The following is a 59,641-nucleotide window of genomic DNA, read 5'->3' as shown; positions in this document are numbered from 1 at the left end:
GGGAAGATAGTGGGGGTGGGAGGACGCAGACTGCAGCCACATACCCAGACACACACACACACACACACACACACACACACACACACACACCAGATCTGGCAGTAAGCTGGAGCTGTCCAGCAGCCCACTTTCCAATGGCACAGAAGGTGGGCATTCTAAGGAATGTTGTTGTGTATGATTTGTCATAAAATCACCATATCAGGTCTAGCTCAATAGGTGTGGACCCTGGACCCCTTTCCTCCATGTTCACCCCCTAGCTCCTTGCCCTTTAAGCCTTCAAGCTTGACAGCCAGGCTGGAACAGCACAGCAAGTGCCTCTCTGTCCCTGTCACATCAGGATCACCAGGTGCAGGCCCCCTACCTGAGGATTGGGGGTGAGTCTGGCATCCCTCCCATCTGCATTCTCTCTGTCCTCCTCCGAGGGGGGACTGCCCCATCACATTAGTCCTCACCCCAAGTATCAATGCTGCTCTCCTGTTGCTGAGTGCAGAGAGCCCTGTCTGCCTCCCTCCCCTCTCCTTCCTGACCCTGAAATAGTCAGACTTAGCTACATCTTTTACAGTTCTACCTTCTATTCCCCCAGGGAGGAGGTATGAACACTCCACTGAACGGTCCCCCATCCCTCTCCCGCTCCACTGTACTCCAGCATTGATCTCATTGCTTCCCTTTTCCTTCAAAGTTACATTTTTCCCTGCCCTAATCTGCCTCCCTGCCGCTTGAGCATCTTCTCCTCTGACCTTTCAACCCTCTGTTCACACCCCACACCCATGAAGGGATTTATCTGCCTATTGCCACCCAAGGGAGAGAGTCCCAGAGGAGAGGCAGAGTCAGGTCAGGAATAGAGTCCAGACTCAGAGCAAGAAGTTGTTTCCCAAGAGATGGGGGAGATCTGTAGTGAAAGCCAACTTCCAAGCAAGGCATCAACCTTAGTATTCTCCCTGGCACAGGGTTTCAGCATTCACAAAGTACTCTGGCATGGAGCAATCATTTGGTTTTCAGCAACTCCATCATGGAAGTAGGTAAGAAAGATGTCTATTTTTTCAGATGAAGAAACTGAGGCTCAAGAGGTTCGGTCATTCACTCCCATACACACAGCTACCAGTTGGTACAGAACAACCACGAATTCAGGTTCTTCTCACTTCATCTCTTCCACTCTTTTTACTGTATTGTCATGAACATTGACCTGTGAGAGAACAGTTGGCACTCCCAAAGGGGCAGATGGCCCACCTCTCTGAGACTTTGAAATATGGGACCATTTACTTTTCTACATCTTGGGATGAGAACAGTATCTCTCTCACATTTACCTCAAAGACTCCTTTTAACAAGGTCTTCCCTAATCATCCTATTTAAATAATTACCACCCCAATACTCCCTACATCTCCCTCCTGTTTTTATTTCTTCATGCACATTCATTACATCCACTATGCTAATTACTTATTATTGTCTCTTTACCACACACTACTTTCACTAGAATATAAGCATCACAAGGTCAAGAAGTTTTGTCTGTTTTTTTTAATATTCTTTTTTTAGTTGTAGTTGGACACAATACATTTATTTATTTATTTATTATTTATTTATTTATTTTTATGTAGTACTGAGGATTGAACCCAACACCTTGCACATGCTAGGCAAGTGTTCTACCACTGAGCCACAACCCCAGCCCACTTTTGTCTGTTTTTTTTGCTATTATATCCTATAGTATTTGGCATACAATAGGTGCTCAATACAATGAAAAGGAAAGCCAGAGTCAACTCAGCCCAAATCATGGATCCTTCATGGAGTCTCTCAAGTGTTGATGGGATCCTGAAATCCTTACTCACCACTCTACCCACTCTAGGATTTGGGCTATATTGACAAAAGTTACCCTGGCTGCATATGGCCTCATGTTCACCCTGACTGAGGGCAGCAGCTGGGTACCAAGTCCTCTTTATTATCTGAGAGGCTAATGGGGCCTGATTGAAAGCTTCTCATTACCCAGCTAATTGCAGGGGTGTGTGGGCAAAGAACATGGGCCAGAACCCAGGGCTGGAAGCATTTAGTGGGATGAAGAACAGAAGTGGGTGGCAGTTTACATACAAATGGCATGACTGGTTTATTCTTTTGAGAAGCCCAGGTGCTCTTCCTAATTGACCTGTCATCTCTCCGCCTTCTCTCCCATCAGTCTGGAGATAGAAGCCCAACCTAGGCAGGTGGAGGGAGCTGGGTGTGCAGAAGGAGGTGTTGGACCAATAGCCTCCTGGGCCCCATCTCTATATCGACCCCTCCCCAACTAACCCATGTGTCCCTGCCCCCAAGCCCTGGCACCAGGGAAGCAGGGCTTCAGCAAAGGTCCACCATGAATAATGTCCTTTGATGATGCGGCATCTCACAGAGGATAGCGAGAGCCAAGGCTGTGGGGAGCAAAGGGATGGCAGGGAAAGCTGATCACCCTTGATCTCTGGGATTAGCTAAGACTTGAAAGAGCTGATGTTAACCTAAGTTAGAAAGGTGATGGAGGGAGGCATTGGAGAGCTGTAGCAGGCAGCTTCGTTTTGCCCATGAATCATATGCAAATAACATGTAAATTGCCTATTGCAGCTATAGAGCATTTAGGTATTTTTTCATTGAATATCTACTCGTTATGTGAGCCACATCTCAGATGCTGTCACCAGCCTAGAGTAGATGGTACTTGGAGTCCAGGCTCCCTAGCAGCAGATCCCACCTCACCCCCCAACAGATCCCCCTCATTATTGAGGGCAAGGCAAGGAAAAGGTGTGTACAGATGTGCTGAGACAGGTTTGTCAGTCTTTCTCTAGGGATTAGAGGTGGTGGTAGACCTTGTGCACACATGAAGACCTGCACCTGTCCACCACCTCATGCTCCACTTGTGGACTTCCTCTACATCCTGGAGAGGTGCTGGGTGTGAGGGTAGGGCTAGGGCCATATGAGACACTGGTTGGAGATACCAGGGAAGAACAGAAAATCAGCAGCATCTGTGACCTTCCATGCCTGCAGCCAGGAGACAGCTGGAGACAACCCACAGAGCAGGTTGATCAGGAAGATCCCCTTAGGGCCTCTTAGAGCCTGTGAAGAAAATCAGCAGAGCCAGAGAAAGAAAATCAGGACTGTGCCAGAGCTGGTTTAAGCTGTGATATGTTAGAATGGCTCCTCATGGTGGTCAGGGGAACCCAGGATGGCTGTGCCTCTCAGAAGATGGAACAGTCTAGATTTTGAGGATGCTGAGCAGATAGTGGGGAGGGTTGGGAGAGAAGGCTGATGCAGAACCCTTGCTTCTTCATGATGAGAAAGCCAATTCCAAACCCTGTAACACAGGTGGGGAAAACTGAGACCTGTAGTTTTCAGATTCCCGGGCTTCAGAAGCAAAGAAAAGCAACACCAGGAAAGAGAAAAGTGGAGATAAGGAAGAATAAAGGAGAAGAGGAGCCCCATCCATCCTTGAACCATCATCTACCCACATGACTGACACAGGTAGGCCAGAGATCTATTCCTCCCCCTACACCCACCCCCTCCTTCCCTGGTCAGAGAGCTGACAGTTCCCTCAGCCCTGGGAAAAGAAAAGCAGGATAGGAAGCAGCAGCTGCATTTTCTCCTGAAATTGCTTCTGAAAATGACCAGACACTTCACTGGGAAAGTGACGACAATTTGGGCCCTGGGAGCAGGAGATGAGGCAGAGAGTGGGGGCGATCAGGATCAGGTCATCACCCCTCCCACACCTCCCACCCCCTGCTCAGCCAGACAGGATCTTTTCAGCCTGATTCTGAGAAGTCAAGGATGGGGGAGTCATCAGGTAGAGGAAGGCTGGCCAGAGCTGGAGCTGCCCCTCATCTAGACATAGCACCCACAATCTGGGCCCAGCCCCTCACCCACCTGGGAAGAACTGACACCCTGGGTCCTATCTCAGCTCAGAGCAGGATGTGCAGAAGCATGGGGCTCCAGCTCAGAAAGCAAGATTAATCTGCAGGCAGGAAGAGAAGTTAATCAGGTCTCCCCGACAGCATGATTACCTGGAGCCGTGAGCTGCCTGCTGATGGGAGCCAGGTGAGGCAGACCCCAGCCTCAAGGCACACCAAGCTCAGAGCTTAGTGGAGGAGACAAGGAAGAGATAGGGAAGGTGGAGGTTATGGAAGGAGGAAGAGACTTCCAGAGACAGTAATAAAGGCAGCGCTTTTTAAGCTCTTATAGAAGGTAAACCTAAATTTCACTGTGAGTATATGGGCAGCATGTTTCCCAAAGGTAAAGAACAGAAAGTAAGAGGTCGGACAAGACAGAATCTATGAGGAAACAGATGTTAAGGGGAGTGGGAAAATATATAAAGCATTCTATAAAATATAATTATATATTGATATTAGAGCCCACATGAACAGGGACAATGAGATGGTATGAGACAGTTGGGGACTAAGAAAAAGATAATGACAATGACACAGTAGAAATAAAGAGGAAAGGAGTTAAATCATAGGGGTAGGGGAACCTCCTCTTGTCAAGTGCCACCAGCCGCAGGCCCCAGCTGTGGAACAGTGATTAGCAAGATAACTGTTGGCGGCAGCTTGGCATTCTAGATGTGCGGAAAGGCAGTGGGTACAAGGCAGGCAGGTGTGATGAGTCCAGTGCTGAGCCTGGGGGTGGAGGGGTGATGGGAGCTCCTGGGTGCAGGGGACCCTGAATTACCCAGCTCACCTCAACTTACATGAGCCTTCCAGCCCTGGGCCTCTTGTCAGGCTAAGTCTTCAAAGCAATCCCGTCTCTGCCAAGAAGGGATCCTCACTTCTTCCCTTCCAGGGACACATTTAATGAATCAGCCCATCGGCCACCTGAGACCTAAGCACTGTCCCCGAAGGCCCCACCCCCACCCCTCTCTCCAAACCCCTCCCCAAAGAGCTCAGCCGGTCAAGGAGCTCAGAGACAATTTCCCTTCTTTTCCCTTATTATCCGTACTAGCTGGCTCTGAGGAGCCAGAGGGAGGGGAAAGGGCATGGGGGACAGGGATCTAAATGCAACTGTGTAGGGAGATTGAGAACAGGGACTCACCCACAATGACTAAACCTTTCTGAACCACATTTTATTAGTGGGCAAAGAGGCTCAGGGCAGGAGGGAGCAGCATTTAGAGGAGAGCTCTGGAAGGGTTGGGAAAGTCCTCTTCAAGAGTTCTTCTGTCTCCAAGGCCCACCTCATGATCAGAGGGGCTAGACACAAGATGCCCCAAAGAGGCAGGCCGAGGGAGTTAGTGCTGTTCGCAGAGAAAGAAGCTGTGTCTCTGCGGGAACCTGTCCTCACTACACAGTCACCTCCAGGCTATCACTCCCCTTCTTCTTGCAAATAAGCTTGCTCTTTTCACCGTGCCCAGGGCCCTGGATGACCTTGACAGCCACACTGCTCTCCTTGAACCTCAATGAGAACCTGGAGGGGGAACAGACAGAAAAACTAAAGCTAGTGCCCCCATCTCCTTAGCCCTACTCCTACATATCCATGATGGTTTCCACTCCTGGCCCTGAAGCAAGCACATGGTACATCCCCCACCCTCTGTCAGATGACTCAAGGTCCCAGAGAACTTGGGTGAGGGACTAAGAAACACTGCCAAGACCTGCCCTGACATAGCATCCTTCACTTTTACTGCACAAATTTCCCCGGTCACAATGACCATCAGCCCAATCATCTGTCTTAAGCTGTCCCTCACCACCAGCTCCATGGCCTTACCTCTCAGTCACAGTGACAGAAAGCTGCCTCTGCGTGGCATCCAGCACAGCCTGGTACATTTTTGTCAGCAGTTCTATCACATGGTCACTGACCAACAGGAAGTCACCCTTGGATCCCACTGTTGACATCTTATAAGAGGAAAAAACAGCAGGAAAGGGATTCATTTTTTTTCTCCTCAGAAGTAGATTAAGGGATATGAAAGACCCAGAGTGAGAGGTCTGGCCCCCATCAGCCCCAGATGCCCACCCTCTTTGGCCCCATCAGCTCAGATACCTCATTCAGATGCAAACCAAAGAGTCCATCCTGGAGGCTCGTGACTGACACCCCAGCCACACTGTCCAGCCCAATGACAGTTTTGGCCTGGGACTTCTTGGTGTCTGTGAGAATCACATGCCCCCTGGTTAGGAGGAGAATCCGGGCAGAAGTCTAGGGATGGAACAGGAGAGAGTGAGGATGGGCAGGATCAGCCTCCAGTCCGTTCTACTCAGCAGAGCACACACAGCCCTGTTCTCTGCCACCCACTGGCCCCAGATCTGGACGGGGCTGTGGGGAAGAGTTCAGCACGCAGGCCTTCACCTTGCCATTGCCACGGTTGACCTTCTTCACAGTCTCTGCCATCAGAATCGGGTCTTCCTCCCTGCCCTTCAGCTTCTGTAGCTTGGGGTTACTTTGCAGCCCAATGTAGTCACCACGGAATGGAATGGGGACACTAAGGACACATGGAAGGTACACAGTGGGGATAAGACCTTGCACCTCCCCACCCTCAGAGTATCTATCCTAGTTCTATGGGCCGTTCCCCCACCCTTCATCATATCCTTTGTCTCAGTGGTTCATAGATGTTATCCAGGACCAACAATATCAGCACCACTGGCAGACCTGGTAAGTCAGAAACTCTGAGGAAGGGCACAGCATCTGGGTGTCTACAATCCTGCCAGGTGACGCTGATGCAGGCTCAAGTTTGAGAACCACCTCTGGATGGAACTAGCTGTGCAGGTTCTGAGCCCTCACCTCTGGGGGTAGGAGGCCTTCTTGCCCTTGAACAGTTGGCTGGCACAGAGCTTCTCCCTCAGCATCTGCACCTGCTTGGGGGACAGCTGATCGCGGAACTTCTTGCACTGTAAGGAAGGGGGAACAGCAGCTAAGATCATGGAGGTGAGGGCAGGCAGAGCTGGGGAGAAAGGTAAGACATGGACTAGCACATATTAGAGGAGAAGAGGAACAAAGGGAAAAGGACAGGCACTGGATGCTTCAGAAGTGTGTGCATTTCAGGAGAGGTCCAGGGCTGAGGATTGCTGAAGAGAAGGGAAGAAGCTGGAGAGGGAAATGGAAACTGTCATGTATGAGCATCATGAGGCATAGGCTCAGCACACAGGGCAAGGCTTAGCTCAGACGGGGGCTCAACAAGTATTTCCTGAATAAAAGAACAAATGTCATCACACTGAGTAAAATCAGCCAGACGCAAAAAGACAAATACTATATGATTCCAAGTAATAGGAGGTATCTGTGATAGTCAAATTCATAGAAACAGGAAGTAGATTATAAGTTATGTGGGGGGAGGTAATGAAGAGTTAATGCTTAATGGGTACAGAATTTTAGTTTGGGGTGAAGAAAAATACATGATGGTGATGATTGCACAACAACGTGAAGGTACTGGACACCACTGAACTGTACACATGAAAATAGCTAAAATGGTAAATGTTATGTAATCCATATTTTACTACAATAAACAAAAATGGGGGTGGGGCGAGTAGAAGAGGGAGGCAGAAGATGGAGAAAAGAAAAGCACAAAGGTAGCTTATCCTTACCTTCCATTGGTGGAAGAGCTGATGCAGCTCCTCATTAGCCCTGTTGAAGCACTTGTAGGGGGCCGCTGGCCACGTGTTGTCCAAGACCTTGGTAGATGGCAAATTGTTCTTCAGGCCCAGCAAGAATTTCTGTGCCTGGGTTGGGAGCAGAGGATTGGGAGTGGAATGATGATAAGTAACATTTCGTGGCAGGCAGACTCACACCCAGATCCTGCCACTCACCAGGAAGAAGGCTGCCCCTATGAGAAGCAAGAACAGAGTCAAAGAGACAAGGAGATCTATTAACATGAAGTGTAGATAGAGACTAGGAGGTGAGAGCATGAATGGAGAGTGGAGGAAGACAAAGACTAGCTTCAACCAGGGACCAGTTACCCAGGGCAGTGAAGTGGGAGGAACCAATACAAAGGCTGGTCTTAACATATTACTCCCATGTTTCCTATCCTCTCAGCTCAGTGGCCTACAGTTGGTGGCCACTGTCTGTGTTGGCTACTCAATGGGTAGCAAATCTGCTCTCTCCTCTGATCAGTCAGGTCTAACACCTCAGTCTGCCATTCAAACTCCCCCATTTAGAACCCCATTTAGGATCCTCTGCACTTCCCTTCCACACCAACCAGATAGGACTCCTTACCACACCTCTACTCAGCCCACACACTTTCCTTCCATGCCTAGCCTCCCTTAGCTTAGGTCTGCCCACCCAGATTCTGCTGCATCCTTTGAGATACAGCTCAAGCCCTCCCTGATTCTCCAGGCAATAGAGTGCCTCTCCTTACTCTGAAGCCTCCTCATACTTTGTCTAGACCTCTGTGTTTACATTACAGTTATTTGTATAGAAAACATCTTCCCCTTCTAGATAGGGAGTCTTTGGGAGTAAAGATCTCATAGTACGAATTTTTTTTTTCACCATTCAACATTTATTGTCTCTCTGCCTGTCACTCTTCTAGGTATGAGGACACAGCAGTGAACAGAGTGCATAAAGTCTTGATTGTCATTGGGTTTACATTCTACAGGGGGGTGGGGAAGGAGACAGACCACAAGCAAAAGAATACAAAATGCAATATCAGATAATGCTATCTGATAGGATGAAAAGAAGCAGGCCCTGCAGCAGATATGACACATTCCAGAAACACAAAGAAAGACAGTGTGGCTGGAGTAGATTGAGCAAGAGGTAAGAAGAACCTTGGTTAGGGGCAGATCCTGAAGGACCTCATAGGTTTTGGTGAGGGTGTGGCAGCCTTTTACCATTAGAGGGCTTAAAGCAGAAGAGTAACATGATCTGACTTAGGTGTTTTTTTTTTTTTTTTTAATACCTAATATGGCTTATTTTTTATTTTGAGTTTTTATGTTTGCAGAAAAGCTAGGAAAAAAAATCTATTATGAACACATCTATACTGTGTACCCCCTTACCTAATTCCCCAACTAATAATGTTAACATTCTGCCTTCACTATATGCTCTTTCTTATGTATACTAGCACACACATACATACACATAGACACAAATCCTTGCTACCCCACTATCCTTCGTAGGTTACAGATATCATGACATTTCCCCCCTAGAACTTCATCATGCATCTCCAAAGAGCAGGGATACTCTTGCATAACCATAATTCCATCACACCTAAGAAAATCCACATTCATTAGAAACACTCATCTAACAGCCATCTAGGCTCAAATGTCTCCATATGTCCTTTATAAGCTTCTAAACATGTCCTTTTTAGCTCCATTTTTATTTTTCCTGTTCTAAGATGCAATCAAATTTGATGCATGATATCTTACTGTTTAGCCTCTATAATTTAGAACAAGGACTCTTCAGTTTTTACTGCCCAGAGAACACCTAGCACCCTGTTTGTTTATGGCATAGACTTATTGAAGATAGGGAAAATAACTTGATCTTGGGTACTGCAAAATGATTGGAATTTTATGAAAATGTTTTACTAAGACATGAGGTTTAAAAATTATACAAATTACAATAGACAAAGGCAGAGCACGTGGTGTATTGCTGTCACTCTGCAAGAACTGCCCAAGTCTCCTCTCAGAAGCTGGCTTGGGCCACAGGACCTGAACCTGGTGAGGCCTCTAGTTACTCTGGAGTACCCAGTCCTTGGTCTGGTTTGATTTAATTCAAGAAACATTTCTAAGCATCTCTCATAATCTCCTTTGTTTCAATCAGTGTGGAACATCTGAGAACTTTATTCTTATTGCTTGTTTTGTCTATATTTAGAGAGTTCTGCCCTTCCCTATGCAGTCCTCCTGCCTCTTCTGCCAAGGGCCATGAGTTTCCCAGGCCTATGTTATTGTCAGACAGTCTTAGGCAGTGGTTAAAAGCCCTGGAGTCAAATAGTTTATATCCCAGCTCTATCATTTACCAGCTATGAGACCCCTGAGTCTTAGGGGTTTTTTGTTTTGTTTTTGTTTTTAACCTATAAAATGGAGGAAAGAAAAGAGACTACTTCATAGGACTACTGAAAAACCTTAAAAGTTAAGCATATGGGCTGGGGATATAGCTCAGTGGTAGAGAACTAGCTTGCCCATCATGAGGCCATGGATTCAATCCCCAACTCCAAAAAGGGGGAAAAAAAAAAAAAAAAAAGAAGTTAAGCATGTAAAGAGCTTAGCACATAGTAAGTGTTTAAAATATAATGGGCACATAGACTAGCCTTAGTTATCATCAAGGCCTTGGCAAACTATGGAATAGTGGGAAACACTGGAGGAATAATGCCTAGAGTCCCTACATGCTTCTATGGTGGGGTGTGATTTATTGAAATCTGAACCCAGCAGCTCCTGGGTTGACACTCAGCAGCTGCCTGATAAAATACAGGTGAAAGAAAGTGCAAGGGCCAGTCAGGAGATAGGAGCAAAATCAGATTACAGGTCTCAGGTATGGAGCAAGAAAGCACGTACTCTGGAGGTGCAGACACACTGGAGCCAGCAGGAGAGGAGGCCAGGTGAGGAAAAGGCCAGGGAGGAAAGAATTTCCCCAGGAGGTGGGAGGAATCACGACTGGGGGGACAACCAGGAGGCCCTGAGCCTCAGAACGCCAACTCCCCTACTCAGCAGAGGGTCCCAGCCTCTCTGACAACAAAGAGAGGCTCCAATGAGTAGTAAGGGTCCTAACAACTGTCCAAAATCTCATTGATGGAAGTCAGTTATAATTACTGCAGTCCTCTGGCCAATCTCCTCTCCTCCTTCCCCTCTCTGGCCTTTCCCAGGGCTTCACTAAAGTGCTGCTTTCTCCCTGGCTTCTTTTCAGACACCTTTCAGAAGCACCACTGCTATCTGACAGGTGACTCCAGAAATCACACTTCTCTGTCCCATTTTCCTCCCTGGAAACTGCCCACAGTTTGAATGTGACCCCGGGCCTGGCTTTTTCCTGCCATCCTGACCCAAGTCCTCCAGAATTGAGAGAGATCCTTCCTGAGATTCATTTTCTGACTTGCCTGATATGGATTCAGAGGGCATAGAAGGAAGATGAGAATTGCTTTACCCTCACCCCAAAGTAGATCTTGGAAGGTTGGGCCAGTTAACCCTCTGTGTGTCCTCACTCTGTCCTGATATCCCAGTCATTCTTCCAACCCATTATCTCATGGACCAGATGGTAGACATGCTGGGACCCTTTCTGCTACAGGCTTCCAGCAGTATCCACTCAAGTCAAAATGCTGTCTGATTCTGCTCTGGGCCTGAGGCAGGCTGGGGCCACTCCCCAGGTTGCTGCTCCATCCAGTCTTCTTCTAGGACTCAGGTACACACAAGCTGAGGAAGCTCTTGGGGAAAGCTTTGAGTCACCTCTTCCTCTTCCAAATCTGCCCCAACCTCTTCCACCCTCCACTTCCACCCTAACACGCAGCACTTACTATGCTCTTATAGACGAAATTTGACAAGGTGAGGGCAGCTCCTGACCGGAAGTATTTTCGGTAATTCTTGCGAGCCTGGTGGGGATATACAAGGAAGAAGCCAAAGTGAAGACAGATTCTGGAAGAGGTTATTTTTTCAACCATGAAGGAAGAGAGCAAGATAAAGAGCTGAAACCGTAGGGGTGGATGGGTGTGAAGTCAGATGGGTGGTGGTGAGGGGGACGCCTACCGCAGAAGGCAGAGCTCTGCTGCTCTGACACACGTACAGATCTCCTGGACACCCCCTCACACAGGCCAGCGTGGGAGGAATGCCTGGGTGCCACAGACCCGCCCTTGGGTTTCCTTCTCCCCAGAAGCTGGCTTAATCCAGGGGAGGGGGAGCCACGTGCAGAGAGGATCCCTTCTACCTCCCCCTTACCTTCCACCCTCTCACAAAAGCCTGGATCAACAAAGCCGATGCCTTCATCCTCCCATAGTGTTTCCTTTGCTGTAGAAAACATTAGCACTGTGAGCAAAAGCCACATCCTGAATCACCTCTCCCACGCTAATGAAAGGGTTGGGATTTGGGGAGAAACTGTACCTTGTTGCCCCGAAACCAAGCTGATATGAGGATCTGACTCTTCCGCATCAGCTGGTAGTGGGTTCGGCAGCGCCAACCCCGGTAAGTCTTCTGTATGAGGGTGGCCAGCTGCTGGAGCCTCAGGCGCCTCTGCTCTTCCAGATAGAAAAGCTGTGGGGGAAGAAAAGGGTGGGGCAGAGGGGCTGGCCTAGGGAACAGTGCTGTCCTCCTGGACCCCACAGGACCATAGGCTTCCCAGCCCTCAAGGAGCTCTGCTTCAGGCAGAGGCCTTCAGAGAAGGCCAGGCTGCACACCCAGCTCCCAAAACTCAGGGCAGGGTAACACTCATGAGGATTCAGTTCCCAAGGATAGGTCTCCTGCAGACTTCCTGAGCCACAGTCCATTCCAGGTTATGGGTACCACCTTCCCTCCAGCCTTTCTTAAGTGGGATTTTGAATCCTCCACCTTCCACCCCCACCAAATGCAACAGCACTTTCTAACTCACAGTCTTGGGGCTTCTGATGAAAATCTTTGTCTTCCCAAAGGCCAGCTCCTCTGAGGACATGCTCAATTCCCCCAGCAACTTCTCAACTCCCTCCCTACAGAAGCAAATGAGGGAAAGCTGTAGAGGGACATCTCAGAAGAGAGTCCTCTTCCATGTTGCCTCTAATCCTTTCAGCCTCTAGGAAGAGATCTTTCGTTTCCTCCAGTATCCATCCACCAGCTTCAGGAGATATGGCTGGCGCCTCCAGATGCCTTCCCCAGAGATGTTCTCTGTGCTGCCCTTCACTGCTCCCTAGTGTCCCCACAGTGTCTTACCTGTCTCCTCCATTCCAGTGAGGCCAGGTGCTCCGGCTCAGCAGTCGGTACCTTTCCAGGAAAGACTTGTAGCCCTGCCGGTAGGCATAGCCTGCCCTTCGCACCCGCACATTCTCCAGCAGACCCAGGTACCGTGCCTGCACTGCCACCAGCTCTGAGGAGAACCGACCTTGCTGCTGATGCTCATTGGGCTTTATGCACCTGGTAGGAAATGGAGTAAGGTACAGGATTCAGGAGCAGATACAACTGCTGGTGGGGACTGTCCTGGTCTCCACACACCTATTCCACACACAGTCTCCTTAGCTGAAAATTTCAGTGAAAGTGAACCACTCATCTTCCCAGTTTCACTCACTACTCTGATACTATCCTCTCCACCTACAAGCCATTCAGCTTCTCATCTGGCTCTGTCTTCCATGAAGAAAGGATCTCTGACACCCTGTTCCAGAGACATCCCCCACAGACATGTTCTGCACTGCATGGAGCCTGCACATGTCATCACCTATGAAGCATGTTCCCCTGTGTGCCCAACTTGTCACCTGATGTAATTGGGGTTCTTGGAATACAGGTTCTTCATGAGTATTGCCACAGAATTCTTGAACTGGGACCCAGCAGTTGGGGGGCGTTTGAGGGATGCCTGTTTGGGATTGCCCTCAGGGAACAAGGACCGAAGGAGAGGGTGCTGGGCCTTCCACATGGCCTGGGACAAGTCTCGGAAGAGTAGGTCATTATTCTTGTCAATGAAGCTGGTCACATTGTACATTACCTATAGAGAAGCAGTTATCGGTTTAAAAATTCCACACACTGTTCCAGCACTGGGTCCTCACAGTCTTGTTGTAAAGTATTGTCAGCTCTTATCTCACCCCAAACCCCGCCCCCAGCTGCCTTCAGCCTGTGCCCAGGCCCTAGTCTTTACCCAACATTCCTGCTATATCACCTTGCCCGCATAGTGGCAGATGCGAAAGCAGCTGAGACCCATGTTGTGGTCATACAGGCGCTGGGCATTCTGGGTGACTTTGCTCTCGTAGTGACTGTGGTTGGAGAAGAGCTGGTTCAGCTTCGCTAGGAAAGTAGAGTCACTGACCACCCCAGGCCGCAGGCACTCTTCATCCAGCATGGCCAGGATGCCTCGTTGATTCTGGGCCAAGGGAACAAGATCAGTGCAACCTAGACCTGATCCTTCAAGATGTCCACATTCTCATCATTGCCTGCTCTAGCCCTTCATAGCCTTTGCTCTCCTTTACCATTCTTACCAAGGGGACAGTGGAGAGAAAGACAGGGGAAGGATGTTCTGGAAAGGGAGGTCCTAGAGGTAAGAAAAAGATAACTCACATGTTCAATGAGGTTACAGATGATGCCATTATCAAAGTATTCCACCTTTGTCCATGGTATACCCTGGTAAGGGGAGAGAGAAATTGTAGGAGCAGATTCAAATCAAGTCTCCAAAGACCTTCCTTTTACCTATCCTACAAAGGACCATCAGAAAAGCCTATAATTCCAAGAGTCCTTAGTATGGTTCTATTCCAGCCTCCAAGTTGGTGGAGAATTTGAGGGGTGAGTGGACACACAAATGGCAGGAACCTGAGCCACCTGAAAGAATAGGTGAGACAATGCAGGTAGTGCAGGATGGGAGGAAAGTATAATATTTTGGGTGGAGAACAGGACAGAGATTACTCCAGTATGGGAGTGGGGACGGATCCATGTGTCTGTGAAAGAGTAATGGCTACTCTTCTCTGACAATAAACTCTAAGACTGGAACACTTGAGCAAGAGTTTAGCATCAAAAATAAAACTCAACTGATAACACTTTCTAAGATCTACATCAGTAATTTTCAGACTTGAGAGTTCATCCTAATCACCTGGAGGACTTGCTAAACACAGATTTCTGGGTCCTCCCCAACCAAGTTTCAGATTCAGCAGGTCTGAGATGGTGCCCAGGAATTTACATTCCCAACATGTTCCTAGGTGATGCTAACGTTGTTGGTCTAGGACCACAGTTTAAGAACCACTGATCTAGACCATACTTTGGGAAAATATAAAACTTTAAAAAGCAAAAATGGCGCAACAGCAAAAGACTCAAAGACAATCGTTCTCTGCTTTAGGGAATTGTTGAGCTTCAGGCCCACAGTCAGGATAGCTCCTAATCTCTCCCAGGCTGAGGTCACTCCCAAATGTGGCTAGGGAGCACAACCCTTTCTTTTTTTCCAGGTCTTTGGAGAAAGTAGAAGGAAATTAAATCAAGTTTCTCTCCAACTTCATCCTAAAAATATCTTCCCTAACTGGTTAAATGAATTATGATAACCTTATAATCCTGTGTAGGTATAAAAAAGATCTTTATGTGGAAAAATCTCTTGCTAAGTGATGATAGCAAGATGCATAACACTGTATTTACTGCCATTTATATAATTTTTGTAGAAAAAAACATTTACATATTTGCTTGTATCTATGCAAGAAACCTCTGAAGGGAGGCCCATCTTGGTTGCCTCTGGCTGGGGATGGAAACTAGGAGGCCAGGGACAAGGATGGCAGGGAGACTTTGTGTACACACCTTTTTAAGCTTTTTGAAAATTGAAGCACAGGAATTATTATCTATTTGGTAATTTAAATTGTTAAAATAAAAATACACAAAACAACTTCAAAAACTCTTTCGCACATTGTGACCACATTGCCTGAAATTCTGCCACAACAGATTCTTGAGAATTAACAAGGAATATCCCTGGGAGGGTTTTGAAGAGTGAGACAGCCATTCACACTTTGGGATGGATTAGCTCAATCAGAGAACTTTTCTAATGCCTCGCCATAGAAAACAGGAGTTTGCACTGAATCAGGGAAGGGGTGTGGAAATTTGGAGCCATGGGGCACTTCCAGTGAGGAAGTCTGGAATCAGAGTGCTATGAGGGGATGGCAACATCAGCAAGCGCCCAGAGGAAACAAAGGATTCTGAGATGTTGGAGAAAGGCACAGAAAGGAATGTGGGAGGATGCCAAGCCCAAAAGAAATGTCCCTTCTAAATCTGGATCACAGACTGCCATAGGCCATGCACAGCTGTCACTTCATTCATGTCAGGACTCTCCACAGACACATCCTTACATCAATCTGTCCCCTGCTTGGCCTGGCCTGGAGTGGAGGCTGGGAACACAGAGGATGGGAGCAGAGCATTAGGACTACTTAGGAATGCTGAATGCTCAGCTGTGCAAGAGAAACTTTTCATCCTTTGTGTTCCCATCTGGAGATAATTTAGAGGAAGTTGTGGTCAAGAGGAAAGGAAGATCTGGCATATGTCTGGAAATAATTAAAAGAGTAAGGGGGCACTGGGGATGTAGCTCAGTGGTAGAGTGCTTGTCTAGCAGTCATGAGGTCCTGGGTTTGATCCCCAGTACTGGGAGGAAAAAAAAAAAAGATTAAGGGGAGGGAGAAGACTTAGCTTACCTCTCTCTTATATTCCTCTTGCTCCTCCTTCAGGGTCAATTCTATGAATACCTGCTGCAGCTTCTCATTGCAGTAGTTGATCACAAATTGCTCAAAGCTATTATCCTGAGGGTTAAAGAGAGAGATCAGCTCACCCAAGACCTTTCCTCCCTTGCAGCCCTACCTCCATCCTCTCACATCCCCCCATCAGCCTGCCCTCGGTAACCAGGAAGCAGGCTGCTGAGGTTGGGTGAGACTCTCTCACCTCTAATATCTCAAAACCGTAGATATCCAGGACCCCCATTACCTTCTTCTTCTCTCCAATGCCTACCTGAAGAGGAGAAAAGATAAATCTAAGGACAGGCCCTATGAGCACACCAGACCAGGCCCTTCTGGAGCAGACAGGGTCAGAGTGGGGGCAAAGAGGACTAGAATGAGTTTGACCAAGCTGAAAAGGAACTGTGGTATCTTATTCTCCTTCTCCCTCCATAAGCTGCAGGATAAGCAGAGGAGGAGGAAGGAGGAAAAGGAAGATAGAAATAGATTCCAGGATGATGTTCCCATGATATGAGGTAGAAAGACATTAAAATCCTTTCAGGATAATAACTATCCCTTATGTTTATAGAGCATTTACAAAAAAAAAATCCATTTCATTTAATGAGCTTATCATAACCTTATAAAGTATGATTATTCCCATTTTTCAGACCAAAAAAATCAAATTTCAAAAGGGAAAAGCAATTACCCCAGCCTAAATTCAAGTCTCATCTTACCTGCTGCCTTTCAGTAGTAGCTTCTAAGTAGATAGTACTTTCATATAGATAATTGCTTAAAAACAGCTTTATTTGGGCTGGGGGTATAGCTTAGGATCTTTGTGAAATTGAAAGAACACATAGCTGGGAAGTAGATGAATCAGACTGTCAAACTCAAACACCAGTGATGTTGCCACAACACATGGAAAGGAGCTGTACCCTTCCCCCATCCTCTTTCCATCCATCTCAGAAACCAAGGAATGGAGATGGGAGCCAATGTAAGAAGCCACAGCAGGCAGAGGGCATTGAGGGAAGAGGCCCATCACTCACCTTGATGCTCTCATTGATTCGATTCACTATCCAGTTGAAGAGGCGGTTGTAGATGTTCTTAGCCAGAGCATCACGAGCATACTGAGCCTGCAGGGAGCACGGGCAACTTGGTTAGTGTGGCAGCCACAAAAACAGACTCAAAAGCAGCCCCTTTCAGGAAAGCCCTTACCTGGATGACATTCAGTACGGTGACCACCTTTTCCTTGGCTGTTTCCATGGTCCTTGAGCACAAAGCTCTCTCTAGTTCCTCAGAATTCAAACCCACCATCTCCCCAATCTCCTGAACACCTGGAGTGATGAGGAAATAGAACCTGGCCAAAGAAGGGGCTTCCCTCTGGGGAGAGGATAATAAGTGAAGCTGTCTGTGAGACTGGTGCCCTGGGTCTTGCTGGGGAAGTCACTATAGCTAATTCAGAACATGGCCCTGGAGGAATGGGGGTGGGGGAGACACCGTGGGTGTTGGGATCTAGGCACTCTGTGTGCAACCTCTACTTTAATATGAATATCTCCTGAAATAGTTGTGATTACCCCTATTTTGCAAAGAAGCAACTGAGACTGATAAATCTTGGACCCAGTTCTATTGAACTTTACCACCTCATTGGGAGTTCTCATTGAGTCTCTGGGAGCAGAACTCAGGGGTGGGCTGCGTGAGATTCATCAGGTAAAGTCAATTATACTGGAGATGGTTAAACAGGACTCAAAGTAGGAGATTCAGGATGGGGGCTCTAGCAGGTAGGCACAAACCTTTCTCATCACGAATGCCACTTGCTGGGATTCCACTGGCCTGGAATTCATCAGTCAGTTCCACGTTTCCCAGCTTCAGGACCAGGGCTGTCACCTCTAGCACTTGTCGAATTTCCTCCTCTGAGAACCCAATCACTGTCATTGCACTCTTGGGGAGAAAGCAGAATTCAAGCTGAACTAGTGGTACCAGTCCAATTCCATCTTTTTCAAAGCCAGAACCTGGGCTCAAGGGACAGACTAAGAGTCTGAGCCTGCCCCACATTGGTCACCCACCTGTACATCTTGGAAGTTGGAGGCATCATCCATGCCACCCACTGTGGATACTTCCTTGTTCAGATAGGTATAGGCACTTGTATCCCGCTCGAGCTTCAGGGCCTCTGGGAGGGCCAGCATAGAGGAAGAGGGTTAGTACTAGGCTCTCCGTAGCCCTGTAGCCTTGACATCTTGTCATCTCACTGTCCTTGCCCTCATTGGATTCATTCCTTTATTCCTAAGGTTGGTCTTAGGCTCTTCCCTTTTCTCCTTTGTTTGGGGATCATTAATTCCTATATTGATAGACCTAGGTAATATTTAAGGCTTGGGTATTCATACTTCTTGTTTTCCCAACTTTTATGAAAGAAAAGCTTCATTTGCCACTTCTCCCCACACTTGGGGTTTTAAACAATGAAAACAATCAAGCAAACCCTCCATCCTGTTCAGGTCTCAGTGCCTTTGGGAAGACGAAGGTAAGGAAAGAAGACAAATACCTATCTTCTACCCTAACCCTGGAGCTCAAAACCTCACTCACCCTTGGCTGAGGTTGCTCATTCATTATATGTTCACCAAGCACCAACAAAGTGGCAGATAGTGTGTTCCCTGACTATGACACCTCTTCTAGAAGATTTATTCTGAGGCTGAGGAGTTGAGTTAAATGGCTCTCTTATGTTCCCCTGCAGTGAATCTCTATCCTAGCCCACATCACATGGGCTGCATTTTCTCTCTCCCACAAATGAGCAACCTGTGTATTTGGACTGTGTTTTTCATCTCCATATTCTATATGCCTAGCTGACAGGTAGGAACTTTTTTCTTTTAACAAATGAATCAAGGAAATGTTAAAATGTGTATACCTAAATGTTCAAAGCTGCATACCTAAGATATTCTAATCAGGAAGCTTGAGAGGTGTCAATTATCTCTTTTGCAAATAAGCTGAGAATCAGGGAGTATGCCTTAAACTAGAGTTTAATGGCAGCTCCCTCTAGCACACAAATTTTGAAACAAGAGCCTGCTAAGGAAGGGCATCTGGAGGAAGAATGAGTCAGAAAACCTAGGGATAATGACACCAGGGAGACTCCATCTAGACTCAGCTTAAACTAAGAGGTGAGGAAACAAGCTAGAACAAGACTCCAGTGCCTATGATTCAGACAAACCGAACATGGCTGAGACTATTAAGCCAAGCAGGAGGATAAGACCTGTGAAGACTCTTGAACCATAGAGATCTCCAGGAGGGGAAATGTAGTCAGGCATAGGACCAGCAGAGAATAATAAGAAACCAAAGGGACAGATGTCTGGGGACCAGAAACTCATGGTTCTCCTTGCAAGAGAGGAAATTAGGAGGTAAATTCTAGCAGGGTCAAAGTCCCACCAGAGCCCACAGTGATGCCCATCCAGAGCCACCTCCATCCAGTCCAGCATCCAGGCTCTCCCCCAGGACAAAGCAAGGGACTCTACACCTTAATCCCCTAAAGCCATTCATACAGGTCTATTGACACCAGTCACAGTGTACTGCAATGTATCTGTTTACATGCGTGCTATAACTAGAAGACTAAGTTCTTTAAGGACAGGGCCCATGTCTTACTAAACTTTGTATCCCTAGAGGCTAACATAATGCCTGATCATAGTAGGTGTTCAAGAGTTATCTGAAGAATGAATGAATGAATGAATGTATAAAACCACTTTAAACTATCTAAGAAGAGAAAATCAGTGACAGAGTCCTAGGTGAGGCTCATGTAGGCCCAGGACAGCTTCAACTAGAGTTCCTTGAAAGTTCTTGAACACTTACAACATCTTAGCTTCTTTCCAACTATAAATAAAGCCCATGAAGTTGGAGATAGGAAGGAAGGTAGATGGGGGTGATTGTTCCATATTTAAGGCCAGCTTGAGGAAAGAGGAATCAGGCAGGACAGAGGGATGAGAGTAGTGAAAAGGCAAGAAGCATATCCCTGGCAATCAATCCGCAGCAAAGGAAGAGAACAGTGGGGTCATGGGATTTGTTCCCAACAATGAGTGGAAAGGTTCCAGCTGGGGAATTCAGACAAGGAGAGGTCTGAGGCCTCAAGGGATGGGCACCACTGGGTTCACAGGGGCCTGGGGATCTGGCTTTGCCATGTGTCCAGGGAAGGCACCTACTCAACAGTTGTGCATCTGCTCCAGCCAGCAGCTGATAGAAAATGTGGAAGTTCCTTTCCCCTTTGAGCTGCTTCACCACTCGGGATTTCTCAAGCAGATCTGGCAGAAAATTAGGAAAAAACCTCCTGAGGGCCTGGGAAATACCTCGGCATCCATCTCATTCTGCCCTCAGCCCTGGTGCTCCTAGTGGTTGGGAAGTTTCCAGAAGTCTAATGTTCTTCCTTCCTACAGAAGTAGATGAGCAGAAAGGGATGCTGCAGGGCAGGGGCAGGAGAGTTGGTGAACAACATGGGGAAGACACGTACAGTTTGTGATGACGCCGCCAAGAGGATATCCTTTGAAGTCAAACTCAATATCCATGTATTTTCCCTTCAGAAAGAGACCAGAGAATGACTTTGCTTCTCCCCCTCTCACCACCCTGTCTTAATTCCCCACCTGCTCCTCCCAGGCTGGCCACATTCACTCACAAATCGAGAGGAGTTGTTGTTGCGAATGGTCTTGGCATTGCCAAATGCTGCAGGGATAAGAGAGGGCAAGTGAGGTGGCTGAGGGGAGAGAAAACTCCAGAGAAGGGAAGGAGAAATCCTCATGCCAATCTCAGTTTTCAGGCTAAACAGGAGAAAAGTGGTCTTGGAGCACTGGGGAAGTGGGTCTAGGTCTGAGGGATTCTGGGGCTGGGGACTGGGGAAATGGGGGGAATGAAGAGGGCAGAGACCAGAATGCTCACCCTCCAGCACTGGGTTTGACTGAAGTAGCTGTTCCTTCACAGAGTTCACCTGCTCCCCTTTCCCACAGACGGCAGCCACATAAGACATCACCAGCTTGCTAGCCTCTGTCCAGAAGAAACTCTTACTCAGGGGTCCACCCAAGACTAACCCATCCTCCCACCTTCCTCCTTAACTTCCCTCACCCTAGCACCTCACACCCCCTTGGAATCAGAAAGAGTGGGAACAAAATCTGGGTTGGAAGGAACAGGGCTGGGTTTGGCTTGGAAAGAGGTAGGGAGGAGGTTCCAGAGGTGACTCCAAGGCTTCCTGGCCAGGTGCCTCACCAGTCTTCCCAGCTCCACTCTCGCCTGTGATGAGGATACACTGGTCTAGGTCCCGGTCCCTCAGTGATTGGTATGCCACATTTGCCAAAGCATAGCTGGTAGGGAGGAAGTGGGCTATGACTAATGGGAGGCCAACCCAAGACACCAATTTCACTCGTCCCTAGCACTATGCTTATTCACCCTCCCCAAATGGGTCAGATCAGATAAGAAACAATAGGCCTAGGAAGGGGCCTCCAGAGGGCCAGGGGAGAAGGGGGCAGCTGGTGAATCCTCTTTAGGGGATTGTTACAAAGCTGGGAACTTGTCAGCCTGGGTCCCTCTACTCACATATGGGGCTTTAACTCATAGAAGGTATAGTCCTGGTATTTGGCAATGAACTCCGGGCCATAGATGGGCAGCTGTTGGTAGGGGTTCACTGAGATCACCACGTTCCCAATGTAGGTCTGGAACCCGGAAGAAGGCGAAGGGAATGAGCATGAACTCTCCAACACACCCACAGCCAGGGGCACCCACAGTAAACTAACATAAATCTCCTTGTTTTCATAACGAAGCTGAAGGTTCTTGAGCAGAGACTCCTCCTCCAGGGGTTCCAGGAGGACAAGGTCCTCCACGCCAATGGTACCTTCTAGGATAGGCATGTCCAGGAGGGGCTGTGGATCCTAGGAATAAAAGGGCAATTTGTTGATGTCTGCTTAGCTTAAGAGGCCACATGAAGGGAAGAGGGCAGAAGGACCTGGGAGCTTTCCTTTCCCCCTGTCCAGGAGAATACCTACCTAAAAGGGCTTTTGGACCAACCAAAAAGGCCAACATTCTCTGTGGGATGTAGGGGGAACCCTCTGCTCCTGAGGCGGAAAGGACAGAACAACCCGCCTCTGACCACCTGGGGAAGAAGAACTGCCAGCAATGAGGGAGCAGAGTTGTGCTGGAAGGAGAGAGGGCTGAGGAGGAGAGGGTTAAGCCACAGCCAGGTGAGAAAGCTCCCTCCCTCCTGCTCTGAGGCCCTGGCCAGCACCCAGACTCTGCTCAATCCCCTACTTCTCCAAGCCCCTATTCCAGTCAGCCAACCCCGTATAACTAATTCAGGAGCTCTTCCAGAGGTCTCTCCTCCCCTGCCATTGTTACAACCACCTTCATTTTTATTTCTTATTATATTTTTTGTGGTACAAGGGATTGAATCTAGGGCCTCACACATGTTGGGCAAGCAGTTTATCACTGAACCTCATCCCCAACCCCTTTTTTAAATTTTACTTTGACATAGGGTCTCCATGAATTTCCCAGGCTGGCTTCAAACTTGCAATGCTCCTGCCTCAACCATCCTGAGTTGCTGGGATTACAGGCATGTGCCACTATGCCTCACTGAGCTTCAACTTTAAATGGCGAGTCAAGGAGGCAATGAATTAGAGAACAGAGGCAGGAGTACTCTGAAAAATATTGGAATTCCCGCAGGTACAGTAGCACAGGCCTCTAATACCAGCAATTCAGGAGGCTACAGTAGGAGGATCTCAAATTCAAGGCCAGCCTCAGCAACTTAGCAAGACACTATCTCAAAATAAAAAATAAAAGCTCCTGGGTCAATCCCCAGTACCAAAATCAAACAAACTGGAATTCCCCATAAAAAAATGAGAGTGGAGTTTGCTTCCCCAATTAATAAATAGCTGTCAGGCCTCTGGATGTCCTCTATTTTTCCATCTCCAGCTTTTACACCCATTCCTGTAAACTTCTGGCATGGACTTTGTCCAGAAGGACACACCCAGCTTTTTAGTAGCTGATAGGTGGGCAAGGAGGTAAGCTACAGGGAGAGTGGGGGCTGGGCCCCCATGCAGTAGACACATGGCATGACAGGTATTCTCTCAGGAGGAAGCCCAGCCCTCTTCAGTCTTTCCTGTGGAACTGAGTAGGCGGGGTGGCCTTGTACAGGACAGCAGTGTTTGTACAATGGTCAATGCCACTCCCAAATAGGAATAAGAGAGACACATTCTCCCACTCTCCTGTATCTTAGAACCTGAATGGGGGAGGGGAGGAGAGGGAGAGAAATGAAAGGTGGGGCAAGAAGGGACGGGGCTTTCTTCTTTCCTCAACCTGCTTCCCCTAAGCTCCAGTAACTTCCTAGACACACCTAAGGAGGCAATAAGAATACTGATAAAAGCAGTCTCCAGAAATCATGCAGCATTTACCATGGGCCAGGCTGGGCTCTAAACACTATGCAAATACTAATTGATTTGGTGCTTAGAGTATCCTGATGAAATAGATACTATGGTTATCTCAGATTTTCCAGATTAAAAAAAAAAAAAGGGCTGGGCTACGGTGTAGATCAGTGGTAGAGAACTTGCCTACCACACACAAAGCCCTGGGTTCAATCCCCAGTACTGCAACAACAACAACAAAACAAAAACAAAAAACGCTGAATCTTTGGAGTAACATGGAAGGGTGAGAAGCAGAAGGTGGGTTAGAAAGAGGCATTTTCTTTGGGTTTGAATTTGAGAGGAGTGGGAATGTAATTAGTTGGAGATAGAAAAGGGAAAAGGAAGAAGGCCTCAAGTGGAGCACCCCAAGGTGTGAAAGAGGAGCAGTGACGAGTCAAGGCAGGACTTACCACACTGGTGTAATTCAGCGTCCCTTGGAGAATGGTGAATGAAATCCCAATTTGACAAGAAACAGGCAGGAGTCCCAGGTGCCAAGGGTGGAGAGGTATCTCAATTAACAGGAGCTGTCCATGGTGTCGGGAAGCCAGGAAAGAGGTTGATCTTTTTCTAATGTCCACTCTTCTGACCTTCCTTTGTGCTGCTTCCTTCAGTCCAGGTTCCCTATGCCAGTCAAGCCAGGAGGGGCTGGGAGAGATGGCTGCTCAGCACAAAGTCCGAGGCTTTTCCTGCTTAGGGTGTGGCTCACTTAACCCTTGCAGGTCTGCCATGCTCAGTCTCACCTGGCTGGATTTCACTGAGAGTTCTTGCTCCATCCACTGTCTCCAAAATTTGGAAGTGAAAGTAGGAAAAATGAAATTCATAGCCAAGGGAAAGGTTTTCCAAGGAGAAGTCAGGAATTGTGCCAAGGAGGAAGGCAGGCTGGAATATCTTCCTAGCAAAGAAAGTACTTCCCTCCAGCCTCCCTTTCCTATCTTATTGGGAGTCATAGGTTATTCATGATATTATTTGGGGAGTTAGGCAGACAAAATTCCCAAATCTTTCTCTAGTTCCCTCTGCCTGTGAATCAGAACTCGTCACAAAGATTCAAATATTAAAATTCACAGTAGTAATACCTCACATTTGTATGGACATCACAGTTTCACTGAACTCCCAACTATCTCTTCTGAGTAGCCCCAACCTGTGATATAGGCAATGCAGACTCTCCATTCAAAAGGCAAACACCGAGCTCAGAAATATTAGTCCACAGCTACACATGTCAGAACCAGGAACAGAATGCACCGTCCTAAATCTATCCCAAGGTATAGTTCACATTCTGATGTTTGTGATTTTTTTTTTTTTTACTTGTAAATGGACAGAATGCCTTTGTTTATTTTCATGTGGTGCTAAGGATCAAACCCAGTTCCTCATACATGCTAGGCAAGTGCTCTGCCACTGAGCTGGAGCCCCAGCCCCTGATGTTTGTAATTTTAATCCTTCTTCAGATCTAAGAACTGAATAAGACTCTGAGATGGTGTTTCCTGCGCATTAGCCTAGCAGAAAGTAGCTCCCTCTGATAGATAAAAAGCCTATCAAATCCAGTTTCCCAAGCACCCTCTCATCTACCAGAAAATTCCTAAACAGTAGGCCTCTTCTGCTTGCCATCCTCTCTCCCAGGCATGCACAAAGAGCAAATTAGGTAATTACACACACTTAACTAAAGATAGAGACTTGATTCTCCAACTCCCAGCCATGGCTGCTTGGTTCAAGGTCCAAATTCTATTGCTCTCACAGAAACACTCTGCAGAAGCCTGGGCCATCAGCAGTTCCATTATCAACCTGCCCTTACATAATTTATTGATCCACTGTATCTATTTGAAGTGGGGGGAAAGCAAGGAAAAAAGAAAGAGAAAGCTGAGTGGAAGTGAGTTAAAAACATTATCGCTGTTAAAGTGGAGCATTACCACAGGATCGGAGGCAGAAGTGACTACAGACCCCATTTTTTAGTGGAGGAAACAAACCTAGAGTGAGAAAAATATTTTTCCAGAGCCACACCACTGCAAATCTGACAAAGTACTAGAACCCAGATCTCATGTTCTCTTGGCCAGGAATCTACAGTCACTTGGGATGTATCTGTGTGTCTACCCATTCATTTATTTGAGTGTTTACTATGTGATCTTAGGAGAGAAGTGACTATAAAATGAAATGGCAACCTTGGGTTTTAAAACAATGGTATGAATACCACAACCATAGCAACCAACTATGCTAATCTGCCTAGGACACATGATAGGTCCCACCCACCTGGAGGTATGAATTTGGGTATCAAAGTCCTGGGTAAAATGGAACATGTAGGTCACCCTAAATTAGCAAGGTACAAAGAAACACACCCAAGTCTGCAGGGATTTCAAGATCTATCCATCTATCAAAACACGTCCTAAGGTGGGAGGTACAGAGGGATATAGCATTGTAATCTCTTTCTAGACAAAACTGAAGCAAATGGAACTTATTAGCTTATTCTTCTACTGAGTCCTAAACCACCTTACTTGGCCCCATTAAAATGTCCAATCTGGAATATCTCATTGGTAGAGTGCTCCCTTAGCATTTGGTAGGCCCTAGGTTCTCCTAGCACCAGGGGAAAAAAGGTCTGGTCCATGTAATAGGCATGAGGAAACTTTTTGGAGTGGTGGAACATTCTATATCATGATTGTGGTAGTTGTTATACAACTGACCCTGTCAAAATTCAGCAAAACCGTACCTGAAACAGATAAATTTTGTTGTATAATAAATTATACTTCAATAAAGCTGGCAAAAAAAAAAAAAAAAAAAAAAAAGCAAACAAAGAAGAAACAATTCCAAACCCTATCTTGTGGATTTCTAATAAAGCTGGGAGGGTAGCAATCTGATTTAAACCAATTCACTCAATAATTCTGAGATATAAATTTTTCAAAAATGCTATACAATAAAAATACCTTAAGTTTGAAGATATGATGGGCAAAATATTTGGTAGCAGTTATGCAATAAAAATACCTAAAGTTTTAAGATATGATTGGCAAAATATTTTGGTTCTCATAAGTTATCTGATGTCAATTAGTAATACTTGTTTTGTGTCGGGCATCAAGCCAAGTACTTAACATCCTTGCTATACAAAATGAGGTCCACAAGCCAGCAGCATCTAGATCACCCAGAACCTGATTAGAAATGCAGAATTTTGGGCACAGATAAACATAGTGAATTCAGACAAACATAGTGAATCAGAATTTGCATTTTAATAAGTTTCCCCAAATGATTCCTATGCATGTCAAAAGTTTAAGGGCTGCTTTATGCATCCTGGTCTTTTTCTGTCTTCACTAAAGCTCTGTGATGTAGCCATCTAGCAATTATGCTTCAAATTTTTATTAACTAAACCATTAATGATCACTTACGTCTCTTAGTTACCTAGTTAGTATGGAAGGGAAAGGAGAAAGGGTGTCATCAGTGTGCATTCATCTACATAAATTTAGTCTGTATCCTATTTTCTTATTTTGCCAATTTTGTCTTTTAAAAAATATGGACAATGGATTTTCATGTAGTCTAAGGAAAAAGAGAGAAGATAAGTACAGAATTAATACAAATGCCATAAAGAATTTCCAGAATGAAGAAAACAGACAATACCAAAAAGAAAATGGAAGGCCCCAGACTCCTATTACAGAAGCTGGGCCTAGACATAATTGAAGTTTTTATTCCATGGCCCCTATTACAACAGCGCTGCCTCCTCTTTTATCCTACACACATCTCTTGGCAGGCATCCCATAGCTGGATCCACTGAACCCACAGGTCTCCCCAATAATCCTAGTGGAAAAACAAGAGATATTTTATACTATAAATAAAGAACTAAAGCACAGAGTAGTTCTCTGGACAAGGAGTAACCTTTACTTTGGTTCTTTATGAGACTGCACAGTAGTACAACCTGCTACTTACACAAGAATGTTCTTTGTAACTCAGTGGCAGAGCACTTGCTTGCCTACCATGTGCAAGGCACTGGGTTCGATTCTCAGCACCGCATATAAATAAATAAAGGTCCATTGACAACTAAAATTTTAAAAAAAATGTCCCTTAGAGATCTGTCACCTGGGAAGGGTGACAATGATGGAAGCAGAAAGACTCAGGATGGGGGAGGATGGTTAAAAAGCAATGGGAAATTAATGGTATGAACACTGAGGAGTAAATTGCTGATTATGTGGAAACATCAAATCCAAATAAGAAGACTGTAAGTTCATTAAGAGAGACCACTATATAGTCTATAAAACTTTATTAAAATTGGGATTACTTACAAACCATATAATACAAATGAAAAAATACATAAGACATCATTATTTTTTCTTACAGAAAAGTGGGCAAAATGAGACCCACGGCAAAGAGCCATCCCTGATTTTTTTTCTTTCAAACATTCATTAACATTTATTTTAAATATAAATGACAAATCTTTTCTCTAATTAATACTAAGGTATTACCTGTAGGCTAAAATTCACACAGTGATTTCTTAGCCCTGTTATCTCAACACTAATTCCATAAATATGGGAAACTAGCAACTGCACACTGTTAGCAGTTTCTAAAATTCACATTATGAGCTATTCGTTAACATAAGAATGCTGTTCATGCTATAGGAAGGTACAAAAAAAGTGATTTCAACATTTTCAAGTCATCATCAAGAATGTGAAAGAGGAGGATGATATACATGGACATGGGAAAAGGGACACCAAAGCTACACATTTAGGAAGTCTGTGTGACCACTCCCATTCCTGCTAAAGATGCAGGTCAACATTGGCATGAATCTGTTTTTTTTTGTTTGTTTGTTTGTTTTTTAATTTTATTCCCAGCAAGCTCTGGCTTTTGCAAGGTAAGGCACCAAACACCCTTTTACAGGTAGTAACTGTCTAGAATCCAACTCAATAGCAACCTGAATCCATACATCACTAACATACCATCGGGTCACCATAATTGCATAGATTTCTCTAAAGAGGAGAAAATAATAATAGTTTCCGCTACATAGAAAGAGAAATAACAATTTTGGGTGCATTTGTCTAATGCAATGGTTATTTACTTGGTTTCAGTTCCTACATAATGTTAGGGCACAATAAGTCTGTTCCACTGTCCTTTCCTTGGTTCATATAACATTCTTAGCATTTCAATATAGGTTATTATCTAACATGTCAGACCTGAGTCCAAAGGAATACTAGGACATTTAATTTTCTTCCCTCCTACTTCAACTTTCACCACTCAATTCAAAAAAAGTTAGGAACCATTTTTATGCAGGCATCCATCTGAGCCCATCTTTGTGTGTGTGTGTATGTGTGTAACAATAAAAAGATCTGAGGGCCAATTAAATAATCCATTCCTAAGCCTCTTATTTTTTGGATATCAGGACCTGGGGGGACTATCTGGTCTATCTGGATCCTTTAATTCATCAAACCTCTATCAGATATACCCAGTGGAGACTGAGTTAAAGGAAACTTAGTGGACAAAGAGAGGTCTGGCCCCTAGAATGGGATGTACTCTCACAGAATGGTACATGTGGGACCCAAAAAGCTATCATTAGCAGAATTCTCTTTGCAAAAAACTTAAAAATCACAAATTTGAGGGGAGAAACAAAGTACTTTTGTGTGATGAAGACTGATAGGAATTTCTTATTAGAAGGTCCCGGAATGGGTAAGTTTTTCTTGGTTTTGGTAATGTGTTCTGTTGCTCTCACAAAAACAATGAGTGAGGAAGTGAAAGGAAAACATTTTAGGCTAGTTGCCTCTCTGTGTTCCCAGTAATGGGAGTCATGCTCTACACAACTTTGTCAGACCGATTAGAGGCAATAGATTTCCAATGCTGATGAGACCCTGAGCCCCAGAGCCAATCTACAGCTTGATATTTGGCAAGCAAGACGCTGACGTGGCAGCAGACATGGCTCCAATGTCCATCTCACCCCACAGTTATCCCTTCAATCCTTCTTGATGAGATTGGTCTGAGAGATGAGACTGTGCTGAAATTGCAAGAGCTATATAACTGCCAGAGAAAATTAAATAGGGGCTTCAAGTAGTGACTGAGCCAGCAGACTAAGTGGCCATGAGGGAGACAAGAACAGTTCCTAAAGAAGGTTTACAGAGTCAAGCAATCTCCAGGCAGGGCTCTGAAGTATAGTCACACAAGCAGGCAGGGCAAGGACATGCTCCACACCAAAAAAGCACCGTCCTTCACTGTCTGAGAGCAACTCTCATGCTGCAGGGCAACTGTCATTTCCTGCAACTCAGTTCTCAACTACCAGACAGGGAGAAATAAAATAGTTTGATTTTATTCATCTCAAATTCAAGCACAGTGAAAAATTGGTCTTGGTATGGAAACTATAGTTCACAAGGAGTTACTATACAGAAAAGGGAGAGCATTTCCTAACTTCACAATGCCTTTCTCATGAAAATAAAGACATGAGTCAGGAAAAGTCACCTTAGAGGAAAGCTACCACCTCCTTAGGAGTTGTTTTGGGGAAGGCACCAAAATCCCCATAGAGTCCTGAGACCATCCATACAGTTAGAATTACTTCTTCAAATCAACTTATGATCCATATGCTAGATCTCAAAATCTATAAATAAGGTAAGAGAACACTTCAGAGGGTGTGTGTGTGTGTGTGTGTGTGTGTGTGTGTGTGTTTTAATGCTGGGGATTGAACCCAGAGCTTCATACATGCTAGGCAATTACTCTACCATTGAGGTACGTGTCCAGCCCCTTGGAGGTTTTAGTAGTACTTTAGAGGAATAAAATTCTACCATGTACACAATTTACAAAGGCATAAAAGTTTCCCAATATAAAGTTACTTGTACTCTGTGACTTTAAGACATCTGCCCAAATATTGCTCATTTTTCACTTTCTATTATTTGTCTCTTTCTGCCAACTGAGGTAGTTGTCACTTTAGGATAGTTTCAGGCTCCAGGGAACCCTGATGGAAATAATCGACTGGCCACCTGGAGGGGAGACTCAGAGCTGATATTTTAGAAGTTAGCAATGGAGCCTGGGGCCTTTCAAAACTACATGCTAATAGCTGGTCTGAAAAAAATTGTAAAAGCTTTTTAAAAAAACATCTTTCTTTTCCAAGATCAAGATAAGTCAGGAAATCCAATGTTGTGTACCCTCCATGAGTTTCTATCCTCCTGGGTAAAGGAATTACAGCTTTTTCCAAGGTTCAAGGATGAGGATAACAAAGAACCAAGCAAATGACAGATACTTGGGAATTTGCTCCTTCATAAATGACATTGCTGGCCTAAGGGTACTTTCCAATGGCAAAAGAATCTGAAAGTAATAGATTTATATATAACAAAAGGCAGCATGAACCTCTGATGAGAAATGGAATTACAAATAAGTATGGTATTCTTAGGAAAATGTGTCTTCTCCTGATGGCTAAATAGGCATCAGAGGCATAAAGATAACCTGGAGACCTATTTCCTGGCAAGGCATCAAGAAACTTCACAGATGGTTTTAGGGCTTACAAATTAGCCTGAATCAACAAATTAGCCAGAATGGGAGAGTGCAAGGAGTAAGGAAAGACTGAAAGAAATAGATAAAATGGGTATACAAAGGAAGAAAAAGGGAAAGGAGATAATTTCTTGGTTCCATAGCAACTCAATGATATGTAACACATGAGAGGAAAAAAATGGGGTAAACATCATCATTTCTCCTGGCCAGCAGGAATAATGCTAAAAACCAAGGGGAAGAAATGAGACAAACTCTCAACTGTATGAAATAGATCCTTCCTCAAAGGGAAAAAGAGTGCAAGGAGGAATAGGAAGAGAAAAAGGCAAATATATTTTAAAAATGGAATTAAATGTTGAATAAAATAAAAAGTTCAAGAGCTCTTAACTATAGAAGAACCTATAGGCATGTTACTAAAAGCAAGCAGGACTCAGAATATCATGTGTGAGAACTAATTCAAAGCTCAACACAACAGCTCCTAGGGCTTTAATGAATAATCCATAAAAATATCTAGGGGCCAACTGGGCTTATCACTCTGGAGCATTTTCTGGTTCAGGAACATGAGTTTGATATATTTTAAAAAATACATTTGTTTGAAAGACAAGACAGGCGCTGTGACTATAGCTCAGTGGCAGAGCACTTGCCTAGCATGTGTGAGGCACTGGGTTCAATCCTTAGCACCACATAAAAATAAAACAAAATAAAGGCATGCTGCCCATCTACAACTATAAAAAAATAAAAAAACAAGACAGACAAAAATCCATTTTCCTCTCAAAACAGTTAAATCAAAGATTATTCTAAAGTCACTGTAATAAAAGCAGAAAGCGAAGGATGCTCAGACTTATGGATTTCTCTCTGGAAGATGCAGCCTCTAGTCTGAAAGCCCTACTTACAATTCTCATTTTAGAGGACCAGCCAGTGACAGAAATGATCAAATCAACTTTCAAAGAGGAGCTAGAATGCCATGCTGGCTGTGACCTTCCAGTTTTTTTAGAAACAGAAGAGTGGGCTAATAACTTAACAGGTGGAAAGCACACTACCACAGCATTCACTTTGTCCACTCTCCCTCCTTAGGGATCCCACAGAGACTACCACAATCATTCCCAGAGAGATCTACTCAGGCCTCTCATTTAATTTCTGCACTACCCTTCAACCTGCTATAAAGGCCTGTAAGAAATGCACAGTGCTTGCAACACAACCACTGAGGCACCAAATCAGTCTACATGAAAATAAATAACCACCACACTTAAGTCAGGAAATTGTTCTGTGTGGCAATGAGGTGCTGAGAACCTGAGTCCTCCTCCTCCTCCTCAGAAGTTGCTTCCTCATCCTGGGCAATAATGCTCCCTAATCCATATTCCTGTTCATGGACGGAAACTTCATTTGGTGTGAGATGGAAAGAACCTTCTACAAAGTCAGCAAATCTGGAAAAGAGAAGGTAATATTCATTAGGAATCTGCCTTCTGTCCTTTTAAAATAAATAAATAAATAAATATATATATATATATATATATATATATATATATATATTATTTATGTGTTTTAGTTGTAAATGGACACAATACTTTATTTTACTTATTTATTTATTTTTTTTATGTGGTGCTAAGGATCGGACCAAGTGCCTCACACATGCTAGGCAAGTGCTCTACCACTGAGCCACAACTGCAGCCCAGCCTTCTGTCCTTTCAGATTGTCTTTCAATAAGAACAAATCACAACACCTGTTATGTTCACAACTCAAATTATAATAAGTCTAGTCAATATCCCTGTCTTTACTCTGACAGGTAAATGGAGTAAAGCCAGTGACAGAAATGTCATGATCAAATCAACTTTCAAAGAGAGAAAGGAAGGCTGGGATCATAGGCCAACCTTCCCTGCAACCCTATTCTGCTTAATAAGCACTAGCCTATCCTTTTTAGTCACGGAAGTGCTAAGGTTCCTTGAGTCACCATATTCCTGATAAGAGATGATTAGGGGCATTACACAGTTATTTTTGTTTATGGCCCTATAAACTTCATGCTGTGAGGATTCCAAATTGAAGCTTCGCATACTCATTGGTATAACTACTCCCAGACAAAAAGGAAAAGGAAAAAGAAAAAGAAAAAAGAAAAACCAACTCAGGGAACAATGTAAAACTTTCATAGGACAGACATAATATGGAATCATCCCACCTCAGTGTTATAAATAAAAGGTAAGGCAGGTAGTTCCTTGGGGAAAGTGGGGAAAGAGGAAACAGGTTACTGATATAGGTATCTTTCTCTTGACTACCCTTAGATTAACAATAAACAAAGGCCATAAATACAACATGACTATCTATAGAGTATGATCTCTGTTAGAACTCAAGGTCACAATTACCCTGGCTTATCTGGCTAAGAGTTTACCTTTTTGGAGACTGGATTCGAGAAATAGTCTTCCAAGCAGAACAGTCTGGACTGTTACAAAATTCTCGGAGCTCCTCTAAAGCCCTTCGGGTCTCTACCTCTCCTTGTATCCGATATTCTTCTTCTGTCAGGAGACGAGGGGGGACAGGCTTTTCTGTTGCCTTACACATCTTTCTGTGCTCACCAAAATAATATCATGAATCATTAATCAGTAACCTATATTCATCCTTACTTCTAGAGCCCTTCAGCAGACCAAGCATACAGCAGACAATCTGAACATTTTAATAAGAGTCATCACTCCCACTTTTCTTCCATAGACATCCTTAGTTATGATGGATCCTGACATATTAAATTACAAATGAAAAGTCAGAGTAGTCATTATTATTCACTAATGTGAACAAATTCATTTATCTTCCAATAAATAATAAACAAAGTATTTATTTCCTGATAAATAGAAAAACAGCAAGAAAACAATGTTATAATATTGTGGTCTGTTAACTTCATTCCTCAAACTGAAGGTATCACTCTGACTATCTGAAATAGAACAACCACTGATAATCTCAGAATCCATGACCATTTCATATTCACTATGCAAAGTGATAACATGCTATGAATTACATCTTAAAATAAGATTAGGACTTCCAGAGCAATTTGATCCCCAGTATGAAATAACCTGAAATAAGGTAACCTGAGGTCTATGGTATAAAAGTGATATAATTTGCACCATCTAGTGGTAACAGGAACACATAACAATTTACTGGATGCTTTTATATAAAATGATTAGAATAAAAATTTTTAAAGCCTAACAGAGTCTAAAAACATAGTCTCAGGAAGAAACAATGTCAGAGAATAACACAGTGACTTCTCATTAACAAAGAGGCTCTCACAGGGCAACGCCTCTGGATCCTTTTGCTACAAACTGTATCCCACACTGCACTGTGTCAATACAAAGTTATACTGCCTTCCAGTCACCTGTAGGTGATGTACAGCCACTGAATAGGGTACTCCAGGTTCTTAGTACACAGTGCAATGATGATAATGGCAAGGGCAATGTGAGGTATCTGGATGCCGGAATACATGAAACCCAGGCCCATCAGTTGCAAGGTCCAGGTCAGCAGGTTGATACTTCGTTCATTCTCCAAGGGCCCATACTTGTAACATACTGCAAAACTCATGAATCCAACTGTGAGGATGTAGCCTATGAGAAAAGTTATCAGAAGAAATTCTTTTTCATCTATACCTGATAAAGATAATATATATGGGAGCAGTACTAAATTCACTATATAGCATCTACAGAAGCAGGAAACTGGATGTGATCTTTATTGAATTTTTCATTTTTCACTATTAGAAAATATAAATATACACTCACCCACACATATAAACACACACTTATATCTTTAATTTTCTATCCTTTTTCTGTTGTACTATTTGGTTCAAATGAACAATAAAGCTACATGTTGAAAAATTCTGAGTTTACTTTTAAAAACCTAAAATATGAAAATATAGATTAATGACCACATAATTTCTCAAATGATAGACTGAGGGTTTCTATCAGCATAACCAAAAAATTCTCATTTTATGGACAAGATTCACTGCAGTCTTCTTTTGAGGAAACTGGGGGTACCAGTTTGAGGATTGAGTCCAGGGGCACTCTATCACTGAACTACATACATCTCTAGCCCTTTTATTTTTCACTTTGAGACACAGTCTCACTAACTTCCTCAGGCTGGACTTGAACTTGCAATCCTTTTGCCTTAGCTTCCTGAGTCACTGGGATTATAGGCATAGGCCACCATGACCAGCAGCCCTTGTAGTCTTTTATTTCTTAAACCCTTTAAGTCCCATTGTTCCAAATGAGACACCTAAGAAACTTAAATTGGCCGGGTGGCATGGTGGCACATGCCTATAATCCCAGAGGCTCAGGAGGCTGAGACAGGAGGATCACAAGCCAGCCTCAGCAACGGCAAGGTGCTAAGCAACTGTGTGAGACCCTGTAAATAAATAAAATACAAAATAGGGCTGGGGATGAGTGCTCCTGAGTTCAATCCCTAGTACCCATTAAAAAAAAAAAAAAAAAATCCTTAAATTGTGCAAGAAATATACCATTTATGGTAACTTTTGAAATGAATGTTAAGTTTTTACAGTTCTATTCTTTTGAGAAAATAGGTGAATAATTAGAGTATTCTAAAAGATATTTCATATATATGAAAATATATGCAAAATATATGAGCTCTAGATTATTTTACCATACTTTTGTCAATTTCTTTGAAATATACAGAGTTGAAAACTTGGAACTTAATGAGTTAGGTCTTCATGTACTTAAAATATAATTATATTAACAAAGTCAATTTTATCACTTGTCAGAAAGACACTTTTTGTGCAAAGAGAAGTGCATTTATAAATACCAACAAATTAAAATCGTCTCCATAATACCTGCATTTTAATTTAAAATAAGGTAGTAATGGTGGAGATGTTTAAAATAAATGGAAAACTATGATTTTTCAAATTAATCAAATGACACAAACTATTAACTCTTTGTAAGCAGGCAACATCTTTTAATGATCAAATTAACTAAAATAGCCTACAAACATGCAAAAAGAGAAGCAAAACCAACAACACTTACTTAAAAGATACTGCCAGTAACACCTCCAGATCTCTTGTAAATTCTTAAAAACTAGCTGAATGAGGTACAGAGAAAAGGACCAGCCTCCCACCAGGATGACGTAAATGGGACTTTTCTAAGAGAGTAAAAGTGAAAGCAAAAGTTAAACAGACTTTCCATACATAAAAGAAGCAAAATGGAATTATGATTTTTTTTCTTAAAATTCAACCTACTCAAAATGCACAAAAAACACATCTCTTAAAAAGATGTCCTTTATATCTAAAAGGTACAGTCTGCAAGGAACACTAGGAAAATGAGATGCTAAATAACTTAAAAGCCTGGCTATGCAATTAGAAAACAGAAAAGTGACTTTACACTCCCACTGAGCACAGGATTTTAAATAAAGAGAGTTTTGTATATAATCAGGCTTCAAGTTTCATCAAGGAAAGTACCTTTCAGAATCAAGGAAAGAGTAGGGCATTCACTCTGTCATCAATGCAAATTTTCAATGTTCTAAGATTACCTAAGAAAACAGGCCTTCAGCTATTCTGAGTTCATCCCAACTGCGTATGAAGATTCTGCTACTTACCCTGGGCATGAATTTGGATAGTATAAAAATGATAATTAGTAGAGAAGCCACAATTCCCACACTCATCCCTGTGGAATAGTAGAAAACTTGACTCCTGCAGAGAAAAAATTTATTTCATGACTGTTGGTATATACTCTGTACACAGCATTATTGAAGCCAGGGCAACTAACCAGCCAAAGGATTTTTTTTTTTTTAAAGGTATGAGATTAGAGTAGGTATTTACCAAAAACTTGAGGTCAGAGAATTATAAAGACTGATACAATATAGTTGCTGGGAGATTATGAAAATTATTATCAATGAGGTCCTCTCAAATATATCCCCACAATAAATAACTCTGCTTGATCTTCCACTCACATCCCCAATCTCTCTCCCAACCCAATTCTTTTTTTTTTAATTTTTATTTTTAGTTGTAGATGGACACAATACCTTTGTTTTATTTATTTATATGTGGTGCTGAAGATTGAACCCAAGGCCTCCCAGATGCTAGGCGAGCGCTCTACTGCTGAGCCACAACCCTAGCCCCCAACCCAATTCTTATTAAGAATCTCTCTTCTGAGGAACAACTCAGCTTCTCTGGGGAGAAGGAAGGAACAAGAATAGTGCCCAAGTAGACAGTAAAAACTAAAACCAAACTGACTATCCAGAAAGATAAATTAACCTTTCATAGGTCCTAGAACAGAAAGGTCCTACTTCCATTCCAGGTTCTTTCTTCAATTATTTCCCGCTCTCTGTGAGTTTCTCTTAGGATCCCCCAAAGTAAGGAAAAATTTCCACCAACTCCACTTCATTCCAACTTCAAATTTTAATTTTTAATCTTTCATTCACTATTCCACAAATATTTTTTACTTCATATAAACATAATGATGATTCTACCTTTATCCAATGTTTTCTTAGTTATCCATATTTTCTTTGCATCTATACATAACAGTTTCACCTCTCTCAGTAGGTAAAAAAGAAAAGCAATGTACAGCAGCTTATGTTTGTCTCCTTACATGTGAACAGTATGAAACTCATCAACATATGACCCTGTAAATATGAGACCTTGAAGTATTAATTCTAACAGTAAAAAGGATAATGACGGTCACCTTTATAGTAACTGTCTAACTCCTATTAGCCCTCCATGAGTCTACTCAATGGGAGAATGTCATTATTAACATTGCTATTCAAATCAGAAAACAACAAAAATCACAACACATGTTATTTTAAAAATATACAAGCAGGCAACATCTAAAACATATAGGCCTGAAGGGGGGATGGCAGTACTTTTGGCTTTTATGATAAAAGTAAGACCTTTTCAAGCTGTACATTAGCCTTCAAACCTACCTGCTCAATAAGTCTCCACAAAAAAACAACATAAGTCCAAGGAGGAAAATGAGGAAGAGTTTGGGGTCAAATTCTGAAATAAATAAAGATTTTTTTCTTAAAAGGGGAGCCAAACAGTTTAAGGCATTATAGAATAAAAGGCAGTTTTAACATTATTGGTCAGCTACAATAAAATAAATACAAATAGCCCACTTAAACAGCATTGTAAATTCCACACAAAGCCTGGGCACTCTTTCAAAGAGAGAATATAATTAGGTTTCTGCTTAATCTACTTTTCTGAAGATCCTACTTATATTTAAGTATATACCTACTTAAAGCTACCTGCACTAAGGCTCAAAGAGGCTAAGCTTCACTTTGGACCAAATTAGATACAGTGACATAGCACTTCAAGCAATGCCCACAAGAGGTCTCTACCACTCTTTATACCCTTAAGTTACAGCACAGAAGTTAGTAAATGTGCCTAGAACTCTGGATCTGAGCCTCATGTTTCTCTCTGACTGCTTGTCTTGCCCAATCTCCTCCTTTTCTTTGCTACATAGCACTGTGCTGGAAAAAGCTACCTGTCAAATACATCTTGCCCAAGACCAGAGAGCCCAAGCAAAGACCCTTTAATGGCATACTAGAGACTCCTACAGCTTTTACATTCAAGAGCTCTAAATCTACGGGAGGCCCACAAACAGAGCCAGAGGGCTTAGTAAATGTAGAAGGGTACACCGAAAAACAGCTATACCACCATGGAACTCTAGGACTTTGGAAGGGCACAATCTATTTTTGTAGCAAAAACCTAGAAACATGTCTACTACTCACAATATGCCAGGATCCCAGGTAATAACCAGGGAAAACCCAAGTTGGAAAGAACTCAACAAAATCCATCTCCTCTAAAATTTTCTCAGTTATCTTCAGAGAAGGAAAAACATCTCCCAGCTCCACTCTATAACTGCAATGGTCTTTACTTACAGTTCCACTCTTTTTATTTGTGAATTATTAATAATCAATTTTATCTTTCTTTGGTTTTTATTATTTAACCACTAGAATCTTCAAATACAGGACAGCTACCTTTGTCTAGAAGTGTCTAGAAGGCATAAACATAACTGACTCACTATAAGAGTACTATGCATATCAGCTCAGGGCCATTGGCAGTATTAGAAAACGCAAGACTTCACAATTTTAGGAAGGAAGTACTCAGAACGGCCTGAGGTAGTGTTTCGATTCTAGGTCTAAAGACTCTTATGTGGGTGGAGTCTTTGTGAACTATTTGGAGCTATGGTATACTCAAGGCTATAATCAGAACCAAAAGGGAGCCATCTTGGGTGGACTTGTCTGTCTCACTAATTACACCCTCCAGAACTCACTCCCTTCTCAATCTAGAATCCATCAGAAAAACACGGGTGAGACTTACTCCTGGTCACAATGATACTGTACTTGGCGTCCTCTATAATTTCAACTTTGAGGCAGGTTTTTGTGCTGTATAGACCCACGTTGATATAGGTGTCATTCAATTTCTCTTTTAAAAAAGAGGAAAAAAAGTTCCAGATACTGAACTGCTCGAGCTCCTTCAATTTCTCCTCATTGTCCACCTGGGTGACTCGGACCAATGTGGAACTATTTACCCGGATCTGTAACACAAGTAAATCAGGATGAGAAAGAAGGAAGTAGGTTTTTAAAATTTTCACAAATAAAATTTTTAAAAACCCTTAGGTAAATAAATCAGTAGTGGTCAGTTTTCTACAAGGCTTATCAGAAATATAGAGATACAGCAGCTAAAACATAGTTGGGCAAATAACACTGCACATGGCACAGAAAGGAAGCTGTTAGAATGTCTTCTTGCTAACATGATCTGAATCTACTATTAGACCAGAACATAGTGGGGTGAAAGACTCTCAAGCTGAGTTATCAATACAACTATTTATAAGAGATCATACAAAGAAAGGATCTAGAATATTAAGAAAATTACCAGTCATAAACAGCCCCAGAAAACTAAAAATGTTTCCCATAATGACAGGCTGAGAAGTTCAACCTATTGTTGCAAATCACTGATTATGTGTAAATGCTGATTATAATGTACCCCAGATGGAGTATGATTTTTATAAGAGACATTAAAAAAAGAGAATTTAAAAAAGAAAACAAAAACCACAAGCCCACTCATAGGTTTTTGAGGTGAACAACAAATACCCTTATCAGTAACTATACTTGTAGTAGCAGCAACATTTTCAAAAGGACTCATTTTGTTCAATCACTATTACAGCCAGACACTCTTGCTTGCCAGGTGACTTAACAGTGTTATGAAATAAATAAGACCAAAGTCATTTTACCAAGGGGAAACTTCAGCTCAGGTGGTTTATAAAACATCTTTTGTAGAATCAAAATAGAACAGGGGCAGCAAGGCAAGAGTTTACGTCCTGACAGGCATGCCAGTTTCCAGCCCAAAGAAGGCATAAGGGCTTTAAAAAGAGAGAGGTGTGTTTATGTGCATACTGCCAAAAGGAAGAAAGGGGAGGAAGCTTCTTTGGGAAAAGAAGAAAGGAAGTTTACCTCAAAGTCATAGTACTGTAAGCTTCTTAAGGGAGCTGAGATGCCCCTGCGAGGGGCTTCCAAATTATTACCTGTATCCGTGTCCATATATCATGCCACTTTGGGACAAGCACATTTTTATAACAGAACTGTTGGCTGGTACTCATACTATAAACTCGGGATTCCTGAAGCATGATCACATTTACATCAATTCCAGCTTTATGCAAAGAAAGGAAACAAAAATTAAGTATAACAGAACAACCTAATAACTGCAACTCATTTCATAAGAAGAACTAAACTAACCACTTTCTTAAACTTGGAGCTGAAATATCAGCCAGACCGAAACAAAACTAAAATGAAAGAATAAGGCAGAATCTTATTTCTGTTCCATTTAATTGTGTGCATGACTGCGTGCACTCTGGATTAAACCCAGGGCCTCAAGCATGCTAAGCACACAATCTACCACTCAACCCCAAAATTTTATTATTTAAATATTACAAATAGTCATTAACTCAGAATAAGTATTAACTACTATTAAGTGTTTATTAACATAGAGTGCTGTTTCATTTAACCCTCTTAACAGTGCTATATTTTCATAATGCCTAGTTTACAAATGAGGAAACTAATATTGAAGAAAGGTTAAGTAATTTGTCCAAAGTTAGACAGCTAGTAAACAGCCTAATGGTGAGAGTCACAACCAGGTCTGACTACAGCTTTAACCATATGTATCCTGCTTTTCCTGTAATGGGATAACTAAAGTAAGCTAAAGTAACCCCATATGTTGATTTTTCTAGATTCCCTGAATAGGACAAACTAACAGAAGTTTTTTGTTTTTGTTTTTAATAAGTCTTTAAGAAGAAACTAAAAGATTGCAAAGTTGCTGTTTATTCCAGCTGTTTCAAGTTTTAAGAGCAGCCAATATGCAGTCCCTCTGATTTATCAAAATGGAAGATTCTCCCCTCAGTTTGTATTCACCCTTAGCTAATTCAAGGTTTAAGAGTGACCACTCAGCTAGGTGTGGTGGCACATCTGTAATTCCAGCTACTTGGGAGGCTGAGGCAGGAGGATGGCAAGTTCTAGGCCAACCTGGGCAAATTTAGTGAAACCTTGCCTCAAAAATAGAATTTTTAAAAAAGGGTTGGGGATATAGTTCAGTAGTAGAGAGCTTGCCTAGCATGTGCAAGGCCCTGGGCTTAATCCCCACTACAGGGGTCAGAGGGGGGAATGACCAGTTTCCTATACTTTCCCATCCAATTTTGTTCACATTCCTGTTGTAAACACATGCATTTGATTTTTTTTTTTTTCCCCAGTGCTGGAGATTCAATCTAGAGCCTCACACCTGGAGTAAAATCCTCTCCCACTGAGCTGCATCCCCACCCTGTAACTTCTTCCTAAAGTTCTATGTTTTGCATACCAGTTTATCAAATGCTATCAACTGGAAATTTAATTATCACTTTGGTTCTTGATATAGTATAAAGGTGGGGAAATTCAAATAAGCTAGAAAATAAATAAATAAATAATACAAAGATCTTGACCAAACCTTAGAAAGTCAAAATTACACACACACAAAAAGCACTGATGCCTACCACTGAGTCCAAATGGTTTTGGGGTGAAGCTAAGACCAATTTTGATTTCACATTTAGTCTTTTAGCAAAAAAACTACAAAACTCAGAAGAAAACATAGGTGTACATCTTTATGACCTCAGATTAGGTAACGGTTTCTTAGATATAACTCTAAAGTATAAGCAACTAAAGAAAAACTAGGTAAACTGATCTCATAAAACTAAAAACTTTTGTGCTTCACCCAGCACCAAAAAAGAAAACCAACAACAACAAAATATTGCTTCAAAGGACACTATCAAGAAAGCAAAAAGACTAACCCACAAAATCGGAGAAAATATTTGCAATCGTGTATGGTTTAGTATCCAGAATACAAAAATAACTATTACAACTCAACAACAACCCAATTTTTTAAATAAGCAAAGGATGTGTATACATTTTTCCAAAGAAAATACACAAATGTCCAATAAACACATGAAAAGAGATTCAACATCATTAGTCATTAGGGAAATGCAAATGAAAACCACGATGAAATACTATTTCACACCCATCAGAATGGTTATATTAAAAAAGAGATCAATAACAAGTGTTGGTTGATGATATGGAAAAATTGGAACCTCCATATATTGCTAATGGTAATGGAGAAGTTTGGTAGTTGGTAATTGAAAAAGTTTGGTAGTTCCTCAAAAAGTTATCATACAATTCCACTGCTAAGTATATACTCAAGAGAACTGAAAAAATGTATTCACATGAAAACATATGAATGAATGTTCACAGCACCATTATCCAAAACAACCAAAAAGTAGAAACAACCCAAATGTCCACCAACGAACAAACAGATAAGCAAAATGTAGTATATCCATACAATGGATATTATTCAGCCATAAAAAGAAATGAAGATATATGTTACCAGACAGATGAATTTGTTGGGCATGGTAGCATATGCCTACAATCCCAGCGATTTGGGGGGCTGAAGCAAGAGGCTCATACATTCAAGGCCAGCCTCAGCAACTTAGTGAGACCCTCAGCAACTTAACAAGACTCATCTCAAAAAAAAAAAAAAAAAAAAAAAAAAAATTAAAAAGGACTGTGGATGTAGCTCAGCACTTCTGGGTTCAACTCCCAGTACCAAAAGAAAAGATAGAGGACTATGGAAAACATTACACTGCATAAAAGGAATCAGACACACACACACACACACACACACACACAGCCGCCACAGAAAGCCACATATTGTACAATTCTGTTGATACAAAATGTCTAGAAGAAGCAAATCCACAGTGACAGGAAATAGATTAGTAGTTGCCAGGGGCTAGAAGGAGAGGGGAATGGGTAGTATATGGAGTTCCATTTTAGAGTGACTAAAATTTAATGTAATTAGATAGTGGTGATGTTGGCAAAACCTAGTGAAACATTAAAAACCACTGAAGAGAGAATCTTATGGTGTGTAAATTTATATCTCAATTTTTTAAAAAAGTTAGGTCTTTATAAACTATCAATTTCTCACTAGGGTTATTCAATAGTAATTTGGATTTCCCCCAAGTCTTTCCTAAAATGAAGCCTTTTCAAAGGCCTGTTGACACTTATCTCCCTAACAAGCCTACAAATATACTAAAAAAATACCCAGTCACAAATACAGATCAAGTTAATTTTCTTATGAAGAGTGAAGAGTAAGGTTACATAAAACGTTAAACATACTGTATTTACAAATGTGTTGAGGCCTGCAAAAACACTGCAAAGTTAAACAAGAACTGATTACTTTGTTAAAATAATATACAGTCTATTTACAAATCCCTAAGCAAAAACATGCACCTGTGCAGAAAAAGAAAAAAAAAACACACTTATTAATTCTTTCTCTCCCACAGCACCAAGTAATATGACATAACACCTTTCTAAGTCTATTATTACTTTCAAAAGGGTAGGTAGATACAAATAATGCATCAGTACCACAGGGCATTTGAAAAACTTAATGTCGAGAAAAAACATCACTGTTTTTCTTGTGTTTGATTGTTTTGGTGCCAGGGATTAAACCTGGGGCGCTTAACCACTGAGCCATATCCCCAGCCCTTTTTTGTATTTTACTCAGAGACAGGGTCTTGCTAAATTGCTTACAGCTTCTCCAGGTTGCTGAGGCTGGCTTTGAAGGGATCCTCCTGCCTCAGCCTCCCAAGCGCTGGGATTATAGGCACATGGCACCACGCCCAGCACCATCATTTTAACAGTAACGTTAAAGTTTTCCAAAGCCACATTCCTAAAGAAATAAAACTGTCCTATAAGACCCAATGCCAGAATTAATAAAATCTAGTTTTTTCTTTTCCTGAGTCACATACTATTCAAGGGGGGAAAAAATGAATAAATAAATAAACCTCTTCCATAGTAACCTCCAAGAGAAATCAGCACCTTGGCTAGCCATATCCTTGGAAATGAACTGAGGGGGACAATATGACAATTCAGCCTTAGGGAATAATCTGCAGAAACAAGCAGGGACTCCAGATACAGATTAAGTTTTTAGAAATATGCAACTAAACCAAATGACCTTAAATATATTAGTACCTTGTGTTTCCCATAGTAAAATAACATACATCACTTTTCCTTCCCTCCTCAAAGTGAGTTAGCGAGCATGTTAAAAAGCAGAATAAATTAAAGTCAGGCGTATAATTCAGTAGAGCACTTGTCTAGCATGTATGAGGCCCTGGGTTAGATTTCAAGGACTGCAAAATGATAAAAATAAAAACTAGCAAACATGAAAGAGCAGAGCAAATTAAACATTCAGGAAAACACCTTCTGAACCTCCCAGAATTTACTGAATAATAAATTGCTAACTGTGTTACCTATAAAGTACCTATTCAAAGATTAATAATTAGGGGCTGGGCTCAAGTATCCAAAGAGAATGGAGTACTATTTCAAAAGACAGGTAGTAGCACCAGGTAGCAGGGTGCTTAGCTAGCCTGCACAAGGCCTGGGTTCAATCCCAGTTCTGCAAAAAAACAAAAAATAATAAAATCATGTAAAAAGACCAGAAGAGAATGTGATAAAATGGATTACATCTAAATGGAATGAACAATGAGAGTTTTGATTACTTCTTTATGCTTAATTGTACTTGCCAAATATTTAGAACAAATATGTATTACCTTTATAATCAAACATTTCAAAAACATCCAGTGAGGGCTGGGGTTGTGGCTCAGTGGTAGAGCACTTGCCTAGGGCATGTATGACACTGGGTTCAATCCTCAGCACCACATAAAAATAAATAAAATAAAGATATTGTGTCCATCTACAACTAAAAAAATATTTAATATCCAATGAGGGCTGGGGTTGTAGCTCAGTTGGTATAGCATTTGCCTTGCACGCGTGAGGCACTGGGTTCGATCCTCAGGACCACATTAAATAAATAAATAAATAAATAAAATAAAGGTGTCTGTCTACAACTAAAAAAATATATTTTTAAAAATCCAATGAGAAGAAACTAGCTCTTTTTTTTTTTTTTGGTTGGGGGGGGGGGTGCATTACGGATCGAACCCAGGGTATTCTACCACTGAGCTACATCCCTAGCCCTTTTTATTTTAAGAGAGTAACTTGCTAAATTGCCCAGGCTGGACTTGAACTTGCTATCCTTCTGCCTCAGTCTCCCAGTAGCTGGGATTACAGGCATGTGCCACCAGTACACCACTACTACCTATCTTTTGCAATAATACTTCATTCTCTATTACATGATTGCTCTTTGTAGCTGCCACCCACATAATATATCAGGCTGTACAGAAAAAATATCATCCCCAAGTTTACTTTTCTCCAAGCCAAGAAGTTCCTGTTCCTCTCAACAAATCTGCAGGGCTCAATTGCCAGCACCCCAAAGGGAAAAAAAAAAAAAAAGAAACTTCAAAGAGAAAGAAACTTCTGACTGAGTGCTTAATATTTTCTCCTTTCTACAATCCACAATTTCATTTTAGAAGTTCAATCTGATAATAGCCTTCAAATGTCATTGTAGGCCCTGCCTCTGTAAAAGTACATTCCTGGATACTTATTCCCCTCTCCCTAGGGGGAAAAGTTTTCAGAAAGATGCTGCAGTTTGGAACTAGATCTTTGAGTGCTGATATGACGCCTTAATCCTAAATGACAGCTGAAGATAGACATGAACCTAAAAGGAAAAATGAGAGTGCATTGCATGTGTTTACAAGATAAGATTATTTTTACTCTCCTCCGCCGTTTCCACTCCCTCCAGGGGAAGCTTGGAAACCCCACTTATTTTTCTATCATGAATTTAACAAGGGTTAAAGGAAGTTTCTAAAAAACATACTTTAAGATTTCTGGATTCAAGCGAAAAGGTTCCTTCCCAATCCCAAACTAACAGTCCAGTTAGCAGATATCAAACACATGTGTTTGAAGGAATCCATAAATTTCCCAAAACAAACCCATTGATGTTAAATAGCACTAGTATCTTTTTTGGGAAACTGAAGTATAATGACCTCAGGTCCGTTAAATAGGGCAGTTAGGGGACAGGGTCTTAAAAGAGCAGATGTTAAAGTACAGTGTATTTCTGTAAACTCTAAGGACCTATTCAACCGCCCATGCTCCGGCTCCTGACCGCACTGGCTGAGAAGGTGTTTGCTAATTTGCTAAATAAATGTGATCCTCCCTTTCATGAGGCCTCTCCCCCATCCTCGAAAGGTCCCAGGATCTTATTCCTTTTAACCTAGAATCTCGAGAGGACCCCAGCAGCGTGGCAAAGCCCCCACGGCCAATTCTCAGCGCAGGCCTCTTTTTCCAGTGTTCGCCAAAAGATTCCAGGATCCTCCACTCTTGGGGAGCTCCCCAAGACCTCCCAAGGGCCCTAACCCATCAGTCCCGAAGCGGCTTCCCCCGCACCCCGGGCTACTCCACAGAGCCACCGCCCCTCTGCAGAGTAACGGCCCACGCCTTCAGGGCAAGACCCACTTTTCCAAAAATAAACCCTTCCGCCCCCACCCCCAAAGCAGCTGCTGCCCGGGTGGTACCTGAGCCGCAGACCAAGCAGCCGGAAAGGACCAAGAACAGCCGCACTGCCCCACCATCCCCGGCTCCCCAGACCCAGGACCCGGGACCATCAGCCGGCGACACCGCTACTTTGATTCCTCCCGCCATGGTTGCCTTAAGCCGCCTCCTCCTCTCTTGCCTCTCCCCTGCTATTAGCCCCTAACAGGCAGTCCCAACAGCCAGTCAGCTACAAGGCCCTCTCCTAGTCACTAACTTGGAGGGCGGAGCTTCGAGCTCTAATTCCTCCCAGGACCCTAGGAGTCCCGCCCCTTAGCAACTGATGTAAGAGGGCGGGAGAAGCAGCTTTAGCCTATTAGAAAACCGGTTCTCGCCTCACCTTAGCAATGACAACAGGAAGATCCCACCCCTTAACAACATGCTTCCGTTCCCCAGTTTATTTACAAGCGCAATTGATGGCAAGTTTAGCCAATGAAAAATCAGAATTGGCGAAACCTCCTGGACAAAACTTGGTATTTCCATCGAAACTGTGTCAAGTTCCTTCTGCTTTCTTTTTCTTTTTCTTCTTCTTTTTTTTTAACCATGATCTTTTTGTTATAGGAAGCCTATAATCAAGATCTCTTTATGAATAGAGTCTATTCATGTTTTAAAATAAAACGATTTGGCGAAGTGTGGTCTTCTAAAGTCCTAAATGATTTAAAACAGAAATCACAAAAATTTTGTGTTGTCAGGCATAAATGTTAGAGTTTAAAAGTGTGGGGCTGGGGTTGTGGCTCAGCGGTAGAACGCTCGCCTAGAATGTGCAAGGCTGTGGGTTCGATCCTCAGCACCACATAAAAATAAATAAATAAAACAGAGGTATTGTGTACAAATAAAAAATAAATATTAAAAAAAAAATGTGGCCATATGTCTGGGGATGTAGTTCAGTAGTGGAATACCATCTTAATACATGCAAAGCGTTGATTTGGTCCCCACCAACACAAAAATGTCATAGGGATTTTTTTTAAATAATGTTTAATTCAAAACAAAATTAATTTGAGAATTAAGAAAAGGTCTCTTTACTATTGCTATTTAAGCCAAAGATAGCATGTACAAATATGCGACAGCAAATCCCTCTATAATACACAACTAAACTCACCAATTTAAAAAGCATAGAAAGGGAAAAAAAAAAAAAAAAACAGCAGCAGTCCAGGACAAGAGGCAAGGAATCCCATAGGATCTAATAGTTGTAGATAATAAAACTGGACACAAAGGAGCCAAGTGAGTTCAGAAATTCAAGGACAGGGATAACTTCTGAAGAAGATTCAAGCTTTCAAAACAGGAAGGTTTTTTGGGTTGTTGTTGTTGTTTTTTTTTTTTTTCTGTCTTTTCTTTTTTTGGAACTGGGATTGAACCCAGGGCTTCGGGTATACAAAGAAAGTTCTTTGCCACTAAACTACATCCCAGCCCATCAAAACAAGGAAGTTTTAAAAATTCCAAATGTCCTGAGCTATGGACAAGAAATTACATTCTCATAAAACGTTTAGGCCAACCGTACTGCAATGTTCATCCTGTCTCATAGAAACACACAACAGATGACCAAGAGAGGTCAATATCAAAAGCAATAAATCACACTTATATTTACATGTACCCTTGCTATCATCTGATGAAAATGGTAATTTACTTCTGTGGTATTCCTCTTCAAAACTCATAACAGGGTTGGGGATGTCACTCAGTGTTAGATTGCTTGCCTAGCATGAATGAGGCCCTGGGTTCAATCCCCAGCATTGCAAAAACAAATAATAAAAACTAGTTAATACCAGTCTTAATCAAAAGAAAAATATTGCACAAATTCCAGAAGGACAGTAATCAAAAATGCTCTTCAAAACTATCAAGACCATGGGCTGATGTTGTAGCTCAGCGGTAGAGTGCCCGCGTAGCACATGCGAGGTGCTGGGTTTAATCCTCAGCACCACATAAAAACAAATAAATAAAATAAAGGTATTGTGTCCCACTATAACCAAAAAATAAAATATGAAAAAAAATATCAAGGGGCTGGGGTTGTGGCTCAGCGGTAAAGCACTTGCCTCTTACGTGTGAGACCCTGGGTTCGATCCTCAGCACCACATAAAAAAATAAATAAACAAAATAAAGATATTGTGCCATGTATAACTTAAAAAATATATTTTTTTAAAGAGAGAGTGAGAGACAGAGAGAATTTTTTTTAATATTTATTTTTTAGTTTTCAGCGGACACAACATCTTTGTTTGTATGTGGTGCTGAGGATCGAACCCGGGCCGCACGCATGCCAGGCGAGCGCGCTACCGCTTGAGCCACATCCCCAACCCCTAAAAAAAAGAAATATTTAAAAAAATATTAAGATCATCAAAAACAGGGAGTCTTGAGAAACTGTTCAAGACAAGAGGAGCCTGAATAGAATTAGAATTAAAAGTAATGTGGGGAGGTTGGGTTTGTGGCTCTATGGTAGAGGTCTTGCCTAGCACATGTGACGCACTGGGTTCTATCCTCAGCACTACGTTAAAAAATAAAAATAAGGGCTGGGGATGTGGCCCAAGCGGTAGCGCATTGGCCTGGCATGTGTGCCGCCCGGGTTCGATCCTCAGCACCACATACAAACAAAGATGTTGTGTCTGCCAAAACTAAAAAATAAATATTAAAATTCTCTCTCTAAAAAAATAAATAAATAATAAGAATAAAAAAGTTATAAAACTTAAAAAAAAAAAACTTAATGTGGTATTATGGGTAAGATTTTTGGACCAGAAAAAAAGAAAGGTAAAAATAAAACTAAGGAAATATGAACAAACTACAAACTTCAGTCAATAATAATATATGAATAACTGACTATGGTGATGCTCACCTGTAATCCCAGTTACTCAGAAGACTGAGGCAGTAGAATAGCAAGTTCAAAACCAGTCTGGGCAACTTAGCAAGACCCTGTCTCAAAAAATAAAACGGGCTGTGAATGTGGCTCAGCGCTAGAGTTCCTATGGATTCAATCCCAAGTATCAAATTTTTTAAAAAGGACTGGGGATATAGCTTAGTGTTACAGTGCCCCTGGGTTCAATCCTCAGTATTATAATAATAATAATAGTAAATGAATAATATTTTACTAATGGTGGAAAATATACCATGCTAATGTTGAATAGTAATAGGGTAAATAATGGGAACCCTCCCCTCGTGGTGGCGCAAGCCTGTAATCACAGCAGCTCCAGAGGCTGAGGCAGGAAGATCACTGAGTTCAAAGCTAGCCTCAGCAAGTAAGACTAAGCAACTCAGTGAGACCCTGTCTAAATGAAATACAAAATAGGATGGGGATATGACTTAGTGGTTGAGTGCTCCTGAGTTCAATCAACGGTTACCGGCCCGCCAACCCCCCCCCCCCCCACGGGAACTCTCTGCACTCTTTTCAATGTTTCTGTAAGTCTTAAAGTCTAGTAAAACGCATGTGTGTATATGTATATTTTATATATATTTCAGAATACTATTATGTACAAATATATAATTCACATACACTTACATAAACGCACACACACTCCATTTTTTCTTCCACACCATTCAGAGCTTGCTTTTTGGTTTTGACTAAAGGCAAATTAATTTCAGGTTTAGGAACTAATTCCAAAAGATCATTAACTACTGATTATTAAAATGTGTAAATGAGGTATACAGTAATGATATTAGTGGTCCACAAACATATCACACCTTATCACACAAATGACTGCTGTTGGTTCAATATAGTACTTCAATGCTTATAATACCAGTGACTCCAAAAGCTGAGCCAAGAGGATCTCAGGTTCAAGGCCAGTAATTCCAGCAGCTCTGGAGGCAACTTAGGGATACCCCCCACACGTATACACCTCCATCTCAAAATTTAAAAAGTAAAATAAAAAGGGTTGAGGGTGTCACTCAGTGGCAAAGCACTTCATTCCCAGTACCAAAAGACAAAGAAAAAAAAGGAGTAATTTAAGAAGTTTTTTCCCTTATTTTAATAACGAGGACACCACTCAAAACACTTTGAGATTCACCTTCAAAATCTATGTAGCACAAGCTGCAATGAATATTCATTATCTGCAGGTGGATCTGATTTATGCAAATAGCCAAAAAAACTTAGGCCAAGGCTGATGAGTAAATAGGGTGGGAAATCTGGATGTAAATGTGTGTTCAGAACTTTTTGAATTTTAGAAAAATAAAATGGCACATATGCACTATACAAGGCAACAATGGCATCTAGGACAACACCTGTTAACCAAATTAATATTTCTGCAATGACATATGAATAATGATACTAAGATAAATGAAAGAGGTATAAATGAAAACCATAAATAATCTCATGTAAGTTTAGGTCAGATACTTTGCCACAAAATAAGCACAATTCAGATTTGGTTGAAGGCTTTGTTATTGTTTTCAGTGATGGAGGGCCTGGCATTTAACAAGTGCTCTATCACTGAACTACATCCCAGCCCCCAGAATAGGTTTTAATGTGTCAAATAAGTTATGAAAAAAACTTTTGGTTTGCCTAATTTCAAAATTTATTATTATAAATAAAGGATTGCAGATTGTGAATATTTTATGAAAACCAATTCAGCCATCACCAAGTCCTATAGATTTTATTTTCTATCTTTTAGATCTGTCCTTTCCTCTCCATTTCATGCCACTAAATGCACCCAGCACTTTGTAATTTCTCACTGGGAGGATCTTGAAGCGACAACATCCTCTGGTTTCCTTCATCTGGCTTTCCTGGTTTTTGCAGTTATAAATCCTTCCTCTACTTTGCTCCTTAATGCAGATCTGACCCTGCCATTACTAAGATGCAGTCTTCATGGTTCCACATTATCTATCTCTGTAGGATGAAACCCAAAATATAGGTATAAAGAAACTACAAATTGCTATTCAAAGTTTGATACTGTTTGATATTTTGATACTAATCTGCAATGAAACTATTGCAGAAGTACGCTTAAGAAGTTTACTAGCAATCTGAGGGAGAAACAATATTTATGAACTCTAATTTTTAAAATGGGGTGATTTTTTTCTCATTTTTCTAATCCACTTTTGCTGTATTTTATAAAATTAGTGGGCAACATTAGGTTAGAATTTCTTTTTTTAAAAAAAAGAAAAAGATTAGTCCAGTCCTTAACAACAGTTTGAGATATACTGGTGTATAACATCCTTAATACCATGATTGTACACCTCCCAGGGCTCATTTCTAACCACCCCACCCACCTTAACCCTCTACCCAGCAATAATAAACAATAATGCCTAGTTTTCCAAGCATGGAGTTCTGTTTCATGACTCCACACAAGCACACGCTCTGGTCTGATTTGACTTCCTTTCTTCTCAGAAATCTCTTCATACCTCAAAATTCTGGACTGCCTCATCGCCTCTCTTGGATCCCTGTCCAAATCAGTCCCTCACAACAGGCAGAATAGGTAACTTGCCCTTTAACACTTCTGTCATAGTCTGTACCCTTATTATTACAGTATGTTGTAATAATTTGTTTGTATGGTTATTCCCCTACTAGTCTGAGTTCTACATAGAAAGAAGTTAGGAACATTTGTCTTTAAGAAGTGAAGCACTTCTTGTAAAAGAACTGAGTCATGAGTGCAGATACACCCTTATTATTCCAGCTACTAAGGAGGTTGAGGCAGAAGGATCACAAGTTCAAGACCAGCCTCAGCAATTTAGCAAACCTAAGATCCTAGGTTTGACCTTTAGCACGTGTATACACACACACACACACACACACACACACACACTCTCTCTCACATGAAATTGAAGGATGACACTTCATGGACTAAATTGAAGGATAACACTTCATAGACCATAAATTCTGATGTTATTAGAGGAGAGGAAAAGAAAAAGGAGAATCACTGCTTTATATTCATTTTTTCTTTTTTTTATATATCTCTATTTTTTTATATTTACTTTTATGTGGTGCTAAGGATCCGAACCCAGGGCCTCACGCGTACAAGGCAAAAGCTTTTACCACTGAGCTACAACCCCAGCCCTATATTCATTTTTTCTATTACCAGTAAGGATTTCAGCTTTCTATGTATAGTACCAGGGTGTGAATTAACTTACCAGAGTAGTGGACATTTAAGAATGCCAATGAGCCAGACTTGCGGGACTCACTGGAAACTAAGAGGAGGAGAGACATAAAAACAAATGTCTTCACTTAAAAACAATTTTGTCCAGGCTCAGTCCCTTTTGCTCTGAATTTTGTGTTAATTGCCCTCTTCTTAGTTGCTCAGGCCTGTAAATAGCATCATCAATTCATTCATTTTAGAGGGCAAACCAGGTATCAGGCCTCTAAAGAGGTTCTGAGCTGAGGGTAATACAACTATATTGAAATAGTGTATAAAGACCTCCTTGGAGAGGTGGGAGGAATTAATTTTGCCTGGAGGCATGGAGGTGGTCCAGGAAGGAGAGGGTCCAGGAAGGTGAGTTTGAGCCACAGTGAGTGAGTCTTCAAGCATTTGGCACTGTGAAAAAGTGGGGAGGAGGAGTGAGCGGTGCAATCTGCTAGATGAAAATCTACACGTGCCTGGGAACAACAATCCTTCTGGTTCGCAGTGACTGGTTTGCAGTATCCTCACTCCTCTTCCACCCACTTTCTCCCTTTTCTTCACAATCTTTTTCCCCTTTTCCTGGAGAACTAGGTCCAAGGATGCTGTCTCCTTTCCTGGAAGAGACCAGTGTAGACAATAAAAAGAATATTAAACTTTGATTAAATGAGATCAGTTGATCTGCTGTGTGCATTTGAGAACACTGATGGGGGAGGGGGGAGCAGGTACCGATGTGGTCCTAAATGAACAAGTGGGACACTAAGAAGAATGGGGCCCATGCAGAAAAAGCAATGAAAATTTTTGTTGTTTTTTTCTCATTCCCTTTTTGTCCCTCCCCCAACACACACACATACACACACACCCTCTTATCTTTATGTTTTTCTTAGTTTCTCCTGGTCTTAGTCTCTCCTACCTCTCTCTCCCTTTGCTAAAGGCTGGAAATTCCTTGTTCTCAACGGAAGGGAGTAGGAGGGGAGTGGGGGTGGTAGGAGTGGGAGGGAAGCGAAGAACAGACATCTCAGCAGCTCCGGCGCGGGCTGCGGGGGCGCTCTGGGCCTCTGGCGGGGCCTGACAAGTCAATGATTTTTAAAATGTATATATTTTTAAATCCACACATAGATGGGCCCCAATACAAACCTAGATAGACAGAGACACAGATATACAAGTAGATATAAAGAAACATAAATACATAAACTCAGGGCACTGAGCTTATTTATTTAAGACAATAGCGTCTTAAATTTGCTTTGCATTCTACAATTTGCAGAGTTTGTCACATAGTTTCTATTTGAACCTTATGACAATGTTGAGATACAAATACCCGGTAGTTTCACTCTCCCACACAGAGGTTCGCACCCGGACCCTTTCTGACTGCGTTTCAAAGAGTGGACAAGCCCCTTCCGCGGGATTTTACTCCTCTCCTTCCTCTCCCGCCAAGCCATCCGCCGCAGGACGCGGACCGGAGCCCTCAAAATCGCTCCTCCCTCCTCTTCTTTCCTGGACCCAGACCCAGGAGCCCATCACCCAGCAAGTTGCCGCCCCCTTCATTCACGCCCTACTCCGCCTCTTTCCACCGACGGGCGTAGCCCAGCAGATCCCAGGACTCAGCACCGCCCCAGGGGGGCCAGTGGGAGGGAGGGGGCGCCTGGAGCAGAGGCTGCGTGGGCGGAGGATGTGCGTCACGGGGAGCGTGGGCGGGGGAGGGCGGGGGCACGTGGAAACCCGGGGCCAGTGGCTGGCAGCCCGGACTCCAAAATAACCCGAGTGGGGGTGGGGGAGGGGCACTAACACTCCTCCAAGGGTGTTGGGAGGTGCCCCCGGAGGGAGCCCCTCTAGGAAAGCTCCTTCCTTGCAGGATGGGGTTTGGGATTGGGGGGGCCTTACTGGTTCCTACCACCCACATTATATGTGGTGTTTAAGAGAATGAAGACAAAAGTCTGAGCTACTGAGATCCTCCCAACCAATAACGCACCCCTTCTCCCCTACCCCCACCAGAAAAAGGTCCCCTGGCCAGGCTAGAATGTAGAACCAGGCGGGACCCACGCCACCCACGCCCTGCCTGACCGAGCCACTCAGCAGGGCGGAATGGGCGGGCGGGGCTGACGTTTGCACCTAAGGGGACCCTGGCCAGTGGCTAGTCCTCTAGCTTTCCCCCACCTCCTTTCCCCGCAGCCTAAAACCCCCACTTGCCCGCCCCCCCCACCAGCCCTCCTAGTCGTGGGCGGGAGTGTAATGGGAACCAGATGGGGCTAGGAGAAAGCAAGGGGGGAGGGGCGGTGGGTTGCGAAGTGGGGCTAGGCTCCTTGAAGGAGCTCCTCCCTCTAGCTCTTCCACTGGGAATCACGTCGGACGCTCCGGACCTCTTGCTCATCTTTCACAACACTCTCTGCAGCGAGTCCTCTAATAGACAGTCCTAGAAGAGGTGTTCTCCTTATCCCAGCTTTGCCATCTACTCCTCAAGAGGTCCCCAACCTCAGCACATAGGGTGTCATCCCCCCTCCCTGCCTGATCACTAACAAAACGCCTAGCACCTAATCAACACGCACCTATCTGATGACTTCTCGCTTAACCCGCCCATCCCTAGTCCCCAAACTCCGGGGCTGACTGGAGGCAGGGGTGTAGAAAGCCTGCGTTTCTGAGAGTTATCTTAAGAACTCCTTTTGGGGCTAGAGAAGGGCGCTGGGATTCCTACAGAAGTCCGCGCTCACACTTGCCCTAAGTACCACTCCCTGGGAGTCAGATGCACGCACAAGAAAAAGCCGCGCACCCCAAAGCCTTCACCAACTTTTCCCCACACTCTCCTCTAACATTCACACGAACAGCAAGCACCATGAGGCCGGAGTGTGGGCAGCGGACTTTCGTATAGTTGTTTAGACGAGTGTGCACGTACGTGCGCTTCTCTGTGTCTTTGTGTACCTGTGCGTGGTTGTGAAACAGCACTCTCAGCTTGGAGGGCCAGGGGTGGGGGGGGAGTAGGAATGTAGCCGGCGGGGCGCTCACGTGGGTACGTGGGCGCAGAGAGGGCCGGCTGTGCATCCGGCGTGGGCGGCAAAGAGCGACCTCGCCCGCCCGCTGGGTCCCCGAAGCTCGCCCTCCACAGCCCAGCCTTGGTCACCTCAGTCCCTGACTCCGAGCCCCCGCCCCCGCCCCTGCCCCACACCTCTTGCCCCCAGTCTTCTCCTTTCTGTCTTTGCTGCGGCGTCTCCGGCAGCCCAAAGACCCGGGCGCCCACCCCCAACCCCTGGCCCCAGCCCCCGGCTCTGCCCACGCCCTCCTCCCGCCAGCCCAGCAGCCAGCGCAGCGCCGGGCCTCGCTCCCCGTGCGTCCTGCGGGGGTGGAGGCGCGGAGAGGCGGCTAGCGCAGCCGGGGAGGGGGGCAGAGGCATAGACAGAGGCGCGGAGGCTCGGAGAGAGAAGACGTGGAGGGAGGGACTGAGCCTGGACAGCGGTGGACACAGCATCGCGCCGGGCAAAGCAAAGCGTGCAGCAGGCACGGAGCGCCGGGCATCGAGAAGGCAGCCCGGGTGGTCTTCGACCGTCCATGCACAGAGCGCCCTCCCCCACAGCCGAGCAGCCGCCGGGCGGAGGGGACAGCGCCCGCCGGACTCAGCAGCCTAGACTCAAGTTAGTGGGCAAAGGGAGGCGGTGAGGAGTGGAGATGGGTGGAGCTGGACTCAGGAATGGGGTCCGGAGGGTGGAGGTCGAGGAGAGGACGTGGGGAAGTGGGACGGGGGTGGGGGGTGGAGACTGATGGAAAAGGGGGTGAGTCTTCGAATTAGGGGACCTTGGGAAAAGACAAGGAGCTGATGAAGCTGAATACAAAAGAGTACTATCTCGTTCTCCATTCCAGATTTACTCTATGGGCATGACCTAGCATGAGAACCCCCTGTAAAGAATGCGGGAGCCCCTAAGTGCCTGGGGAAAGCCCAGAAGCTTGAGCTGGCGACCGTACGGAGGGTGGGGGACGCACAGCTGTATCAGTGTGTTGTTGGCACAGAGCGTGGTCCCCGGGTCCAGGAGAAGCTAGCGCCTTTGAGTTAAAGGCGCATCAGCCGGCTTGAAGCAGGGGATGCCTGAGGCGTCCCTTCCTGTATTTGACCGTTCCTTCACAGCGTGGGGAGGGGAGTTTCGGTGTGCAGCCTCCCGCTGAAGAGGCCTTCAGCGACTCCCCACTCTCCTTAAAGATGTGGGTGGAAAATAAGGGAGAGGAGAGTAGGCGGGAGCCCCCAGGCGGTTTTCGCCTACAGACGCTACCACTGTGGGAGTGTGTGGGTGGAACAGCCCCGGAGCAGAACAATTGAGGCGCCCCTCCCCTCCCCCATTGCCTGAGCTGAAGGGACAGGACTACCGAGGGAGTGGGGAAGGCCACACCAGGGGAGGTCACAACTGAGGGGTACTGGGCAGGCTGGAAGGCAGGAGAGGTCTTGGAGGGAGAAAGCAAGGGGGACCGCCTAATTTGTGGGAAAGCTGAGGGTAGAGGAGAAGGGTCCACCTGCCTCACTGAGTAGGAAAGCCAGGGAAGGGGCCACACCCCTCCCTCAGCCACCTGGGCAGGGATGCTATCTGGCCAGCAGCAGTGGGTCCCACTGTGAGTAGGAGAGACTCCTATATTCTCTTTTCTTTGGGAAGTTATGTTAAGTGGTATTAAGACTGTTCGGTGTTTAGAGTAAAAGGTGAGGATTGTTTTGAGGGAGAAAAAAGGTCCAGCCATCTCAGGGTGCGATAATGGGCCTCAGCATTCCAGGTCTTTTTGTCCCAGACCAAAAAGATCGAAGATGAAGATGAAGGGTAAGAGTCTGACTTATATAGACAGCACTGGCTTTTGGTGCATAAGGGTAGCCTGTGATGGCTCTATCATGGTTATTGCTCCAAGAGTGCCACATTCTCATAGTCTGTGTTCAGCTCTCAACATTGGGCAGAAAGAGTATTCAAAGGAGGGAGGGGAAGAAGAGGAGGCAAGAAAGAGAGGTCAATTGTTAGTGTGGGTTGGTACCCAGAAGGGGCATTTGCACTGACTGCCTCTTTTTTGTACCCTCCTCAGGGCCAGTGCCCGAGCCATGGCACTGCCTCGGACACTGGGGGAGCTGCAGCTGTACCGGGTCCTGCAGCGCGCCAATCTCCTCTCCTACTATGAGACTTTCATCCAGCAAGGAGGGGATGATGTGCAGCAGCTGTGTGAGGCTGGTGAGGAGGAGTTCCTGGAGATCATGGCACTTGTGGGCATGGCCACCAAGCCTCTCCATGTCCGACGCCTGCAAAAGGCACTGAGAGAGTGGGCCACCAATCCAGGGCTCTTCAGCCAACCAGTCCCTGCTGTGCCTGTCTCTAGCATTCCGCTTTTCAAGATCTCTGAGACTGCGGGTACCCGGAAAGGGAGCATGAGCAATGGGCATGGCAGCCCAGGGGAAAAGGCGGGTAGTACCCGTAGTTTTAGCCCCAAGAGCCCCCTTGAACTTGGAGAAAAACTGTCACCACTGCCTGGGGGACCTGGGGCTGGGGACCCCAGGATCTGGCCAGGCAGGAGCACTCCGGAGTCGGACGTTGGAGCAGGAGGAGAAGAGGAGTCTGGTTCACCCCCCTTCTCCCCACCTGCAGGGGGAGGAGTCCCTGAGGGGACTGGGGCTGGGGGGATGGCAGCAGGTGGTGCTGGGGGTGGTCCAGACCGGCTGGAGCCAGAGATGGTACGGATGGTGGTGGAGAGTGTGGAAAGGATCTTCCGGAGCTTCCCAAGGGGCGATGCTGGGGAGGTCACATCACTGCTGAAGCTGAATAAGAAGCTGGCACGGAGTGTGGGGCACATATTTGAGATGGATGATAATGATAGCCAGAAGGAAGAGGAGATCCGCAAGTACAGCATCATCTATGGCCGCTTTGACTCCAAACGGCGGGAGGGCAAGCAGCTCAGCCTGCATGAGGTGAGGACCCAGGTCCTCTCAGTACTGTCATTGATTCCTAGGTTTCAGTCTGCTTGCCTCTTGAGAATTTCTATGTTCTCCAGCTCTGTTTCATTGCCCCTTGACCAGGACCCTTGTCTTGGACCCGCTCCTTCCCACACCCACCCTGGCTGCTGCAATGCCTTCATTCTTAGCGAGGAGAGCAGAGATAATAGGCAAGAGCCCAGCTGCTCAGTAGTATTCACTCAAGACCCCACAGGAGTGGAGGAGGCCCTGAGCATTACTAGGAAGCAGTGGGTGCTGCTCTCCTGTCTTCCTCCCTTAGAAAATTCCTGTGTATTGTCCAAACAAAGCAAGCCTCCTGTGGATAGGTCTCTTTGATGGTAAAGTGGGGTGAGGTGGTCTGGGTAAAGCAATGGGGGAGTTAGGATTCTGTCTGTGCCTCCTCCACAGCTGACCATCAATGAGGCTGCTGCCCAGTTCTGCATGAGGGACAATACACTCTTACTTCGGAGGGTGGAGCTCTTCTCTCTGTCTCGCCAAGTGGCCCGAGAGAGCACCTACCTGTCATCCTTGAAGGGCTCCAGGTGAGACCCCTTCCCTGGGTTCTTCCTAGATTGGAATGCTGCCAAGGAGTTGGATCACGTCCTGACTTCCAGTTCAGGCAGCTCTAGACCTGCTTCCCACCCACCTGCATGCTTTGCCTTTGGTCAAGTTAACTTGTCTGAGGTCTGGTTCCTCCTCCCATCTGCCTTGGCTCCTCCCAACC

General features: G+C 43.9%; 3 protein-coding genes across 7 annotated transcripts in view; 1 reads left to right on the top strand and 2 right to left on the bottom strand.

Annotated features, from left to right (window-relative positions):
* Window positions 1-5,035: 5,035 nt before the first annotated feature.
* On the bottom strand, window positions 5,036-25,910 carry Myo1a (myosin IA). The gene is made up of 28 exons (XM_015483161.2): window positions 23,979-25,910; window positions 21,910-22,044; window positions 21,713-21,828; window positions 21,386-21,480; window positions 21,062-21,166; window positions 20,802-20,848; window positions 20,640-20,703; window positions 20,335-20,433; window positions 18,223-18,326; window positions 17,950-18,097; window positions 17,375-17,493; window positions 17,206-17,292; window positions 16,392-16,457; window positions 16,148-16,252; window positions 14,052-14,114; window positions 13,657-13,857; window positions 13,259-13,485; window positions 12,723-12,923; window positions 12,409-12,502; window positions 11,925-12,074; window positions 11,763-11,831; window positions 11,345-11,419; window positions 7,497-7,631; window positions 6,700-6,806; window positions 6,268-6,400; window positions 5,965-6,117; window positions 5,692-5,819; window positions 5,036-5,394 (listed from the first exon to the last, which is right to left on the bottom strand). The coding sequence occupies exons 2-28, from the start codon at window positions 22,021-22,023 to the stop codon at window positions 5,271-5,273; spliced, it is 3,129 nt and encodes a 1,042-aa protein (XP_015338647.1). The 5' UTR covers window positions 22,024-22,044; window positions 23,979-25,910; the 3' UTR covers window positions 5,036-5,270.
* Window positions 25,911-27,776: 1,866 nt separating this feature from the next.
* Window positions 27,777-47,121, bottom strand: Nemp1 (nuclear envelope integral membrane protein 1). 4 transcript variants are annotated; one of them, XM_015483160.2, is made up of 9 exons: window positions 46,947-47,121; window positions 40,488-40,612; window positions 39,284-39,500; window positions 37,885-37,957; window positions 36,562-36,655; window positions 35,994-36,108; window positions 34,343-34,568; window positions 33,371-33,544; window positions 27,777-32,414 (listed from the first exon to the last, which is right to left on the bottom strand). In XM_015483160.2, exons 1-9 carry the CDS (start codon window positions 47,071-47,073, stop codon window positions 32,237-32,239), a joined length of 1,329 nt encoding a protein of 442 aa, XP_015338646.1. In that variant the 5' UTR covers window positions 47,074-47,121; the 3' UTR covers window positions 27,777-32,236. The 4 variants fall into 4 exon arrangements, with proteins under 4 accessions (XP_015338646.1, XP_048662860.1, XP_048662859.1 ...); XM_048806903.1 differs by having other exon boundaries at window positions 40,417-40,612; window positions 46,947-47,086; XM_048806902.1 differs by lacking the exon at window positions 40,488-40,612 and having other exon boundaries at window positions 46,947-47,056.
* An 8,942-nt stretch (window positions 47,122-56,063) lies between these two features.
* The window catches only part of Nab2 (NGFI-A binding protein 2), a 6,227-nt gene continuing 2,649 nt past the window's right edge, over window positions 56,064-59,641 (top strand). Inside the window, exons 1-3 of one of the 2 annotated variants that reach the window (XM_015483158.2) lie at window positions 56,064-56,602; window positions 58,020-58,893; window positions 59,326-59,459. In XM_015483158.2, coding sequence (XP_015338644.1) covers window positions 56,520-56,602; window positions 58,020-58,893; window positions 59,326-59,459 — 1,091 coding nt within the window. In that variant the 5' untranslated portion in view covers window positions 56,064-56,519. The remainder of the gene's footprint in view (window positions 56,603-58,019; window positions 58,894-59,325; window positions 59,460-59,641) is intronic. The other variant, XM_015483157.2, reaches the window with a different exon arrangement.

The sequence above is a fragment of the Marmota marmota genome, unplaced genomic scaffold (assembly GCF_001458135.2).
Source record: "Marmota marmota marmota unplaced genomic scaffold, marMar, whole genome shotgun sequence".
NCBI lineage: Eukaryota > Metazoa > Chordata > Mammalia > Rodentia > Sciuridae > Marmota > Marmota marmota.
This window is presented reverse-complemented; position numbering and strand designations above follow the sequence as displayed.

Bases quoted from the DNA above. Each gene is read 5' to 3' on its own strand.
- Myo1a (XM_015483161.2), bottom strand. From the start codon at position 22,023: ATGCCTATCCTAGAAGGTACCATTGGCGTGGAGGACCTTGTCCTCCTG. The intron at 16,458-17,205 runs GTGAGTGATGGG...TCTCCTCTTCAG, and splicing joins GAATCAATGAGAGCATCAAG to GTAGGCATTGGAGAGAAGAA. The intron at 11,832-11,924 runs GTACAGTTTCTC...TGTTTTCTACAG, and splicing joins CTTGGTTTCGGGGCAACAAG to CAAAGGAAACACTATGGGAG.
- Nemp1 (XM_015483160.2), bottom strand. From the start codon at position 47,073: ATGGCGGGAGGAATCAAAGTAGCGGTGTCGCCGGCTGATGGTCCCGGG. The intron at 40,613-46,946 runs GTACCACCCGGG...CTTTGCATAAAG, and splicing joins CTGCTTGGTCTGCGGCTCAG to CTGGAATTGATGTAAATGTG. The intron at 34,569-35,993 runs GTAAGTGTTGTT...CTTTTCTCATAG, and splicing joins TTACTGGCAGTATCTTTTAA to GCTACATCCTCACAGTTGGA.